This window comes from Sinocyclocheilus grahami, unplaced genomic scaffold (genome assembly GCF_001515645.1).
Source record: "Sinocyclocheilus grahami isolate Dianchi unplaced genomic scaffold, SAMN03320097.WGS_v1.1 scaffold83.1, whole genome shotgun sequence".
NCBI classification, from domain to species: domain Eukaryota; kingdom Metazoa; phylum Chordata; class Actinopteri; order Cypriniformes; family Cyprinidae; genus Sinocyclocheilus; species Sinocyclocheilus grahami.
Window position 1 is genome coordinate 959,013 of NW_015505262.1, and position 72,089 is coordinate 1,031,101.

Below are 72,089 nucleotides of genomic sequence, written 5' to 3' on the forward strand. Positions count from 1 at the left end.
ATTTGTAAATGTTTCTGTTGCCTGACTGTTTCTGCTTGTTTTGTCTCTCTTTTTGTTCTCGACCTTTTTCTGCTGCGGTTGGACTCTTGGTTTTGCTCAGCCTTTGTATTGATAGCGATATTGCTAGGTATCAGAACCACCTCATAAAGCATTTTTACCATTAAAGTGCTTTACGAGACATTTGTGATCTGTAGGTGTAACGGTAGAAAAATTATGTATCTGTGTCATTGTTTTTCTGCTTCTCTCTGAACTCATTCTACATGATAGTATGAGTTAAGGTGAAGTATTACTAGTGAATTTGCAAAAGATGATTCCCCCCCACCCCCTAATGACCAAAATGACATTTCTTTAACAAGAAAAAAAAAACGACTCTCAGTGGATGAATGTAGGTCTGACATTTACATTTAATAATACATTATACTCTGCATTCACTGTATTACTAAATTTGGCTTATTGGCAGCTGAAATCTGAATTGATTCTAGATACAGACGCAGGCAAGCCTTTGTGCATCTATGTGCCATTTAAACAGTGAAATGAGAACAAGAGAGGGAGGTGAGTGAGTGGAGAAAGAGATGCAAGGATATTTGAGGAGGAGTCACCTGCACCAATCTCTCTGTTTCTCTCCGTCTCAATGTCTGTTCATGTCAATCGCGTGCCTTTGCTTATAGTCATCACTGCGCTGTAGTCCTGAGTCACACACATGCACACTGCTTCTTCACAGTCTGCTTCAGGCTCACACCAGATCACTAATAATGTAGCACCTGACAACACTCTTGTGTTGTGTTCATCGCTATGTGACTCGAGCACATGAACAAACTATTTAGGCACAGAGATCTCTCAACAGCGCGTGATGCAGCTGGCATTACACCTCATGTTTTTTATAGTGTTAGAGGAGATTGCCTGTCCATAAGCACCATCTGTTAGCTGAAAGTTTATAGGCAGCATTACTAATGTGGTAGCCTGATGCTTATAGATATTTACTGCCATCTGCAGTTTAAAGTCCGCATGAAATCAAAATTGAACCTATTTACTTTAATATTTTTGGTATTACTGTGAATAATTAATTGGTGAATGATAAATAAAGTGTTAAATAAATGTTAAATGAAGTAAAAATAAAATTTGTTAATTTTAATAATCTTTCAGGTATGCTACTGTTTAAAAGTTTTGGGGTCTGTAAGATTTTTTTTTCTTCTTATGCTCGCCAAGGCTGCATTTATTTAATCAGAAATACAATAAAAACAGTAATATTGTGAAATATTATTACAATTTAAAATCATGTTTTCTACTGTAATATATTTTAAAATGTAATTTATTCCTGTGCTGCAAAGCTGAATTTTCAGCATCATTACTCCAGTCTTCAGTATCATATTATGATCCTTCAGAAATCACTCTAATATGCTGATTTGCTGCTCACGAAACATTTCTTATTATTACCAATGTTGAAAACAGTCGTGCTGCTTAACATTTTTGAAGAAACATTATAGATTTTTTTTAAGATCCTTGATGAATAGAAAGTTCAAAATACTGACCCCAAACTTTTTGAATGGTTGTGTAACTTTTCATGATCCGTTCAATTCCCAATGGATAAATCCTGCCCTATATTTTTTCTTCTCTTGTATATTCTGTTTCTCTCAGAAATGTCTTATTACAGAAGTAAAATGGGTTGTGAAAGTCATTTCATGTTGTCTTTAAGCACATCCACACTCAAACTCGTGCTCAAACAATAGTATACAGTGCAATTAATCACTACAGCAGCAGTAAATATCTAAGATATCCTTCCATGGATTCATATCGTTTCTAATGTATTTCTTCCTGTTCAGGACGTTCTACCGGTTCGAGGCTGTCTGGGACAGCTCCCTGCACAACTCTCTCCTACTGAACCGTGTCACTCCCTACGGAGAGAAGATTTACATGACCCTGTCAGCCTATCTGGAGGTCAGCCTCAACTTTTTTTTTTTTTTTAATCTACTAGTTCTTTAGAAAGAGGTTAAACAGTATATAGCTTTGACATATGTGTTAACCACTCCCCTGCAGCTTGATCACTGCATCCAGCCTGCCATCATTACCAAGGACATCTGCATGGTCTTCTACTCCAGAGATGCTAAGATCTCTCCTCCACGCTCCCTGAGGAACCTGTTTGGCAGTGGTTACTCCAAAACCCCTGACTGGTAAAAAAAACAAAAAAGGCTTATTTTATCTCTTTTATAGGTTAATATACATAAGACTTTTAGGACATATCATGCATTATGGCATGCTATACTCCATCGAAAGCTATTTTAAATCGCATTTTAGCAAGTCTTGTCAAATTTGGCCTCATATTAGGCCAAAGACTACATTAAATATTTATACTGTTAAATTAATTTCTTATATTGTAGGACCATTTAAAATTAATTGGTGAATGGTGAAAAACATATTAAAAATGGTGAAAATGAAATGGCGACTAGTTGCAGGACACACTCCATTATAGATTCGTATATATTTTAAGCTGAAATGGTGATATTTATCAAAGAACATTTAATGAACATCTTATGCATCAATTGTATTAAAATGTATTTTTTTCCAGAAATTTTTTTTTTTCGTTAAATTTAAGAAACTTTGCCAACACTGTTTTCTGATGTTTCTGTTACAGTAATAAAGTGACTGGAATCTATGAGCTTAGCTTGTGCAAAATAGCTGACACAGGAAGCCCAGGTAAGATTCTCCTAAAAATACTAATGGTTTGTTCAATTTGAGATTTTTTTTTAAATGTGTTTTATTTAGCAAGGATGCATTAAATTTATCAAAAGTGACAGTAAAGATATTTATAATGTTACAAAAGATTTCTGTTTCAAATAAATGCTGTTCTTTTGAACTTTATATTCATCAAAGACTTGGTTAAAATGTATCAGTGAACAGTTTTCACAAAAATATTAAGCATTTTTTTTTTCAACGTTGATGATAATAATAAGAAATGTTTTTTTGAGCAGCAAATCAGCATATTAGAATGATTTCTGAAGGATCGTATGACACTGAAGACTGGAGTAATGTGACATTATGAATTATATTTTAAAATGTAAAAAGGAAACAGTGATTTAAAAATCTGACCAACCACAAACTTTTGAATGATAATGTAAATTATTTATAAAATATTTTACAAATAATTATATATATATATATTATTCATTTTTTTTTTAGGAAATTAAATTAAATATAAACAAGTTTCAAAGGTTATGATTTCAACTTCTATTTCTGCAAAAATGTGTACAATTTATGATTTTCCAGTTTAGCCTGCATCATGTTTGTGATTTTGCATATTGATATATTGGGCCTGCTATACTGAATCAATTCCATTGTTCATTTTCAGGTATGCAGCGACGGAGACGTAAGGTTCTGGATACATCTGTGGCATATGTGCGTGGAGAGGAGAACCTGGCAGGCTGGAGACCCCGAGGAGACAGTCTGATCCTGGAGCACCAGTGGGAGCTGGAGAAACTCGAGCAGTTGCATGAGGTGAGGACAGAAGACAAAAGATCATGATTGAGCAGTGCCACACTCTTTGTTCATCTGCATAAGAATATCCACAGGCAGTGGTGATCTCCAGACCCTGATGTCCATTTCTATCCTTGTCAGGTGGAGAAGACACGCCACCTGCTGCTGCTCCGTGAGAAACTGGGTGAGACGGCTCCTCCTAAATCCCTGAGTGACTCTCTGTCTCCCAGTCTGAGCAGCGGCACCCTCAGCACCTCCACCAGCATCTCCTCCCAGATCTCCTCCACCACCTTTGAGAGCGCCATCACACCCAGTGAGAGCAGTGGATATGACTCCACAGACATCGAGAGCTTGGTAGACCGCGAGAAGGAGCTGGCCACTAAGGTAAAAAAACTGTACAAGTACTTGAAATTGCTTTACATTTATAGGCAGATGAGATATTTATATATGATTTTTTTCTTGTTTACAACCATATATTATATAACCATTTTAGTTTAAATCAGTACCATTAAGGTGCATTTCATCGACATACATGCTCCCTTGGAATCCATCGGTGCATTTTATTTCCTTACAAGTAAATCTTTCTCATTACCTGTGTACATCTGCCTGGATGTCGCCATGTTTGTGATATTATTTAGCTGCATCTCTTGAAAGTCAAATTATTAAGTTGAATGTCTGACTCAGTTGACTTTCTGTTGCACTTTTCGAAGTAGGAAGTTTGAAATTCTGACTTTCTGAGTCGAAGTGAGCATAGCTTAAAGGCTGGAATACACTACACGACTTTTAAAATCTGAACAGATTTCAAAACACTGGGCATCATACACTTAACGACTTTGTAATAGTCTCAGAGGAAAAACTGTCCGTCATACACTAAATGACTGAGGATCATACATTACCAGACTTTAAAGTTGTTTCGATCACACACGCGTGACAAATGAAAACCGTATGTGTTCTAAAATCGGCTCAAAATATCACACGTTTGATCTCCTCTGACTGGATGGAATCAAAGTCTGAAGCTAAAAAATCGGAGTCTGTGGCCATCATACACTACACGATTTTCTATGTGATCTAGTGTCAACTCAAATCTGCAGACTGGCTCTGACTTTTGGCAACTATCATCGAGTTCTCCGTACTGCAATTCGAAAATCGGTGCAAAACTAGTGTAGTGTATTTCAGCCTTTATTCTCACACACCTGTTTAGACCTATTGTTCAGAAGATTGGGGTTGGTAAATGTTTTTGAAATGCTCACCAAGGCTTTTTATTTCATCAAAAATTCAGTAAAAACAGGAATGAATTATTATTACAATTTAAAATAACTAGTTTATTTGAATATATTTTAAATTGTGATGGCAAAGCTGAATTTCCAGCAGCCATTATTCTTCAGAAATCATTCTAATATGCTGATTTGCTGCTCAAGAAACATTGGTTATTATTATCATCAATGTAGAAAACAGATGTGGACTACTACTGCTATCTCACATTGAGTTGTTCTTTGAAAACGTCACCACGCATGAAAGACACATAATAATATAATTTGACCAGCCAGATTGCTGTAGTTTTTAGCATTATTATGAGGACATAATAAGATCACAATCTCTATGATTCACTTAAAAGGTAGATTGTAAATGTCTTCAGGATCGATCACGATATAAAATCATCAGATCACCCACCCCTAGTTGTGGTTCTTTATATTTTTGTGGAAACTGTGATACAATTTTAGATAGATATATTTTTTTTATTCTTTCATGAATTGAAAAGTTCAAAAGAACAGCATTTTTAAAAAAATAAATAAAAACATTAAAATAAATGTTTTTACTGACACTTTTGATCAATTTAATGTATCCTTGCTGAATAAAAGCTTTAATTTCTTTCAAAAAAATAACTGAACCCAGACTTTTGAATTGGATAATGGATGTGTTTGTTAATGTTAATTCTTTGCAGTGCCTCCAGCTCCTGACACACACTTTCAACAGTGAATACAACCAGATGTGCGACAGCATCAGTGACTGCAAGGTAACCTGGACTTGAACGATGAAAAACAACCAGTTTTGTATGAATTGGAACATATCTGCTTGAATGCAGTCAATGTCCCTAAAAGAAATGGCATTGCAAAATATCAAACTTAAGTGTCATTTATTTTAAAGGAATTTGGCACAATCAAATGCTTAACCCCTAGTGAGTTTATAAATTATATAGTTATTACAGTTAACTAAAACTAAAACCATAAAAATTTTTCTTATTTTAATAAAATAAAATGAAAATATAAAAAAAGCTTATTTTAGCTAGTTGCCAAAGAAACGGTTCTCATTTTCATTTAGTTTAACTTGGTGTACTAAAAAAATAAATATACATTTAAAAACAAAATCTGAAATAAAATCAATATAAAAACAATATAAAATAACTAATAAAAATGACAAAAACAACATTGAAAATAGAAACTATAAAATAAATAAATAAAACTAATTAAAATATTAATTAAAACTCTTGTGTGTCTCGTTGATACTGAAATTACACAAATACACACACTAATTATGTTATTACTTAATTTAAATAAATATTTATATAGGCATTTATTTGAAAGAAATGGCACAAACAAATAGTTATATAAAATAATCAAATAAAATCATTAAATTATTTTTACAAGTTCGTATTACTGTAATAATAACAATAATTAAAAAAGGTAATTACATAAATATATAGATATATATATATATATAGAGAGAGAGAGAAAGAGAGAAAGAGAAAACTGATTTTAGTTGTGAGAAAAGTTCTATTGTTGTTAACAGATGCCACTTGGTTTCATGTTTTGTTTCTAACAGTCACATTCAGACTTTGTGTCTTAAGTATTCAAATACTCTTTAGGGCTGCTGTGTGATGTGTGTGTGTGTGTGTGTGTGTGTGTGTGTGTGTGTGTGTGTGTGTGTCTGTTTTTTTTTTTTCCCTCAAAATTTTCACTGCTCACCCGACTCTTTCTGTGGTTTCCTACAGGTCCAAGCTGGCGAGGAGACGGTCCAGTCTGATGAAGAACTGAACGAGTGTACACATGCACAGAGATAGTGCTCATTTCTCTTCGTCTACCTTTACAACGTACCAAGTGTGTTAACACTTCTAAATCTTTGTGGTTCTTGACGGTTTCGCTTGTATGTAGACCTGTGGCTCTCTTCTCCTCTCCACAAATGAACTTTCAGTTCCTAAACACCAACTGTCCCTCCCTCCCTCTCCTCTCTATTGTGTTATTGATTGAATTTATTCTGTCTTCAGTTTTGTTCTTTGTCATAACTGAACCTCCTTCAAGTAGCATGTTGTAATAGTCTGTTTGTGTGTGCACGAATCTTCAGAGCAGGTTCTGCTTTCTCTTGAGTTACTCTCGTCTGGAAACATCATCCTTACAGTGTTGTCTGCCAGGAACATCTTACCCTCAGGAGAAAGTTGGTTTGAGTAAATGAATAAATATATGAATAATAATAAAAATATATACGTATATATATATAATATTATAATATATTATTGTTATAATATATTATAATATAAAATATTCTGTATTTAATCACAAAATAATCTCTAAAAGAAAATATACAAAACAAAAACAAATAGCTTTGCTCCAGATATTGCTAAAAATAAAGATTTTTAAATGGACCAAAGCACTTCTTGAAGATGCTTAATTTTCTAAACAAGACAGAAATTGACCGTTAAACCGAATGTTATTGCAGTATTGGCTTAGTGACCATGTACATACAGCCGTTTACTCACCCAGCCTGTCGCGATGTATTTGCTTGACATTAATTCCACATATCAAGGACATAAAACATACCATTAGCAAAGTGCAGTATGTAATCATAAGACGTATAATACCAGGGAAAGAAAATAATGGTGGTGATCCCTCACATATTGCTCTTTCGGTAGCCTACAGGAGTATTCTGCTCGATTTAAATGATTTCCTCAGTAGATTAGGTAAAAAAAAAAAATGGTGCAAAAGAATTACCTTAACACAGAACAACTGACCGAATGAATCCATTTGTACATAACGTTCAGGATTACTGTGTTTAACGCTACTCATGACGAGACATGATGCATTATGGGTTTCTCTCTTTGTAACTGTATTACAGAAACACCATTTTCGGGGCTGTTTTAGCAAGAAAGATCTGATGGTGTTGCCTCTTCTGAAGACCAAACGGTTGAGTGAGATACTGATGCGATTAGTTAGAGCTAGGAAATGAAGGATTGAATTATTTGTGTGGTTTATTTTTGCTGTTTGGGGAAAAATCTCAAGTCAGAAGGATCATTAAACCAGCCTTTATTCCCCTTGAGAATGGGCAGGATCACTTTTTAATATTATTGAACATTTATCATGTATCTCTACTGATTATCTTAACTTATTTTTATTAACATGTGATCAGTGTTTTACATTCTACAACGGAAGGAGAGAAGGGCACTTTTCTCATTTTTATTCAGCTGTTCCTCACTTATTTGAACAGACCAAGTTTGGCCACTAAAACAGTTTCATCACTATCAGTAGAAATTGGGCCATTTATGCAGTTCACTGCAGTGCAGTGTGCAGTTGCAGTGAGGGAAAAGGGATGGTAATGTTCTGCTTTTTTATAGTTTTGTTTTGAAAATCTTTGCTCTGTGCATTTGAAGACGTGCAGTCAAGACACAAGCGCTGAAGTTACCAGGGATTCAGTTTGATGGTGAAGTTTCGGCCATTTGGTTGAGCATATAACAGTCCTCTGGGCAGACAGCCAGCAGGAATTATTGCCCACCAGACTGTCACTCTGTCAGACTGATCACTGTCAATCCTTATGAAGTCAATATTCTTGCTGCTCATCATAGACGGCTCTTTCTCTTAGCAAAGAGCTTTGGTGCATTTTCACGGGAAACACACGAAAATGGCTCGGAAAGTCAAGTCCTTTGGTCAACCAGCCTTTAGGCTTCATCTGAGCCGTTTGATTGATATGGCATCTGTGAAAATGTTCATATTGAATATTCAGATCCGGCACACAGCGTGCCTAATGAGCACTGAAGCTTAGTGAAGGTTAGCGCTTATCTAATTACATGACAAGTGTGAGTTAATGGTACCAATTTTTGCCAGAGCAAAGGTTTTTGGCTTTTTTTTTTTTCTTCACCATCTTTGTTGAGTGGCTTGGTGGACTGCGATATTCATAATGAATTTCATTGACTGTATTTATTGGTTTGCAATGTATATATTAGTTTGCAGCTCTTTGCACATGTTTATACAACTAACAACAAAACAAATAAAGCTTGAACAATGTTTTTGTTGTTTTCTCAAATGGAAACCAAATGGTTTTAGGTTGTGGTGTTTTTCTCATTGAAGTGGACTTTGAATGTACCTTGCGTTTCACTAAAAATGCATGCATTATCTGATGAAAGAAGAAGAATAGCTTAATTAATGACTGACATGTTGCTGTGCTTCTTATTTCTTGAAATAGGAATCTGACCATGTTACAAGGGCACTTTTTCACATTTAGTCTATGGAGGGCAGAGTTATGATGATGTTCATTTTTATTTCTAACATCAGGGAATATATTTTTTAGAAATATAACATTTTGCTTTTCCTGACACAGTCACCTCTTTGTTTTTTTGTGCAACCCTGGCATTACTGTATCACACCATCAGATGAACATCATTCCCTCTCATTGTGATGAAACGACAGAAAACCCTTCAGCCGTGGCATTAACACTGTACATTTTTTGTCAGATTGGCTTCATTTTCATACTTCTTTTGTAAATATTTCATGTTGTATGGAACTTGGATTGAAATGTAAATATGTCTCCTGTATTTGTAATAATTATAATCCATTCGCTGTATAGCCTAGATGTGTAATGCATATATCTTAATTCTGTGTATGGTAATCTTGCACCATTGATCTGTTTAGTGAATGAGGTAAAAATTAAATTACAACCAGTGCATTAGACAAAGAACGGATCTCATTTGGTCTCTTTCTTTCTCTTTACACAACACTTTGCATTATACATAAAACTTTGACCTATACCTACATTAGATCTGGTCATTTGCTTTCAAAGGCTGTTTAGTTAAAGTAACATTGTGCTAGTTATATCTCATGATATTTCATTATTTGACTTCTTGAATTGATATGGTTGGTAATTGTTAAAGAAGTGTTTTTATTTTTTATGTGTTTTTTCTTGGTCTTTTGACACCTTGTCTTAAAACACAACAAAGCTAGCTTATTTGTTTTTATTTATTTATTTAAAAAAAATAATTGTTGGTTTTATTGAGTGTTTTAACCTTTTGACAAAAGCGTCTAACAAATACTAACTACTGAGTTGAGAACATAAAAATATCACATTTGATATAAAAAATATGCTGTAAAATTATACGCAAAATTTTGTATAAGATTATATGGTTACATTTTATTTTAAGGTGTCCTTGTTACAGTGTAATTATACGTTGAAGTACTGAGTAATATTAACTACATGTACTTACTACATGGTTAGGATTAGGGTTACGTGCATGCAATTATGCATAATTAATTGTTATTATAATAGTAAGTAACGTGTAACAAGGACACCTTAAAATAAAGTGTTACCAATTATGCCTTTATATTTTATTTATTTGAACTGTCTTGGAAATAATTACGTTATTATAATTATATTGTTTCATTAAAATGATATTATCTTGGAAATGATTACATGTAAAATACTTATAATTCTGTATTTTAATCAGATAGATCAGACAGTTCAGTACTGGACTATACGTACACACTGCACTTAATACAATAATCTATCTACCGCTGGTTATGAGTAAAAGCAGTGATCTTAATGTGATGGAATTTCATACGTTACACACTTCACTATAGTGATGCAACGGTGCTCTACAAAATCAATCGTCAGTCTCAGAGTTCATCGTGGCTAATCTGCTTTTCCCCTAATTTACTTCATGCCAAATGCTCCGTACAGCTTTTCCTGAAACCGTGGGCGGACAAAACCAGTCAGCCAATGAACAGCCTCCAATCTCTGCTCAGAATGTCTCCGCCAATCACAGACGGCAAAAGGAAAGACGCCACGAGCCCTGTAATCTGTCGGGCGTGTTCATTGGGGGTTGCTGTAGAGCTGCTGCTCGGTGCTCAGGCCGTGAATGAGGAAGTTCAGCAGAGACAGTGCTGCTGTGGTGAGAACCCTGATCCAAAGTGTCATTTTAAGACGGAACCAACCTTCAACCATGGCTCAGTAAGTACACATTTCGCTTTTAAATTGCTTGGTAATGTGATATTGAATTTCTACAACACCTTTGACTGTTTTGTATTTGAATGAAATATAATATAGTGTGAGTTCTTGCGCATTATCAGCATTACTTTTATCTATACTGATCTATCTACTTACTATCCAAGCACTTTTTCTGTTCAAACACAGATTGTGTCGAAATCCCTTCTATGTCATCCAGTCAGATTGACATTTGTCATAATCACTGATTTCAATAAATTTGCTCTCTATAATCAAATATTATGTATGTTGTTTCTCCTAATCTCCATGTTCTTGTTTTCACAGAGCAGATATTGCTCTCATTGGTCTGGCTGTGATGGGTCAGAATCTGATCCTGAACATGAATGACCATGGATTTGTGGTAAGTCACTTCTGCAGTTGCATTTCTTCATTTTCTTGCATATCCTGTTCTGATGGTTCACATCAGGTGTAAGATGTTACAACTGTTGTCATTCTTCAGGTGTGTGCGTTCAACAGGACAGTGTCCAAGGTCCATGACTTTTTAAACAATGAAGCCAAAGGCACTAAGGTGATCGGGGCCGAGTCCCTTGAAGACATGGTGTCTAAACTCAAAAAACCCCGTCGCATCCTCCTCCTCGTCAAAGCAGGACAAGCTGTCGATGACTTCATTGATAAACTGGTAAACGTCACCATGAATCGACGGTCCTAGTTTGCCTGGTCACCATGCCAAAGTGATCAAGTAACCCACTTTTTTCCATATATATTGTAGGTTCCTCTTCTTGAACCTGGAGACATTATCATTGATGGTGGAAATTCAGAGTACAGAGATACAACAGTGAGTTTGACAATCCAAACTTTTGGTCATCTGAGGTGATAACAGTATTTGATCTAAATGTTCATGCTCATCACAAACAGAGACGTTGTAAGAGCCTGAAGGAGAAAAACCTTCTGTTTGTGGGTAGTGGAGTGAGTGGAGGAGAAGATGGGGCTCGTTATGGACCCTCACTGATGCCTGGAGGACATAAGGATGCTTGGTGGGGACTTGAAGAAGTCCACCTAAAAATAATAATAATATCTACACAGACATATGCATATGTATGTGCATTGGTTGACATTTATGGAATCTAATTTTTATTTTATTTCTTCAGGCCACACATAAAAGATATTTTTCAGAGCATTGCTGCCAAGGTGGGCACAGGAGAGCCATGCTGCGACTGGGTGAGTATTAGTTATTAATAGATGTTATTAATAGTGTATGCATTTATATAGACTGTGAATGCACTTCTCAATTCTTTGTATATTTGTCTAGGTTGGAGATGAAGGAGCAGGACATTTTGTTAAGATGGTCCATAACGGTATTGAATACGGTGACATGCAGCTGATCTGTGAGGCCTATCATCTGATGAAGGATGTGCTGTGTATGGACCATGATGAAATGGCTCAGGTTAGACATCAACTCACGTCTTTAATTACTGTCGTTTTGTAATGTAGATGAACGGTCAATGATGTTGTAATTCTTCAAATCCCCTCTGTATTGTCTCTTTTCTGTTTCCTCCTTCCTTGTTTTGTTTGTATTTTGAAATACACCTCACCCTGTTCCTTCTGAAGGACTGTTTGGGTCTGCTTCCTCTTAAGACTAAATTTCTTTGTCTGGTTTGCCTATCAGGCCTTCGATCAGTGGAATAAGACCGAGCTTGACTCTTTCCTCATTGAGATCACTGCCAATATCCTGAAATTCAAGGATGCAGACGGCACTCACCTGCTGCCCAAAATCAGAGACAGCGCCGGGCAGAAAGGCACAGGGAAATGGACGGCCATCTCCGCTTTGGAATACGGCACACCTGTTACATTGATAGGTAAGATACAATCTGGCATCATTTCCCAGGTATGGGTGTGTTTCTCTGTTATCGTAGATATATAGGGAGAAAGTCACGGCCTTAGAAGAGCATGTTGAATGAAGCATCTCCATAAGCAGCTTTGCTGTTCACCTCTTCAGCTGATGTGACATAAGTCGGATTTTCTGTTCTGGCTTTTGGTGCAGGGCTCAACAATAAGGATGGCCCGCTGTCCCGGGCCTATTGTGAAAGTTTTGGGCCAGTGATTAATTGCCATTTAAAAATGTATCATTACTTAATCATGCACATTTATTTTTTGCCTTTCAAACTTAAATATTTGGTTATGTGATGTATTCTACATTGTTGTTGCAAATTCCCATCAGAATAATGTTATCTAGCAGGCTAATGTAGATGAGGCATTGTTGAATAAGCAAGAACAATTTGTGATAATCAAGTCACATTTATTTATTACTTATTTATTTGCACTTTTCACAGTGCACATTGTTTCAAAACAGCTTTATATAAAGGTGAGCAAGTTAAGATCACCATTTATGTTGAAAATGACAAATCGGCACTGTTTTGTATTGTGTTATCATTTTCCAAAGTGTATTTCTAAATTTGCACAAAAAAAAACATTATAATAATAATATAAACAAAAAATGGCAAAGGAAATTTAAAATTTAATGAAAAATAAAAAAGATTTCTATAAATGAGATTTAAATGAGAAATATTTGGCCTGGTCCAGCAGGAAAAAAAATCTTATTGAGATCTGTGATCGACTGAGGTTTTGAACTTTGTGACTACAGATGTTACTATAGGATCACTCAAATCACAAATACCAGTTACACAATAATTGATGCATATGTTTTTATAAAGCTGTTTTGAAACTATATGTATTATGAAAAGTGCTATGTAAATACATTTGACCTGACTTGATGTGTAGTTGTTAGATCAGGACATGGGCTTGTATATTTAGTGTCAGTTAAATGGACAAAAGGCTGTTTTGTGCTGCACTGAAGCGTGAGAGAGCAGCTATGATTTGTATGGTTGTAGAGGAGGGTTTTCTTCTTTCAATAGGCTGAATTCCAGTGCTGAGTTCACCAGGACTGGCTGGTTTCCACTTGATTTTTTTTCCCTTCCTCCACTCGCCTCTTCCCACACTTGTAGGCCTTGGGTTGGGTAATAATATAATACGTCTTTAATTACTGTCGTTTTGTAATGTAGATGAACGGTCAATGATGTTGTAATTCTTCAAATCCCCTCTGTATTGTCTCTTTTCTGTTTCCTCCTTCCTTGTTTTGTTTGTATTTTGAAATACACCTCACCCTGTTCCTTCTGAAGGACTGTTTGGGTCTGCTTCCTCTTAAGACTAAATTTCTTTGTCTGGTTTGCCTATCAGGCCTTCGATCAGTGGAATAAGACCGAGCTTGACTCTTTCCTCATTGAGATCACTGCCAATATCCTGAAATTCAAGGATGCAGACGGCACTCACCTGCTGCCCAAAATCAGAGACAGCGCCGGGCAGAAAGGCACAGGGAAATGGACGGCCATCTCCGCTTTGGAATACGGCACACCTGTTACATTGATAGGTAAGATACAATCTGGCATCATTTCCCAGGTATGGGTGTGTTTCTCTGTTATCGTAGATATATAGGGAGAAAGTCACGGCCTTAGAAGAGCATGTTGAATGAAGCGTCTCCATAAGCAGCTTTGCTGTTCACCTCTTCAGCTGATGTGACATAAGTCGGATTTTCTGTTCTGGCTTTTGGTGCAGGGCTCAACAATAAGGATGGCCCGCTGTCCCGGGCCTATTGTGAAAGTTTTGGGCCAGTGATTAATTGCCATTTAAAAATGTACCATTACTTAATCATGCACATTTATTTTTTGCCTTTCAAACTTAAATATTTGGTTATGTGATGTATTCTACATTGTTGTTGCAAATTCCCATCAGAATAATGTTATCTAGCAGGCTAATGTAGATGAGGCATTGTTGAATAAGCAAGAACAATTTGTGATAATCAAGTCACATTTATTTATTACTTATTAATGTCATATTTCACCTCAAAATCAAAAAGTAAAAATAAAAAGAATTTGCATAATAAAAAATTTATACATTTTAAGGACCAATAGAATTTTTAACATTCACATTACTGTGAAACATTAATGGGGAAAAAATCTTCCTGGATTTAAAAAAAATGACTATCAGTCTAAAAAAAACATTTGCACTACATTATTGGGAATTTGGGGGAAAATGTGCTTAATTTCATGAAAATAATGTCACAATACACAACAATTTCTAAAACGTAATTGTTTTTAACTAAATATTTTTCTTTTGATTAAAAACTGCAATTTGGTAACTCAGACTTGTTTTTTTTATTTTAGATGTAATTGTATTTTAATAATAATAAAATAAAACATGTCTAAGTCACCAGATTGCATTAATAATAATTAATTTATTTATAAAAATGAGAATGTATTTTTTTATTTATTTTGATACATATTATTGATTGACACAGTAATAAAGAGAGCGCAGAGATTAATTTAGCAGACATCCAAAGTGATTTTTGCTTATTGTACAATCTTTCTAGTTTGTTAATATGATCAGGTTGTTGTGTGTGTGGGGACTGTCTGTCATGCTTCGACTATCTAATGTTTTGATGTTTCCTCATGTGGTCTCTCTGACATGGTCTGACAGTGATTATAATCTTATTATGCGACCAGAGATGCAGACTGTAACTGGAGATGACTGTGTGTGTTGTGTGTGGTGTCTTTCACTCACAGGGGAAGCTGTCTTTGCCAGATGTCTCTCCTCTCTAAAGGATGAGAGGGTTCAGGCCAGTAAGAGCCTCACCGGCCCCCAGGGTGTCATATTTGGTTATGTGATGTATTCTACATTGTTGTTGCAAATTCCCATCAGAATAATGTTATCTAGCAGGCTAATGTAGATGAGGCATTGTTGAATAAGCAAGAACAATTTGTGATAATCAAGTCACATTTATTTATTACTTATTTATTTGCACTTTTCACAGTGCACATTGTTTCAAAACAGCTTTATATAAAGGTGAGCAAGTTAAGATCACCATTTATGTTGAAAATGACAAATTGGCACTGTTTTGTATTGTGTTATCATTTTCCAAAGTGTATTTCTAAATTTGCAAAAAAAAAAAAAATTATAATAATAATATAAACAAAAAATGGCAAAGGAAATTTAAAATTTAATGAAAAATAAAAAAGATTTCTATAAATGAGATTTAAATGAGAAATATTTGGCCTGGTCCAGCAGGAAAAAAAATCTTATTGAGATCTGTGTTTGCATAATAAAAAATGTATACATTTTAAGGACCAATAGAATTTTTAACATTCACATTACTGTGAAACATTAATGGGGGAAAAAATCTTCCTGGATTTAAAAAAAATGACTATCAGTCTAAAAAAAACATGTGCACTACATTATTGGGAATTTGGGGGAAAATGTGCTTAATTTCATGAAAATAATGTCACAATACACAACAATTTCTAAAACGTAATTGTTTTTAACTAAATATTTTTCTTTTGATTAAAAACTGCAATTTGGTAACTCAGACTTGTCACCATTTATGTTGAAAATGACAAATCGGCACTGTTTTGTATTGTGTTATCATTTTCCAAAGTGTATTTCTAAATTTGCACAAAAAAAAACATTATAATAATAATATAAACAAAAAATGGCAAAGGAAATTTAAAATTTAATGAAAAATAAAAAAGATTTCTATAAATGAGATTTAAATGAGAAATATTTGGCCTGGTCCAGCAGGAAAAAAAATCTTATTGAGATCTGTGATCGACTGAGGTTAATATGGATCAGTTATATCCATGCATAGGTTTTCTGTATTCATGTTCATGTTTGAAGGTGCATCAGATAATGTTAAGCATTTAATGGAGTTTATTAATAATGGGTTGTTTTTAACTTGATGAATATTTATTGTTATTTCTTTTTCAGGCTTTGTACGCCTCAAAGATCATTTCATATGCTCAAGGCTTCATGCTGCTCCGACAGGCTGCAGTAGAGTTCGGCTGGTCTCTTAACTATGGTGCTATTGCCCTGATGTGGAGAGGAGGCTGCATTATTCGCAGGTAAGCAAGCTTTGCTCACAGTGATTTACAAAAATATTACATACAATTATATGCTATATTCAGATTGCTTATCGGTTAAATGCTCAAGAATGAAATCATATGAAACTTCATCTTTTCTCCACCCAGTGAATGTTGCAAAAAAAAAAAAATTATAATAATAATATAAACAAAAAATGGCAAAGGAAATTTAAAATTTAATGAAAAATAAAAAAGATTTCTATAAATGAGATTTAAATGAGAAATATTTGGCCTGGTCCAGCAGGAAAAAAAATCTTATTGAGATCTGTGATCGACTGAGGTTTTGAACTTTGTGACTACAGATGTTACTATAGGATCACTCAAATCACAAATACCAGTTACACAATAATTGATGCATATGTTTTTATAAAGCTGTTTTGAAACTATATGTATTATGAAAAGTGCTATGTAAATACATTTGACCTGACTTGATGTGTAGTTGTTAGATCAGGACATGGGCTTGTATATTTAGTGTCAGTTAAATGGACAAAAGGCTGTTTTGTGCTGCACTGAAGCGTGAGAGAGCAGCTATGATTTGTATGGTTGTAGAGGAGGGTTTTCTTCTTTCAATAGGCTGAATTCCAGTGCTGAGTTCACCATGACTGGCTGGTTTCCACTTGATTTTTTTTCCCTTCCTCCACTCGCCTCTTCCCACACTTGTAGGCCTTGGGTTGGGTAAAAATATAATACAAAGTCATGCTGAGTTCAGGGTTTTGCTTCCAGCCGCTCATGTTTGTAGATGTAGTAAGATCTGCTCTCACAATAGTCTGGCTGATTACTCGGTACATTGAAGAGAGCTACTTTACCAGTGTCAACAGAGCCAGGGTCTGGTACCAGAAGTGAATTATACATTGTGACTGAAGGCACGGTGAATAGAGGCCTATAATATTAGAACTGCTCTATAGAAGTCATAGACGAATCTGACAAAGAAATGTCATATTTCACCTCAAAATCAAAAAGTAAAAATAAAAAGAGTTTGCATAATAAAAAATTTATACATTTTAAGGACCAATAGAATTTTTAACATTCACATTACTGTGAAACATTAATGGGGAAAAAATCTTCCTGGATTTAAAAAAAATGACTATCAGTCTAAAAAAAACATTTGCACTACATTATTGGGAATTTGGGGGAAAATGTGCTTAATTTCATGAAAATAATGTCACAATACACAACAATTTCTAAAACGTAATTGTTTTTAACTAAATATTTTTCTTTTGATTAAAAACTGCAATTTGGTAACTCAGACTTGTTTTTTTTATTTTAGATGTAATTGTATTTTAATAATAATAAAATAAAACATGTCTAAGTCACCAGATTGCATTAATAATAATTTATTTATTTATAAAAATGAGAATGTATTTTTTTATTTATTTTGATACATATTATTGATTGACACAGTAATAAAGAGAGCGCAGAGATTCATTTAGCAGACATCCAAAGTGATTTTCGCTTATTGTACAATCTTTCTAGTTTGTTAATATGATCAGGTTGTTGTGTGTGTGGGGACTATCTGTCATGCTTCGACTATCTAATGTTTTGATGTTTCCTCATGTGGTCTCTCTGACATGGTCTGACAGTGATTATAATCTTATTATGCGGCCAGAGATGCAGACTGTAACTGGAGATGACTGTGTGTGTTGTGTGTGGTGTCTTTCACTCACAGGGGAAGCTGTCTTCGCCAGATGTCTCTCCTCTCTAAAGGATGAGAGGGTTCAGGCCAGTAAGAGCCTCACCGGCCCCCAGGGTGTCAAGTTCACCGGAAACAAGGCACAGTTTCTTGAAGATATTAGAAAGGTGGGATGGGACTTAAAATATGGATCAGTTATATCCATGCATAAGTTTTCTGTATTCATGTTCATGTTTGAAGGTGCATCAGATAATGTTAAGCATTTAATGGAGTTTATTAATAATGGATTGTTTTTAACTTGATGAATATTTATTGTTATTTCTTTTTCAGGCTTTGTACGCCTCAAAGATCATTTCATATGCTCAAGGCTTCATGCTGCTCCGACAGGCTGCAGTAGAGTTCGGCTGGTCTCTTAACTATGGTGCTATTGCCCTGATGTGGAGAGGAGGCTGCATTATTCGCAGGTAAGCAAGCTTTGCTCACAGTGATTTACAAAAATATTACATACAATTATATGCTATATTCAGATTGCTTATCGGTTAAATGCTCAAGAATGAAATCATATGAAACTTCATCTTTTCTCCACCCAGTGAATGTTGCAATTCTGTAAACACTAGGAAGTGGAGATAATGTTTCATGTAAAGATCCCACACGCACAGAAATGAGGAAACTGTTTGATTTTACAATCTCATAACTGTAGATTGGCTATGAATAAAGGTCATGAATCTTTCATTCGCAGTGTTTTCTTGGGAAAGATCAAGGAAGCGTTTGACCGGAACTCTGAGCTGCAGAGTTTGCTGCTGGATAACTTCTTCAGCAAAGCTGTACAGGATTGTCAGGTACAGGAAGTGAGCCAAGAGTGGCCACAAATTGCTCTGTTTCCTGTAATAGTGACACTAAATACACCAGAGAGAAATCAGCGGCACTAATGGCAGCCTAATGTTTACATGCATTTATATAAAAGTATATGTACAGTGCCTCTTAAAAGTAATGTTTACTTAATGCCTTGGGGAAGTCGTAGGTCGTACGTTAGAAGTCGTAGGTTAAAGAGTCGGACTCGTAACCCAGAGGTTGCGGGTTCGAGTCTCGTACCGGCAGGGATTGTAGGTGGGGGGAGTGAATGTACAGCGCTCTCTCCCACCTTCAATACCACGACTGAGGTGCCCTTGAGCAAGGCACCGAACCCCCAACTGCTCCCCGGGCGCAGCAAAAAATGGCTGCCCACTGCTCCGGGTGTGTTTTCACGGTGTGTGTGTGTTCACTGCTGGGTCACCATACTTGGCCACATGTCACATGACACGTCAAATATATACACAATATACACAGTCCAAACTGATATGACACCTTCTGCTCCACCTGGACTATGATGAAATATTTAAATAATTTTACATAGTATAACCATAGTACATAGTATATATTTATTTCAATACTGCATGCAGTTACTATAGCAAAACCATACACGGTACAGACTATTTTGTGTGTGTTTCTCCAGGATTCTGAAAAAGTTTGGAATTCATCAGTAAACTTATACTGTTACAAGTAGCATTTATGGATAGCATATCCTGTATTCAGTGACTATTTCATATTATTTTATGAAATGAATTTAAATTATTTAAGATCTATGCAGTCAATGAAAGTGTATCAATGCTTTTCTCCACCCAGTGAATGTTGCAATTCTGTAAACACTAGGAAGTGGAGATAATGTTTCATGTAAAGATCCCACACGCACAGAAATGAGGAAACTGTTTGATTTTACAATCTCATAACTGTAGATTGGCTATGAATAAAGGTCATGAATCTTTAATTCGCAGTGTTTTCTTGGGAAAGATCAAGGAAGCGTTTGACCAGAACTCTGAGCTGCAGAGTTTGCTGCTGGATAACTTCTTCAGCAAAGCTGTACAGGATTGTCAGGTACAGGAAGTGAGCCAAGAGTGGCCACAAATTGCTCTGTTTCCTGTAATAGTGACACTACATACACCAGAGAGAAATCAGCGGCACTAATGGCAGCCTAATGTTTACATGCATTTATATAAAAGTATATGTACAGTGCCTCTTAAAAGTAATGTTTACTTAGTGCCTTGGGGAAGTCATAGCCTAATGGTTAAAGAGTCGGACTCGTAACCCAGAGGTTGCGGGTTCGAGTATCGTACCGGCAGGGATTGTAGGTGGGGGGAGTGAATGTACAGAGCTCTCTTCCACCTTCAATACCACGACTGAGGTGCCCTTGAGCAAGGCACCGAACCCCCAACTGCTCCCCGGGCGCAGCAAAAAATGGCTGCCCACTGCTCCGGGTGTGTTTTCACGGTGTGTGTGTGTGTTCACTGCTGGGTCACCATACTTGGCCACATGTCACGTCAAATATATACACCATATACACAGTCCAAACTGATATGTCACCTTCTGCTCCACCTGGACTATGATGAAATATTTAAATAATTTTACATAGTATAACCATAGTACATAGTATATATTTATTTCAATACTGCATGCAGTTACTATAGCAAAACCTTACACGGTACAGACTATTTTGTGTGTGTTTCTCCAGGATTCTGAAAAAGTTTGGAATTCATCAGTAAACTTATACTGTTACAAGTAGCATTTATGGATAGCATATCCTGTATTCAGTGACGATTTCATATTATTTTATGAAATGAATTTAAATTATTTAAGATCTATGCAGTCAATGAAAGTGTATCAAATGTAATCATGTAGTTTAGCACTGAAGATTTCATAAAATGCTGTGCATTGGTAGTAATTGGTTTGTATGAGCTACAGTATTTAGCTACAATATTCCAGCAATTATTTGGCAACATAATAGCATGCATAGTCAGAATGTAACATAAATAAATGTTATCAGTCGGATTTTAAAGTCATTTATCAGTTGTTAAAGCTGCAGTCCGTAACTTTTGGCACTCTAGCGGTAAATAAACAGAACTGGCTGCGTTTTGTGGAAGAACATTGTAGCCGGAGCTACTTCTCTCTGTTTATGTCTATGGCGAATCACGCAGGTACAGGGCTACTCCGCAGCGGTACCTACCCGAACCAGTCTAAAATAATCTGCATATAAACACTTATTATAGGTGTACCGTAGTGATTCAGGACAAGCCAAAAACACGGTTTGGAAAATGGATTCATGGTGTATTCGATTATTATATAAATTTTGAACACAAAAAAATTACAGACTGCAGCTTTAAAAATATTCTCTGAAAATCCACTGAGAAGTTTGGAAATGCATGTCATTTTGAAATGGAAATTATGTAGCAACAGCGGTTTACTTTAAAAACTGATCTAAAGGTTTGTTGGTAATAATGGGGAAAATATATGTAGAATGGGTTTTATTTAGCAGTACGTTGGTTGTGTTTTGCAGGACTCATGGCGTGGGGTAGTAAGTACAGGTGTGCAGCAGGGGATCCCCATGCCGTGCTTCACCACCGCCCTGTCCTTCTATGATGGCTACAGGCACGAGATGCTCCCAGCAAACCTGCTGCAGGTAAAACTCCCTACAACTCACAAACCCTCTCTCTCTCTCTCTAACTAACCATGTGGGATATCACAGGGATGACTTCTGGACACTTATGGTTCTAGGCATTTGAATCTCTTAGTATTCATATGGTAGAGATTTTATTTTATTTTATTATTTATTTAAAATAAATTAGAATAAAGAATTGAATTACTTTTTGTCTTTTTGGTTAGAATAAGAATTAGTACTCTTGCTTCAGACTCTTTATGAGTCTCTCCTTTTTATTTTAATACTCAAGAAGTTGTTCTCTCTTTGTATTTATCACTGGCTGAGCTAATATCACCTCTTAACATCGTCACTCTTCAGGCACAGAGGGACTATTTTGGTGCCCACACATATGAGCTGCTATCAAACCCTGGAAAGTTCAATCACACTAACTGGACAGGCCACGGAGGAAAAGTGTCGTCATCATCCTATAATGCCTAAAATCAAGAGTGTTATTAGGTTAAACAGCAAAGAACATCATCTCCTCTCGATGAAGGACCAGAGCAGCTGAGCACATTCCTCCCGAAGAGCTGAACTTCAGGCCACAGTAGAGCTCTTACTGAAGAGTGTTCAAATGCATATTTCTATTTATACTAAATCACTATTTGTAAGCTCTGTTCTTTAGTTTTAAGGTCCACTGTTGCAAACACCGCATTTCTTAGTAAGACTGTTGTTTCTGAGATTCTTCTTGGTGTAGACTGGTCATGCTTTGCCCCCAGAGTTCACAGTGTTAACCCTGGATTATGGGTAACTATTGCACTGCTTTAGGCTAAATAAAGATTTCAATCCCTTTTTAATTAGCTTTTGTCTTCTTCTCTCACATGCTGTCTACGGCAAACAGGATTTACTCCTGCTTATTTTTAACAGTAAATGCTAGATGTATAACTTGTTTATTTGTATGTACTTCTACTTTGTCACCAGGAGAGGGCAGAAATGACTTTTTAGAGCAATGAGCTTGTTTACACTAGTAATGGGTTCAGCTGAGTGATTCTTCTTTCAGGATGAAACGATAACAACCCACATGTAATATAAAAGACCTACAGTGTCTTTGCCTGCTAACAGTTGAAATGAAATTTTTATGAGTAATAGGTAAATATCTTGAAACTATCCAGAGGAGCGTTACATTTGAGATTTTTTAACATTAAAAGACACTTGAGTAATATGCTCAAATAAACATCCCAGTAAAGTAACCACAGTTATTATAGTTTTACATTTTAATTTAGTTTTTATTTCTATTTTATTGAGAATATTTAGTTTTTATTTTAGTTTTAGGGCTGACAAAGTTGCATTTAAAAACTTTTACCAGTTTCTCAGCACCGTCTGGTGTTATTGCTGTTCATGTTTACTGCAGGTTTCGAGTTTGATAAGATTTGTCATGTATCTACAACAAACATTTGTGTCCATTTTTACTTTATTTTAGTTAGTTTTGGAGTCATGAAAATGAATTATAGTTTAGTTTCAGTAGGTCCCAGTTACGTTAAATTGTGTATATATATATATATATATATATATATATATATATATAAATTAATTTCATTTTCCTTAACACAAATATAGAAAATAAATTTTTACTATGATGCTTTCTGATATGTAAGGCACATTTAGTGTTGAACCAAACATAAAGCAAGGGGAAAATGGCTGTAAAAATAGGATTTCCTCCTGGTTAAGACACACTGCACCAATATCCTTAATTCACCTCCAACCTGTTTAAAGATCAAAGCGCTGAAGAGAGCAGCAGGTGCCTCTCATATACTGTATGTGTGACCAAAGACGTCACTTCCTTGTGAAGATTTTCAAAAGGTCCTGCCACAGAGCGAGAGCTTGTAATAAAGCTCTACCCTACAGAGTAGCCTTAAAATGCAACAAGAACTCCAGAGATGAGTGTTAATCTGTACCGTATTGTTCTACTAAATACATTTTAGGTAGAATATGTTGTTTATGCTATTTACTATGAAGCAACTGTTTGAAATGGTGAGTTTAAGTATGCCCATGGCCTGATTACTCAGGAAAAGAACATCTCAGTGATTAAAAGACACTTCAAACAGAGGACACACTAGAACTAGGCAGTTTAGAATAGTATTGTAAAGGAGTCGTAGGCGAACTGTGCCGAGTCATCATGGTGAACAAGGCAATTCAGCGCATGGAGAGCAGGACAGGAAGTGGACACCCTATTTTGAGCTGTCTGCTGATTAATTATGCATCGGCTGGGGAGGAGTCTGGCTACAGATGAAGTCTGACACAAACACGAGATGCTGCAGTTTGAACCGACAAATACCAAAGAACAACACTTCCTTTAAAAGCCAAAGTATGTATATGATAAAGCATGTTTCGTCTTAATGCATGATTACGGTTGTGTTAAGGTGACCTAGGTGGGTGCCTTTTAGAGCATGTGGGGGATTGTTTTTTGCGGAAATAATATCAGTTCCATACAGGAATTATGAAATGAATTACTGTACATTTGTTCAGGATGTTTTTAAGTTTACAAGTACCCTTATGAAAATTGTTCATGAATGGATGTCCTCACAATAAGATAAAATAGTTCCAAAAATGTGAACAATAACCCTAGATATTACTAAATAAGGTCATTTTCTAATGGCTTTCTTCCCCTGTACTGTGTCGGTATCTTTTGTGAAGGTACCTCTCTCAAACATGATGATGGGAGTTAGATGGGACAATCGAGCAGCGGTTGAGAGAAGCATGTTCATTATGCGGGTGATGCTGAGCCTGTTTCCTCTGGTTCTTGTGGTCTGGAATGGTGAGGCGTCACCTGTACAAGACAAACAATCACACACCAATGAGGTGAATCTCTTATTTAAAGTGTTTTAATGGGGGAAAACGTGCATGGGCTCATATTTGTTAGTATTTCCTAAGATCTTTGTCAGTGGCTAAGAATAACTGGACTGCAGTGTTGTAATACTGTTAATGCTGTAAAGATCTATAGCAGTGATCTAATACTCAAGCCCAAAGATATGTCTCATCTTCTAGATACTGACCACAGACCAGAAGGACTTGAAGAAGATGATGACGGATAAGGCTGAGCTGAACCTCACTAGTAAAGAACTAGCTGACCCTGATTTTCTGGGAGAGAAGTCTGTTTTTGAACCAACCCCTCGAGATAAATCTCCTTGCAGGCTCTTCTTCTGGAAGACCTTCTCCTCGTGTTAAAACTAGAAAACAGAACAGAGAGATGAGTCTGTTGAAATCTACAGTCCTGCCTTTGCAGTTTAACGCATTGTATTAAAATCAATGTGTATGTCTTGGCTTCTGCTGTTCTTTTATTGTATTTTATGTCAAAGGACTTTGAAACTACTTATTGTTCGAGGTAACAAAAAATAAATAAATACAAATAAATCTCCAAAAAATACAATGGCTGTGTGCATGTAGCCTACACTTTATACTGTTTGCCATCCAAGCCTAAAATACTGTAATAAAAGTTATACCGATCCCTTCATGTCAGTCCTATAACTTTACCTTGAAAATGATAAATAACACCGCTATGCTACGTTATTATAGCTTTGCTTAAGAAAATCACACAACCGTCATTGTGAAGTGTACGTTAGTCGTTATTAAGTGAAGGCACCACCTAACGGCAAGACAAGGAAACTTCTTCTTCGTAGATGTGGCTTGCAGATACAGAAGTCATCTGGCACGGAAGGTATGTAATATTTTGATACATATATGCCAAAGCAATAGGTAACTTGAGACAGGATATATGGTTTTAAAGGAATTTTCTGGGTTAAGTCAAAGACGACAGCGTTACTTTGTACCATATTTGATTATTCAAAGATAACTTAGCCCCATTAGATACTTTTTTTTAACATTTACATCAATGAACTGGCGAGCAGTCTAGAGCGATCTGCAGCCCCTGGCCTCACCCTACACAACTCTCAGATCAGATGCCTGCTGTATGCAGATGATCTGGTTCTGCTGTCTCCCACTCAACACGCTTTACAGCAGAACCTGGACCTGCTAGAGGAATACTGCCAGACTTAGGCTCTGACAGTCAACCTGAAGAAAACCAGAATTATGATCTTTCAGAAAAGATCCAGATCCCAGGGAACACCACACACATTTACATTAGGCACTAAGCAGATAACACACACATCACACTATAACTACCTGGGTTTGAAAATCACATCCACGGGAAACTTTAATCATGCTGTGAATGAACTGAGAGATAAATCACGCAGGGCCTTCTACGCCATAAAACGGCAATGTCCTATTAGAATTTGTCTGAAAATATTAGAATCAGTAATTGAGCCCATTGCCCTCTATGGCAGTGAGGTGTGGGGTCCACTGACAAATCCAAATCAAGATTTCACCAAATGGGGAAAAACATCCCATTGAGACCCTGCAAAAATATATTACACGTGCACCGGCACACAATAAAATGCATGCAGGGCAGAATTAGGCAAATATCCTCTAATCAAAAAGATACAAAAAAGGGCAATTAAATTCTGGAAACATCTGAAGCTCAGTGATCCCCAATCATATCATTATAAAGCCCTGCAATACCAAGAGATTTAAAACTCTTTCAAACCAGGAGAAACTGCCGTATCTGTTAGGAGAACAGAATAACTGCTGTGTTTGCTGCTCAATATGTGTCTACCCGTCACCATAGAAAACACTCAATCTGCCCTGATCTGATGTTTCCAGCACATCTACATTATATTACTTAATGTATATTTTGCTTCTGTAAATATGTCTAATCCCTTATTTTATTTTTATTTCTAGTTTATATACTTACATTAGTAATTCATTTTGCACTACATGCTTAATACTTTCTATATATTATTACTATTATTCTTTTTCTTTCTGTTAATACGTGTGTATTTGTAAGCAGTCCAGCTGCAATTGCTTTGGCAATACAAATGTATAATTTTTGTCATGCCAATAAAGCACACTTAAATTGAAATTGAGCGCAAGAGAGAGAGAGGGGGTCACATCACAAACACATACCAGCTTCATCACTGTGTCTGTCACGCGCCTCTGTTCCCCTTTCGGGCTCTGTCTTTACATTTATTTTGAAAGCTGAAGCTGCGATTATGGTAAGGGGCGTTACATTTCCGACTAGTGCTTGCGGTGTTCGGCCAATCACAATGCACTGGGTCAGCTGGCCAATCAGAGCAGACTGCGCTTGTTGGAAGGAGGGACTTTGTAGAAAACGAAGCGTTTGAGAGAGGCGGGGCATAGAGGACCTACAATAATGTACAGTATTTGAAAAATTATGTGTTTTTTGAACATTAAAGCATGTCAACATATTCTGTTACACCAAATAATGATCTTTAAAAAAAAGCATATGACCCCTTTAATATCATATTCAGCAGTTATTTACTTCAAGGAAAAAACTATCTGCAGTTCTGCTTGTTCAACTGATATTCCACAAATAAGACAAACAGCAAAACTACTAAATAGTATGTTTGCGTTATATTAAAATCTAGTACTTTGCAATGTACTAAACAAGTAGGTTAAACTTCAAATGAAATTAATGAAACATTTCAGGTAAAATAAAAAGAGATACGGTTACAATTCCTCTGTGTATGTTTATTAAGTATTTTGAAAAATGGAAATCCTGCCAGTGATTCAAGTCATTGATAACACAAACCCCATTCACAAAATCCTATCGGTTCACCCACAACAGAACACTATGAAAAATAGGCCTTTTCAACTTACACTACACTATATTTACAGTGGGACAGATCATGTAAAAGCAATCAAACAAAAGAAGGACTTAAAAGCAAGATCAATGACTGCATTGACTTCTTGCGTAAAACAGAGCTGGAAATACACAAGCATGAACATGAAGTCATTTGCAATGGGACTGATCCATAAACACACTGGTTTAACTTTGCTTTTAGATTGCAAAGGTCTGTCTTTAGTCACGCACGCACGCCAATTGGGAATCGTCCATTGAAATTTCAATAAGGGAAATCCAGGGAAATCTGGTTACAGTGAAGTGATGTAGTCCCTTTTCAGGTTAAAGGCATACAGCAGCAGTCTCCACAGATGAACTGTGTGAACTTCAGTCTTCAGCTCTCCCATTAGGGACTTCACTCAGGGTTCTGAGGTAAACCTGGGCCAGCCGAATCCAGCGTCCCTATACATGCAAATTAAATAAGTGTTTGCAATTCAATTAATGTCTTGAAGCAAATAAGCCACTATTAAAATAACTAGTCAAATTATTTTTTTATTTGAGTTCCCTTAGATTCACAAAACATATAAAAAGCACTCAAAACACAGAACAAAAGCACCCTCTTCTTGAAGCATTCTTCGCTTTCATCAATACATCACCCCAGTTAAGCCACTCAGAGCTCACGCTCGCCCTCATTCACCGCCCACTCCCAGAGCCCCGCCCACAGACAGCATCACATCACGTTCACACACGAGTTCAGTAACAGCGAGATAGAACACACACCATACACAGCACTCACATCAAATTATTAAGCAAGAACACTTAAATTGAAATTGAATTGAGCGCAAGAGAGAGAGAGGGGGTCACATCACAAACACATACCAGCTTCATCACTGTGTCCGTCACGCGCCTCTGTTCCCCTTTCGGGCTCTGTCTTTACATTTATTTTGAAAGCTGAAGCTGCGATTATGGTAAGGGGCGTTACATTTCCGACTAGTGCTTGCGGTGTTCGGCCAATCACAACGCACTGGGTCAGCTGGCCAATCAGAGCAGACTGCGCTTGTTGGAAGGAGGGACTTTGTAGAAAACGAAGCGTTTGAGAGAGGCGGGGCATAGAGGACCTACAATAATGTACAGTATTTGAAAAATTATGTGTTTTTTGAACATTAAAGCATGTCAACATTCTGTTACACCAAATAATGATCTTTAAAAAAAAGCATCATATGACCCCTTTAATATCATATTCAGCAGTTATTTACTTCAAGGAAAAACTATCTGCAGTTCTGCTTGTTCAACTGATATTCCACAAATAAGACAAACAGCAAAACTACTAAATAGTATGTTTGCGTTATATTAAAATCTAGTACTTTGCAATGTACTAAACAAGTAGGTTAAACTTCAAATGAAATTAATGAAACATTTCAGGTAAAATAAAAAGAGATACGGTTACAATTCCTCTGTGTATGTTTATTAAGTATTTTGAAAAATGGAAATCCTGCCAGTGATTCAAGTCATTGATAACACAAACCCCATTCACAAAATCCTATCGGTTCACCCACAACAGAACACTATGAAAAATAGGCCTTTTCAACTTACACTACACTATATTTACAGTGGGACAGATCATGTAAAAGCAATCAAACAAAAGAAGGACTTAAAAGCAAGATCAATGACTGCATTGACTTCTTGCGTAAAACAGAGCTGGAAATACACAAGCATGAACATGAAGTCATTTGCAATGGGACTGATCCATAAACACACTGGTTTAACTTTGCTTTTAGATTGCAAAGGTCTGTCTTTAGTCACGCACGCACGCCAATTGGGAATCGTCCATTGAAATTTCAATAAGGGAAATCCAGGGAAATCTGGTTACAGTGAAGTGATGTAGTCCCTTTTCAGGTTAAAGGCATACAGCAGCAGTCTCCACAGATGAACTGTGTGAACTTCAGTCTTCAGCTCTCCCATTAGGGACTTCACTCAGGGTTCTGAGGTAAACCTGGGCCAGCCGAATCCAGCGTCCCTATACATGCAAATTAAATAAGTGTTTGCAATTCAATTAATGTCTTGAAGCAAATAAGCCACTATCAAAATAACTAGTCAAATTATTTTTTATTTGAGTTCCCTTAGATTCACAAAACATATAAAAAGCATTCAAAACACAGAACAAAAGCAACCTCTTCTTGAAGCATTCTTCGCTTTCATCAATACATCACCCCAGTTAAGCCACTCAGAGCTCACGCTCGCCCTCATTCACCGCCCACTCCCAGAGCCCCGCCCACAGACAGCATCACATCAAGTTCACACATACGAGTTCAGTTACAGTGAGATAGAACGCACACCATACACAGCATTCACATCAAATTAAGCAAGAACACATACTTAGTAGGTCACTTAAAACATTCCACTACATATCTTTTTTTTTTTAAATGCAGCTCTTTAAATAGGATTGCAATATAAGAAAGGGAGGAAGGTAGACAGAACAAGAGGGACGGAAGAATGTAAATGAACGTCCTTCTACAGAAGAAACACTCGCTGCCTTCGTTCACACTCGTTCACACAGATTCTTCTCAGTCTCGCAGTCAAGTCGCTTTTCGGCATCGCACACTTGCGTTCAAGTTCTCTCTCTCAGCGCGTTCGCTCATTCAGGCTCTCACTCGTGGCGCACCAACAATCCATCACCATATCACTCTCAGCTCTCAAAAAAGCGGACAGATTTCATCCATAAAAAGGGGAAAAAAAGACAACACCCACCGTCTAACACAGTATATGTAGAATGAAGCTGTGCTCTCTGATGGCAAAGCATTTACACATGGGAAGAAGGGAACTGATACTGAGATCGCTCGAACATTGCGGCCAACGAGGGGCTTCTTCCCGGGAAATTGGAAAAGAGGTGATGAACTGTAGAAGAGATTTATGAAGGCTTGACCATAAAAAACGTTGAGGGAAAAGAACACAACTCAAATGGCTTTCCACATGGAGCATCTTTAAATGTACTGTACGTTGAGAGGGCACTGAAATGGTAAGAGATGCTCAGATATGTGGGCATACTGAATGCCCGACACAAAATAAATTATATCCATAAAGAGAAAAAAACAACAACTTAGTTTTAATTTCATTCCTAACAAATTCAACCACTCTAAATGAATCTTAAAGAGCAATCATTATATCTATACAAAGAACATTCAGTTTTACAAAATCAAAGGCAAATATTTAAGGGACATAATATCTGACTAAACTTTCTTCTCTCAAAATACTTACCATATAATCTAGATATTAGGATACTTCGAGACCCAATTGAAATCTCTCTACATTCCCCAGCTGGACTTTGTCTCCATGCTAGATCCAAAACCGGAGTTGAACCCACTGCTCGAGCCCGAATTGGTTCCCGCCCCCCACCCAAGACTAGCTGAGCTGGTGTTGTAGCTATTGCTGCCCGTGTTGTAACTCGGGTTCTGATCTCTACTACCGCTGTTCTGTCCGCTAGGGGTGGTGCCGGAAGCGGCTGTCTGATTCTGCTGATTGGCCAGCATTCCCATCATGCCCCAGCTACTCTGAAGTGCTGCCTGAGCAGCTGCCATCATGGCTGGATTCAAGCTAAGGGCCCCAAAATTCACATTGCTGTTGGGACTGCGACTACTGCTAAAGCCCTGCCCCCCAAACCCCCCGAACCGCCCACGATCCATCATTTGCCTACTATTATTGTGCTTAGGCTCAGCGTTGGAGATGTGCACACTGGTTCCTTTAATGATCAGGTCCTCACCGCACAGAGACTGGGCAACCTGGAGGAAAACAACCATGTGTTGATTTGAGAAGAGAATGAGAGCAAGCCAAATAACGAGAATGGAAAAGACCAGAAGACCGACCTGATCATCAGCAAAAGTGACAAAGGCAAAGGCTCGGAAAGGTTTGGGAATGAACACGTCTGTGACTTCGCCGTACTGCATAAAAAACTGTCTAAGCTCATCGGCTGTCATGTCCTCTGTGCAGCGGCCCACAAATACTTTCCTGCTTCTCATAGGCTCATCCGGGCCAGCCTGTTCCATGAAATACTGGATAATTTAATAGAAAACAGGGTCTACTCATGCAATGTTCACAACAAGCAAGGGCATCCCAAAACATTTGAAACATGAAATGTGTATATGTTCAAATTTAAACCCTTTAATACGTATAAGCACAAGTATAACTTGTATATCAAAATGTGAACTATGTGTGGTATCACGTGGCATTAGTGTTGTTGAAATACCTTTGAGTTTGGAAGTTTGCAGTCGCACCATCTTCCATCAATCATATGCCGTTGGGACATGGCTTTTACTTGTGTTTCATAGTCTGTAAATCTTACAAAGCCAAATCCTTTGGAATTTCCAGTTTTTGCATCTCTTTTCACCTGAGGGAACAGGTCATGCATGACATTTAAGTTACAGTTCACCCAAAAATGACAATTCTATCATTATTTACTCATTATTTACAATTCTAACATTATATATTTTCCAAATCTGTATGACTTATTTCTTTCTAACTCCAAAGGAGTTGTTTAAAGCAGAATTCTGAGCTGCTTATTTTCATACAAAAAAAAAGTGAATTATCAAACGCATTGTGGCAGATTTGTAGAAAAAAAAAAGCTATTTTTTCCCCCTCAATCATTTCTTATGGTGGTCGATCTTTGACCATGAACATCACAATTGACTTTTTTCCCCCCGAGAACATTTAGCCCAGGGCTGTCCAAACTTGGTCCTGGAGGGCCAGTGTCCAGCAGAGTTTAGCTCCAATCCAGGACCGAGTTTGGACAGCCCTGATTTAGCTTTTTCTAACCATGTCCACAATTTTCTGTGTATTTGGCAAGTGCCACAAAAGTCACCTAGTCCCCCCCCTAGGTGTTTTCAGTAAATAAATTACAATTTCAGTATTTTTTCCCCACACACAGCTATTGTACTGTTTCAACAGACTTATAATATTGCAGAAAAGTATTATTGCCGACTGCTATGATGCTTTTTTTTGTCATTTTTGGAGCTTGACAGCCTAAAAAGCCCTTGGCAGCCCCCATCCACTTTCATTGAATAAAAGAGAGCAACATAAACATGGTTCAAAACAAACCCTTTATGCTGCACAAATGAAAACCCATCATATAAACGCGAGTTATATAAGAGGGTCATCATATAAGAGGGTGAGTAGTTATTACTTTTTTTTTTTTTTTTTAATGTTTGGGGTAAACTATTTAGGCTTCATACTAACCTGCACCATGATCACTTCTCCAAAAGTGTTGAAGTAATCTTTAAGGTCTTGCTCTGATGTTTTCCACGGCAACCCAAGCACAATCAAATCTGATGTCTTCTGCACACCTCTCTTGATCTTCACAGCCGATGCAGCATCCATTTCATCCATCTTCCTCTTGTTATCTGAAAATGTATGATATTTTATTATTCTAGTTATATGGTTAATTTTAAAACAATCAACTAGTTTTACATGATCAATATGCATTAGTAGTAGATAACTGGGTGCCTGACATAAGACCATATTTTCTGTGCATCAACAAAGCCCAAATTATTTGGTCACTGCAATCAAATAAACCCAATACTACCAGATCTGATTTTACCTTTTGGATAGTTGACCACGTACACCAGATTGCTCCAGTCTGATTCGGGTGCATGAAGAACCCCCTCCACTAGTCGTACCCCTCTCATGCACTGAGACACGGGGCTACGGTATCTAAGGCCGCAGGCACCGGGAAACTGCGCGGCGACGGTGGAGAGCAGCACGGTGCCGTCCTCCTCGGACGGGATCTCCATCGGCTCCTCGTTCTCATCCTCCGCGACGCGAATATAACACTCAGTCATGTTTACACCAAGAGCGCGAATTGTGCTAATACCTTCAAGATCAATAATTCCTCAATATGCATTAGTAGTAGATAACTGGGTGCCTGACATTTTCTGTGCATCAACAAAGCCCAAATTATTTGGTCACTGCAATCAAATAAACCCAATACTACCAGATCTGATTTTACCTTTTGGATAGTTGACCACGTACACCAGATTGCTCCAGTCTGATTCGGGTGCATGAAGAACCCCCTCCACTAGTCGTACCCCTCTCATGCACTGAGACACGGGGCTACGGTATCTAAGGCCGCAGGCACCGGGAAACTGCGCGGCGACGGTGGAGAGCAGCACGGTGCCGTCCTCCTCGGACGGGATCTCCATCGGCTCCTCGTTCTCATCCTCCGCGACGCGAATATAACACTCAGTCATGTTTACACCAAGAGCGCGAATTGTGCTAATACCTTCAAGATCAATAATTCAGCTGTAAGACAACAAACGGGGCTGAAACTGAAACTAGGACACCGGAAAGACCTCAGAAGTAAACAACCACAGATCGGTTGGCAACAAGTCTGATGTCTATTGTTTACGTGCGACTGTTGTCAAATAATGCGGGGCGCCATTAGCTAAGCTAAGCTACTTGCTAACCGCGCGCACGTTAGAAATGAATGGCGCGTCGCACCCAGTTCCCGCCAATTTTCACGGTGTGCAAACACCTAGTCATCGATTGTACTTGATTATCTACCGACTGTGATCAAAACAAGCAACGAAAAGTAATTAAAATAACGAAAACGCGTGGACTAATGCATCCAGTTGCCGTCCCGACCCCCTAAACTGAGAAAATGGCCACCAGAAGCGTCACTGCAGGAAGGACCTCGTCAGTTTGGAGCGTCGCATCACAGCACATGGAGGGGTTTGTAAATGTAATGGTTACTTTTTAAACGCATTACGTAGTTCGTTTGTGGTATACTATATCAGATGCTGTGATTTTGTCGTGTCTGTTTGTGATCTTGATGGACCGGTGGGGTTATTATTTTTATTTAAGGACGTTGAAATTACGTCAAATATACAAGAATCCACTGTAGTGTTGAAAGCTTCTCCTCATATCTCATCTTACAGGTTTGTTACATCAGATTTAGAACAGACAAAAGCACTGGAATACAATGGATTTAAAGACAAAGGCCTGTAGTATTACCAGTCTGCAACTGAGTTGATTTGAACGAAGTAATCTATGTATTTATGACAAAACAATATTCAAATAAATAATAAAAAAATCATAATAACTTGAATCAGCTACATATATTGGTTACTTTAATAGCTTAAAACTTAAAAATGGGAAAAAATGAGTGATCATTTTGTCTGTGTTGTAATACTGTAACATTGTTTCCAACATTCAGTTGAAAGGCTTCATCACACAATGTCTGGTTTCACTTTTGGAATCCGAAATGGTTTGATCGGCCATCTCATGGGTGTTGTTAGCAGTGTTGCCAATTTAGCAATGATGTTGCTAGAGTTAGCAACTTTTCAAACTACCCTAGCAAATTTTATTTTTCAAAAAGCACCTAGCAACAAATTTAGCTATTTAAAAAAAGTTTTTGGCAACTTTTTCAAATGGACTCAAATGATAAAAAAGGCACATATTTTCATCTAAATTACACAAAAAGAGGAAACCATCGAACAGCTAGCCAGCCAAGCAGCACATCAACCTGGAGAGAGCTGGAGAAAGATGCCTAACAGTACAAACATCAAATGTGCATTAAGTTGCTAGTTCCAATTGGTCAATAATAAATGCATATTTATGATACAGCATGTTATTAGCTTGTATATATAATTGTTGTTCAGTTAGGTACACTGTAAGAAAAATATGTGGAAAAATAAATACGTATTGTTCCTTCATATAAACAGTACATTGTGTCCTATTTTTACAGACTTTTGTGTAGCACACTAACTAACTACAAGTACACTGCTTAAAACTATAATTGTTCAGAATGTGCAGTTTTACTAGTTACATAAAATTTGTAACTGTTCAATAATTCAATGTTGTAAAAAAAAATCCGATCATAAAGATGTGCTACTTATGTTACTTTTACAAATGAAAATATTTTATGTTTATAATTATTTTTATGAACAAATAACATTTAAAAAATGTATTTTTCGCTGAGATTTGAGTATAGTCTCGTTGTGTATTCTACGTAAAAATGCTGTTTTGTGTCATGGTTATGCAATGACGTCATCACGCAATGACATTTAGCAACTTTTAGCAACAAATGGATCTGCCTTTAGCAACCTCCCCTGAAAATTAGTTGGCAACACTAGGACCTGCAATTGTTTTTTATAGTTTTGTAATGGCCAAGAAAGACACAACCAGGTTTACTTTATGCTGCCAAACATTATGTAATCCATATTCATTCTGCCTATAAACATGCGATTTTATATCACAATCACAACTGAATGAAGGTATACTGTGCTGTAATCTTGCATAGTTCTTGATAGCAACGGTTAACTCATGAAGTAGCCATGGCATTTTTATTGGAAAAGGTAAAGCCTCATGTGAGTTAGAATGAGTGAATGAAAGAAAGGAAGAGAGATTTTTATTGCCATGCAGGTGCAGGTTTTCCTCCTTCCATTGCTTTTTTCACACTTGCATACATGTTGTATAATTTTATGATGAAGTGGGTCAGCCTTGCTCTCACACTCACTTGTAACCTAAAAGGCCAAACACAGCTGACTTGTTAGCATTATAAAAGCAGTCCTTAAGAACTCTGTCCTTAAGAACCAAATGAACCATGGCGCTGATGCTCACAAGGGTTTTACTTATTTCAGTGTAAGTAACTAGATGGGTATGCTTTAAGTATTTTCTCCTATTATATTACTAAAATCATTATTGTTGCCCTTTGCTTCACATAGGCATTTCATTTTGCCCCTATGGGGAAATGTTTTGCGTCTTCAGAAGAGAGACTGGATGGGCAGTCCATCTGCAAGCATGACAGGTAATTATTACTGTACAGTATGTTACTCTTTATTCTGTAGTAAAAGAATTAAAACTGACTGAGTTTTATTTTTCTAGAGGGTGATGTGGAATGTTTCTCTGAGTACATGGAACTTTGGATCCATAGAATGAGAATTGAGGGACTAAGGCTTTGGCTGTCTGGAATATTACGGATTCAAGGTGAGATATATGGGCGTTGAATTTCTGACCTTAACACAAGAGAAGAAAGAAACAGATCTGTGGGTGACCATTAACAGATTTTCACCTATAAAATAAATGTTTTTTTTTGGAAAAAAAAGTATCCACATTACATATTTTACACTTTGATATAATTGATGTGTCATTTATACTAAATGTAGGATAAGACTGACAGATTATTCTTTATTATTTGGTTAAGATCCCATTTATGTACTTTATGACAGAATTTTCTGTCTGTAAAACACATCTTATTGGATTGTAGTAATGTTATTCCTTTCAAGGAATATTGTTATTCTGTTGATATTCTAGAAATAGTTTTTAATAAAGACAGTGCACATAATTTTGATTAAAATTGCATATTAAACATCTTATATTTTTGACACAAAAAATGGACTTTGATGTTGACAAGCAAACAAAAATAAGTTATATCAGAAATAATAACATGTTCTCGCAAGCTGTTGGAACATTCTCAAATATTTTAATAGTATATAAAAATATTCATGTAATAATAATATGTAATATTATATCTAATTAAATTACTTTAAGAAGTCCGTATGTCACACAGTAAGATAGGCAGTGCAAGGTGTGAGTATGACCACCATTTTAAACAGCAAGAAAAAAATAATTAACGAATATATTGCAAAATATGTTCCACGTACTAGTTTTATAAATCTTTTGCTCTTTTCAGTGGGTTTGGTGTCCATGGAGAATCTAAATCATCAGCTTTCTTCATGTGGGTTTGCCCTGCACAGAGATCTGGAAAATAACTATATCTTCAGAGTCATGTACAGTGGATGTTTTGTCCAGTTAGAGGTCAGAAAATGTCCTTGTTTGTCACTGAAACATATTTGGTTCTGCAGTGTGTTGCTAATATAAACATCTAACCCTTTTTTATCACTGTATCTCAGAATAACATTAACATTTTGCAGTGACTTTTCAGCATGGCAATTATGTGATTTTGCTGAACCTGCTGAAGAGAGTAAGTCGTTTTGGAGGCAGGACTCAGAAGTTTATGATGAAGTGTCCAGCAGTGTCAGCGCCTCCTAACAGAGAATACATCCAGTGTGATTCAGACTTCATTCAGGTAAGAACAGGGTGATAATTCCTCTCCTCTTTTGTTTGTTCTTTTTTTTTTCTTTCTCAAAGCTTTTTTTGGTGTTCAAGGTTACCAGAGAGATCCCTGTGGATAACTGGAATAATGAGGTAATTTCTAATAAATGTGTCCATATGTGAGGTTATGAACAGATTAATGTATATAATGTGGAATGTTCCTCATATGATTTGTCCAATCAGCTCGACTGGTCTCTGGCCTTGAGAGGGAGTCTGGTGGTGGCTTTGGAGGATTCCAGTCTTATTCAAGTAAATGTTGAAATGCACAAACCAAACATAACCGTTCAGGGGAGGAGAGACACCATCTTAAGTCCTGTGCAGGTAAGAGTGTTCTGTCAGTTTGTGGCTGTGAACATTTGAAATAAGTTAGCAACAGAACACATATACAACTTTTATATGCAGAAAGGAAAAGGAGGCATTCATTATTTTCAATTTGAGGAGTATTTTTGTCACTTTCTCTTGCAACTGAAAGCCCTTGTTAATTTTTCTGACCCTGTTTGAACTAGAATTATTTACAAAATTGTGCCACCTGGTATGTAATTGAATAGCATATTTTTGGATTTGTGCTTTGTGCTTAAGTTGAGTTAAAAATATCCAAACTGGCTGAAGAATTGTCTGTAAATCTCTCATTGAATCCATTGTGTGCTTTAAACAGTGCAACAGGAGGTTTATTTTCATTAAAATTCTACATATTTTTTAGGTTTTCAAATCTGAAGGACATTTCTTACCTCTCAAACTGGTCAGTGGCCATTATGCCTACAGCATGGAGGCGACCTGCCCAAATGGTTTGTTATTATGGTCATATCTTAGCACTTATCATCTTTATTTTTACATTTTTTTATCTCTTACATATTTGAATAGGCATTCTGCATGTTTCTTTCAGTGAACAATTCGTCATCTGAAGACACGGTGCTGCATGTCTATAAACGGCGTATGGGCTTGACCAAAAGAGGTGGATATCAAAATGAGACCCTGTCAGTAAGCACTGTGATTGTGGAACAGACTGACAAATTCACCTGGTCAGAGACAAGTGACTTTGTGCAGCTTATCATTCCCACATCCCACATTCAACAGAAAAAGGTTAGACGTTTATAACTTTAAATATACTGTATACACATTACTGTTCAAAGGACTATTTGAAAGAAATCAATACTTTTATTCAGCAATGATGCCTTAGATTGATCAAAAATTACAGTAAAGGTATTTAAAATTTAAAAAAAATTTAATTTCAAACAAATGCAGTCTTTTTGATCTTTATATTCATCAAAGAAAATGTCAAAATTGATAAGAAATTTCTTAAGTACCAAATCAGCAAATTATAAGAATTTCTGAAGGATCATGACACTGAAGACTGGAGTAATGGCTGCTGAAAATTCAGCTTTGCCATCACGGGAATAAATTACATAAATTACATATATTAAAATAGAAAAACTGTGATTTTAGGGTCTGCAATTTATCTGAATACAAATAGTATAGTATTTTATACATATATATATATATATATATATATATATTATTATTATTATTTTTTTTTTTCTAATATAAAGCGATTTCATATGAAAATAGTTTTGCATTTTAGAGCTTTCAAATAATGATTTTTGCATTTTTATTTCATTTTATTATTTTTTTTTATAGTTTATAATTGGGTAAAATCTTGTAATTGGTTAAAACTGTCATTTTTATATATATTTATTCTATTTTTTAGGAGTGCATTGGTCAGGCAGGTGAGAAACTTCAGCAAAATTTCTACAAGATAGATGCTATTCTCACCTTTAAAGAGACAAATCACAAAATGCACTGGACCATGGAAAACACATCACCTTGTTCAGGTTAGTGTCTGTTCAAAAAGTTCCTGAATCACTTCAAGGTGTTTAAAAAAAAAACTGCACAGGACCATGAAAACAGCTCACCATGTTCAGGTTATTTACTTTTCGACTGTCTGAGTCCTCAATCAAGGTATTTAAAACTACAAATTGCTACAATTGTTTTTCAGAGCTGTTAAAATCGCACCTCCATTTATCGCATGATGACCCACAAGAAGCTAATGTGACAACACTTTCACTTGAGGGTATTACAGACAAGCCAGAAGTTCCTGTTGATTCCAACAAAGAGTTTACTCCTTCTGTGCAACCAGAGATGTCTACAGCATCACAGACAGCAGATGAAGAAACCAGTACAACCTCAGTACAAATCCAACAACTCCAAACATCCGAGGCTCTTAGTACTTCATCAACGGAGATAGTGACAAAATATTTGCAGCTACACTTTACGGCCTAAAGCAAAACAAAGATCTCTCAAGAAGTTCATCTGTGCATCATTGACTGTGAGGGGCTGCAATGCAGAACGGATGGAAATGCAGGTACTAACCGCACATGTGCCAGTGATTTTACAAACAACACTAGTACTATTGGTAGTCCATTAATCACAACAGTTGTAATCACAGTTTGAAATACAGCTACACATTTAAGTGCAATTTTCACTCAGACTGGGATTTACAACACAACAGTCAAGTGGACCCATGCATCTTTTCCGCTGACAAGCAAAGTGCCGTTGGAATCACATGTGGGGAATGATTACATCTAAGACTGTGTTGGTCGTGCCATTTAAATACAAGCTACTGTCTCAGCAGTCCCTCAGCTGTGTGTGTCACATCTCAGGAATAAATGTGGTGTCTAGAATTAAAAAAAATTGGTGTTAATTCTCAGGTTGCGCAGTAGCTATCCCTGTCGCTTCCCTGAAAGACAGAAAGTACCTGGCAGTTTAGCAATTGAAGTTAAATTCTTGGCTCGCTACTTTATTTCCTTGAGCATAATGTAATATTATAGTGTCTTTAGTACAATTTCTTTCATCTTTTGTAATGTATGATTATTTAGATTTATTTATAGATTGTTTATTTACTATGCAGCTCTCTCCTAACAGAGATACTGTATTGTAATTGGTCAATCACAGCATTCATATCGCTGCATATCAGATCAGTCTCAAAATCGGGTCTCCATCAACTGTCAGTTAATAATTCTAAATACACATACCAATGTTTACTGTATACTGCCATACATAATAAAACAAATTGGACATATTGTAATTTATTTCCCTTGATATACATTTAATAAATAATAATAATAGAAAATAAAAGCTTGAACATAATTAAATCACTCTTTTAATTAGTTAAATATTTAGATATTTAACAGTTACATACTGGCATTTTTTCATGTCTCTTGTATCACACAGCGGACTCACTCACTTGCTTCTTACAAATGCAACTGGCTCCATCTTGCGTCTAAATTATTGATACTAGTACAAATGACCTCAGTAATATTTCTGTAATATTGTTGCAGTGTTCAGCTTGTTGCTAATCTTATTGTTTTGTACATTTTAATGGAATATTTTCTGTGCATTATCCCTTACATACAGAGTATGTATATAGATATACAGGTATGTTAAATAGTGCAGGTTTCTTTGTGGGAAAATAAAACAAATGACAGATAATCTTATGACTGATATGTGATCTGGAATAATACACAAAGTGTTTATTTACTAAAACCCATGCTGTGTTTGTGTTCTGGATGATCATAATGTGAACCAGAGATGCTTTCTTGCTAAATCCTTCCATGTGGCATCAATCTACAGCATAAGAGAGTTTTTTTTTTATTCACAGATGTGAACTCTGTTGTGAAACTGTAATTTTTAAGTGTACATCTTGGTCTCGTTAGTTATAGGTTACAGTAGATGCTGACTAGCTCTCAGTGGCAGTATGAGGAATAGCCAGAAGAGGCCAGTGTTGTTCAACGTTTGGCTACTGCAGAAGATTCCAGGTCACTCCAAGGCAGTGAGCAACGTGTCTTAAACTTAGTATTTTGAGGTCAGTGTCAGTTGTTCAACACGCATATATGTTTTATGCGTATACACGACTGACACTTTATGTGCTTAATCTTTTTTTTATTGATAAGACATAAATACTTGGCATTGATGTACATTCTTAGATTTAGTGGGAAAACAACCTCAGATGTGAGGTTAGTTAATTTGCCTTTACTATGCAATTTCCCATGCTTGAATGAATTCAATTAGACTTTTGAAAGGTCAGGCCATTTTAATGTAACCAAGTCAAGATATTCTTCTAAATTCTGAGCATCTAGAAGAAAGACCACTGGCACTCATAAAATGTATTATGATTACAGCCTTGATATTTGAGCAAACCAAAGAACACACTTTCTCATCCTCATCATGTTATTGTCTAACAGTATGTGTTCTATATTAAATGACAAAACAAGAGCACATTTGTATGCATTGGATATTGTGTCCTCTAGAGCTTTGCACTCCGGCACAGTGTAATTCTCACCCAGAGGGTCAGAGGGGGGCCACGCTGCCAGAGTTTTCTTTGGCATCTGTTGCATGAACTTGTGAACAGGAAACACAATAACAGCACAAAGTACACCAGCATCTCAAGTTTTTCATGTGGCTGTTCTGAGCCATTATGTTATTTGTGTAGGCTTAAAAATTCTTTTCATGTCCCCCTCATTTTCTTTTTCATACGAGTTGCACATCTGTGAGATGTTTGAAATCACACACTGGTTAAATTTTGCATTGCTTTCAGAGATGTTTTTAATTGTCATAATTGATAACGATATGATCTAAACATTCACACATGAACAAAACTTTGTTCTTGTAGTGTTAAAAAAAAAAAAAGATTTATTACTTTATACATTATAATAATAATAATTAAAAACAAAATTTACAAAGAAACAGTCAGTGTTAGTGTTATTTTTATATATATATATAAATATATTTAAATTTCAAAATAAATTGTAATTTGATTTGATTATAATTGTAACAATAAAATACGATATTTATAAATATGAACAGTAACAAACATTTATTATGTTCCCTTTGACTTTAGAGAAATAAAGAAAATCTGATTAAAATAGAAAAATGCAAAAAAAAAAAACTTAAATATAACAAACTAATGAATACTCACAATTCTTACTGTACAATTCTATTTTTTATAATATAACATCAGATTTTTTTTCTACAGCTACATATATAAACCTACATTTTAGCTTTAAATGGGTTTCAAATGACATTTGGTCTGTGCTCTCTCTCTCTCTCTATATATATATATATATATATATTTAATCATTAGTGTGTGAGAGTACACTGTAAAAAAATGATAATATTAGAAAATCATGGCAACCTATATTTTTTACATTTTTACATTAGCAATTTTAAGTTATATGAAATTTAATTGACTTGTACAGCCAAGTTGATTATAAATTTAAGGCAGCAACTAAGCTGTTTAAGTTTAAATGAGTGGATTTTTTTTTTACAGTGTATTTCTTTGGTTTGTAAAAGCAGTATTACTATTGCAGCTCAATTTGTTGCACCAATTCAGCAATGAGCTTTCCACAACAGGACAAGAGCTGGCAGAGGAAAGAGTCTCTTGGAAGGGAAGGCATTGGTGGTTACGCTCTGACTCTTTATCTTACTTGCTGGGCAATTACAGAATCATGGGTCAACCATGCATGTAACCACAGCTTCGTTGCACAGTAGCAGATGTACTCATGGCATTAGCTGGTAGGTAGGTAAACATAAACAGATGCAGCTGGTTGCTAGGGACACTCGCCAACTTGTGTACCCTAATGATTCCCATGTGTGCGAATGCAGATCTGCAGCAGTGGGCAGAATGCAGGCATACGCTGTGTTTCAGCAGTGCCAGAGTTTCTCAATGAGATATTTGTGAATGAGTTTAGCAGCAGTGGTTTTTGGGAGGGTGTTCCCTATTGGTATCGTGCCCCTCCTAGTAAGTTAACGCTGATGAAGCAGTCTTCATGTCTTCAATTTGCCATTGATTGATTATAATGTTTTGAAATTAATGGAAAAGTATTTTTTATTAGTGTGCCACATGAGTGGTATGAAGAGAAAGCCCATTTGCTTTTGCAAATTTTCATTTTATTGCATACACCATTTTATAATGAAGATTAATGTAACATCTATTTGTGCTTGTGCATTAGGCCTAATCTGCAACTTCCCATTTGTGTATCATACAAAGCAGTTCCAAAAAAATCCCAAGACATATAATGGAATTCATGTTATTTTATAACATAATTGTGGGCTCCAAAAGTCTGAGACCACATTGAAAATTTGAGATTACAAATCAAATTTAAACCTGGAAATAAACATTTTTAGGGGTTTGAAAAATTAAAAACAAAGAACATTATTAATGTCAAATAAATAAGAAACATTTAAAAATTAAATAAAATTTTTCAGTCAGATTGTTAATACTTGCTAATAATGTAATTTATAATAGAAAAATTAAAAATACAAACATTTTCACTGCTCAACCCCACTTACACTACCTTTCAAAGGTTTGGGGTTGGGAGTCTCTTATGCTCAACAAGAATGCATTGATTTAATTCGATACATTTATAGATTTTAAGCATAGCATTTAAAAACAGCATTTAAAATAGTAGTCATTGAAACATAAATATAGTATACACGTCTTTACTGTCACTTTTGATCAGTTTAATGCATCGTTGCTGAAAGTATTAATTTCTTTCAAAAAAATTAAGATGTAATTTATAATAAAACAAAAACATTAAGAATTTTTATTTAAAAAAAGACACAAAACCTTTTTATTAATTGTCTCTGATTACGTATATCCACTTATATCAAATAATAAAAAAACTACTTTATTATTATTATAATAACCTACTTTTTAAACATTTCTCTCCACAAGAAATACCAAAAGAAAATGTTTTTCAAAGTCAGCTATGGTAATTTCTCAAAGGTCAAAAGTTATATCCACACAATATAGCCTTTGGTGTAATTCTGTGGTGATAAAGAATCACACATGATCAGTTGGGCTCTGAAACTCCTGTATAGCGTATCCTTCATCTATTTACAGTTTTTCATCATCTTTGCTGACTGTGACCGTTATTCAGCAGTAGGCAAGATGAACAGGTTTAGCTTGGAGATTTAGATTTAGTTGTGACACTTATTGCACTGTCTTGTCCTGGTCTTGTAAGTTGAAGTCCATTAAGCAGTCCATGTTTGCAGTAGGTGAAGCATTATAGCACACAGAGGCCTTGTTCTGGCGATTGTCAGTTTGAACTTGTTTTGCACGTGCGTGATGTTGCAGTGTCTGGGAGGTCCCATTTTTTTAAACGGTGTCCAGGCCTGTAGACCAGATGAGATCTTTAGGAAGGGGTTCAGTTTTTGTGATATCCTGTGTGTGTTCGCCATCTGAGTACACACAAGGCCTGATTCCTCTTTGTGATTGTGTGTTAATGACATCCAGGTTAATCAGACTTACAAAGAACTCAGCTGAACTAAAGCGAAGGCTTTTTCTGACTGATATTTTGATTAGAAAATTATTTTGCTTACATCCACTGCTTCTGTTCGACTGGAATGAGTTGCTCCAGATCTGGGTGTCAAACTTCCCCACTCTCCCTCCCCTTCTCCTAGCATCCTCTTTGTCGTGAAGCCCTCTGCCAACAGCCTGCGCCTCTCCTCTCTCTCTCATTAACCACAACTGTCAGATCCTCCAGATGATGAGCAATTAAACCAGATAATAAATGCTTGCCATGAATTCCTTTTTGTTTGTTGTTGTTGTCGTTGGTGGCAGGGGCTCCTCTCATGCCACCTTAGTGCTAACTAGTACTTCTGTAATGCACCACCGGTAGCAGAATCGCTCTCTCAGAACCTTCTGCCAACACTAACAAAGCTCTAACTGCTCATTGTAAGGCACCAGATTGATAATAAGGCACACTGAATGTTAACAATTAGATCATAATCAGAGCCAGCATGCCAAGGCTGCTCTTTTATCCCCTGCATGAAAGAATGGCAAACAAAGCTCTGCAAACTGCTAAGATAAAATATTACCTTTGAATAATCATGTCTCTGAGCTACCAAAAGCCACGCAAGCTGTACAGCGCCTCGCATACGACACACGGTAAAGACTCTTCTGTTTGCTCATGTATTAGCGTGATAAGACAGTCTTACTATGTTTTACTGGCCATATCTTCCTGGAAAAGAGGTTAAAGGTGGAGTGTGTGATTAGCATCACCAAACACAATTATTCAACCGTTCTACCGTTCAAAAGTTTGGGGACAGTAAGATTTATCTTTGTAAAGAAATTAATACTTTTATTAAGCATGGACACATTAAATTGATCAAAAGTAACAGTAACCCCCCCAAAATGGTATGTTTCAAATAAATGCTTTTCTTTTGAACCTGAAAAAATGTGTCACGGTTTTCACAAAATTTAAGCGACAGTTTAACAGTTCTCCTTCATAGGTTTACTCAAGGCTGCATAGCTATGATGCAATGGGAATGCCCCTTGGGTGTGCCGATTATCTGAAGCCCATATGGAATCATGCCAATTCATTGGCCCTTTTGGCTCTTGCTTGGATTACCGGTATCAAAACGTGTTTGACCCAATTCAAGCTATGCCATTCGGAGAGCACATGTCCCAGACTCTTGGGTCTCTTGGCAGTGGCCTCTCCTGTGCTGCCCATGCATGGGGTTGCTTCATATGAGGCCATTTCTGTGGTGGATGAAGTCCAAAGGAGTTTGTCCCTCGTGGCCGGCCCTCCGCCTACTAAGAGTGTCATGCAGTTGCTTTCACGCCCTCTCGACAAGGTGGGGCCCTCCCTTTCTTCAGCAGGGGGTCAAGATGGGTGCTGTTTGCTGTCACCAAGTGATTATGACAGACGCATCCCTAACTGGTTGAGGCGCGGTCTTCAAGGGCAGACTGGCTTGTGGTGTCTGGACGGGAGAGTTTCTCTCATGGAACATAAAAAGCCTAGATCTGCGAGTCCTGCTCTTCCTGGCCCTGGTGCATTTCCTCCCAGTTCTGACGGGTTGTCATGTGATTGTCAGAATGGACAACATGGCAGTAGTGTCTCACATAAACCGCCAAGGATGCTCACGGTCGTGCACCCTGGACTGTCATGCGCTCCACCTCCTCCTTTGGGCTCAGGACAGGTTTCTTTTGCTGAGAGCCGGGGCTCTGAATCAATGCCCCTTTTGGGTCTCCCTATATCACCCGCCATCCCAGACGTAGTTCACGGAGCTTGTCTCCCTTCTAGAGCACACCCCATGGGAGATTCCAATCAGGAAAGACCTGCTGTCTAAACTCCAGGGCAGGATCTGGCACCCTTGGCCCGAGATTTGGAGGCTATGGGCGCTCAGGTATGTTGATAATGCTAGGGCTCCTTCTACTAGGAGGCTTTCAGTTGGAAGGTTTTTAAGTCATAGTGTTCGGCTCATGCAGTGGACCCAGTCAGCTGCCCGATTGGTTCAATGCGGGAGTTTCTGCAGGAGAAGTTTGTGGCTGGAGTGGCTGCTACCACCTTGAGAGTTTGTTGCGGCTATCGCTGCTCGCAGGTATGCGGACAAAGTCCCCCTAGGTAGACATCATTTGGTTGCTTCATTTATGCATGTGGTTAGGCATTTGAGGCCCGGCGTGCCCTGTCAGTGTTCCTTCCTGGGGCTTATCTATCGTCCTGGAGGGCTTATTGGAGTCGTCATTTGAACCTTTGGAGTCAGGTGCCGAATGGATTCTGACCCTTAATGTGACGCTCCTGTTGGAGTTGGCTTCTATCAAACACGTAAGGGATTTTCAGGGTCTCTCTGTTAGTGAGCAATGCATAGAGTTTGCTCCAGGCCTTATTAAGGTATTCTTACGGCCCAGACCTGGTCATGTCCACAAGGTCTTGTTCATGTAATTTCGCTCCCAAGTGGTCATGCTTCACTCCTTCGGTCCTCCTCATTTTGCTTCTCTTGAGGACGAGAGGCTTCACCTGCTCTGCCTTGTTCAAGCTTTGAAGCTCTATGTGAACCGCTCTAGCCAATGGCGCTAGTCCTCCCAGTTGCTGGCCACAGAGGGTTTGCCCTCATCAAAACATAGGATTTCTCATTGGGTAAGGGATATCTCACTTGCGTATGAGGTGCAAGGTCTCTCTTCACCGCTAGGTATTTGAGCTCATTCTACCAGGAGTGTTGCTTCCTCTCAAGCTCTTTTCAGAGGAGTTCCCCTGTAGGATATCTGTGTGGCGGCAGGATGGTCCTTTCCCCACACTTTAATCAGGTTTTATAGCTTGAATTTAGATGTGGCTCCTGGTTCCCAGATTCTTTCTACTTGAACCAGCTATTTGAGGTTAGACTGGTCTATTTTTTATCAGGCCAGATATAGCAGCGCTTAGCTTGGCGAGTGTAGTATATCGTTCCCATTGTGTCATAGCTACGCAGCATTGGCTGAACCTATGAAAGAGAGTCTCTGGTTACTCACGTAACCAATGTTCTCTGAATAGGGAACGAGATGCTGCATTTGCTGCCAAGCTCCTTGCTCTGCCGACAGGACTTCTTCGGCAGGAAATCCGAGGAGCGGGTGGTGTATTCGCTAGTATTAGTGGGTGACGTCGAGGTGGCATCCGCGCCATCAGCAAATGAATTGGCGTGATTCCATATTGCCTTAAGACAATCGGCACACCCAAGGGGCGTTCCCATTGTGTCATTGCTACACAGCGTCTCATTCACTATTCAGAGAACATGGGTTAAGCAAGTAACCCGAGATGTTTTCAAAATTGATAAGAAGAAATGTTTGTGGAGCGTCAAATCAACATATTAGAATGATTTCTGAAGGGTCATGTGACACTAAAGTCTGGAATGTAGCTTTGTCATCACAGGGATAAATTATATTTTAAAATATTTTAAAATAGAAAAGGGTTATTTTAAGTTGTAATAATATTTCACAATATTCTTTTTTTTACTGTATTTTAATGAAATAAATGCAGCCTAGGTGAGCATAAGAGAAAAAAATTACAGACTTCAAACCTGTGAACGGTAATGAGTGTTTATTTGTTTGATTATTTTAAATATATAATTAAATGTATTTTAAATTATTTTAAATATATTTTAAATTGCATATTAAATTGTACTATTTCTTTGTGTTTTTTTGGGATTTTTAAGTGTTATGGTTTTTTAAAGCATATGAAAAGTTTAAAAATATGAAGTCTACAAATCTTAGTTTCTAAACATATAATGCATTACCTGCAATTACAATTTGGTAATTAATATTAAGCTTTTAATTTAAATGAGTACAAATATAACATTTAATATAATAAACTAGAATTTTTGTTTTAGTAAACATCACATTTTTACTCTGATCAATGTGAGACCACTGAACCAATCAAAACGAGGTTGGATTTGTTTGGTTTTGTCAACACGAAACCAAGTCTGTAACTCTGATTTTGTTTAACTTGCTTCATGTGTCAGGCTCAAACAAACACATCAATGTTTTGATGTGAAATCAACCCTCAAATGACTTTTATTTATTTAGTATGCTATTTTTGGCCATCAGGTCTAGGATGAGTTACTTTTTGTCTGTGTTACTGTTTAAATGTAGTTCGTCTGAAGTTCACAATTTCAACATGTTGCTTCAACCCTTGTCCTGTAGATCACAATCGAAATGCTCTGAATGGCACTCGCATTTTGAGTGTGGGCTAAGTGATAGTTTCAAACATATTGAACTTTGAAACTTCCTTGTTACAGAGCCCTAAAAACAGGTTTTGTTATACTGGAAGTTTCTTGACAGAATAACAAAACAGTATCCATGTACGTGTCACAACACAGGCCAGGCCTACCAGGAAAAAGACACGAGCTATTCACTTGAAGAAATAAAAAAAGAAGCACAGAAATCTCTGAAACATCTGATTTCCCCTTCTCCATGGAAATATTTAGGTGCCTCTTTGTTTTGAAATAGAATTTCCCTCGAAAAAACTTTGGAAACTAAACAAAAATTGACCATCATTAGATTTATTGTTTTTTTTCGTTCTTTGTTTCTGCAGTCTGTTTATGACTTTGCTATGGAAACGGAGGGATTATTTACTCTCGAGTCGGTTTACAATAACCTTCCCTTTCCTGACCAAACAACAAAGGAAATAGCGGGTCAGGCGTCTCCCTGCTAACTTCATCTGGAGGATTCTGTCTCACTTTCAGTGTGTATATACAAACCCCGATAACGATGCGTTTGAGGGTCTATTTTTGAGCTCAAGCTGATGAAACTCTTGAACCTATCCGAACGGTCATCCTGTTTTGACTACCTTCTGGAGTTTAGTGGAAACAGTGACTATAGATTTTATTAAAACACTTCTATTTAAAAGTACACTCAGCATCCTGGACGTGAGGCACATTTGCGTCATGGAGAGTCAGTGAGCCATCAGTGATTGGGACTTTGGAATTTTCCGTGGGGATTTGGGAAGAGATTGTTAATCTTGAGTGACAAAAGACCAATTTCCGCTGCAGTCTTGTGTATGAAGGGCTGATTTGAATAGATGTGGCATTGTGACCAAGAGGCAGGCTGGTTGTTTTGTGGGCTTTTGGGGGATGGGCATGATGTTCCAGGGGACAGTATGTGCTGATAAATTCTAATGGCTGGAGATGCCCCTCTCTGACATGAGATGAGTCTGTGTGATGCCGTGTGGACGTGCTGTCTGACAGCCACCCAAAGGGTCCTGTGGCCCCAGGAGCTGAGCTTCAGAGCAAACAGAAAATTTTGTTTCTTTAGACAGATCAGTGCCTGAAGAGTTTGGATACTAGTGAAAGCACTAAGTGAAAACAGTGAGATATATTGTAAATATTGAGTGATTTGCTGTCTAGATGGTATTTATTACATTAAAATTGATTTTTTAAAATCATGTTACATTTATTAATTTTGCATAAAATATCTAAAATAAATATATTATATATATATATATATATATATGTATATGTGTTTGTGAATATTTCATATTTATTGTAAGCTATAACATTTTATTTGTTTTAAATTTTAAAAATAAACTTTCTGTGTATTTACAGGTTTAACTTAGTTTCCCAGATTTTCAGTGTTGACTGTTTGGACCTAATGTCAGGTATTGGTTTTAAATATTAGAACTTTTTTTTTTAAATTCATAATTGCTCTTCCTACTTCGCAGTGTAATATTTTGGTCATGAGCGAAAATTATAATGACACAGACGAGATAAAACCAGAAGGAGCATGTCATGAATGTACTTTAATGGGCGACAGTCTCACAGTACAGCACATCAGGTACGATTTACATCAAGAGTTACTTTAATAAAGACTTTTTAAAATGTACATTGAAATTCAATTAGAGTGTTGGAAGCATAACCAAAGCCGTGAAAAATGAACTCATGGGGGGGTCCGTCCTTCATTTTGCCCTAAGGCAAAACAGCCCATTAATTTTCTACATTCTAACTTTATTCACATATGCATTTCAATGTTACTGCACATTTCTGTTCTAATGCACCAAATACAGAACCCTTGTAAAAAGCCTGACAAAGATTTTAAACAAGCTAGAGGACAGAGAAGAGAGAAACCAGTGAAATACAGTGATTTTGAATGTACTATTTATACTTCAATAAATTGCTTCACTTTGGTAGTTAAATGGCCCATCTTAATTAGAAGATTGTCTAATTTTTTTTTTTAAATTCTTGCATTAGTGGATATGAAGCTCTCCTTTGACTCCAGAACAAAACAAAGAATGCGGTCTGGGATCCTCATCCTCTAAGAGAGGAGCTAATCAAAGCTTTAGTCATTAACAGCTGCAAAGTAAATATAAGTTTACCTGGAGGTCATTCTACTGCATCTGTTGAATTATGTAGCTATTACAGTGGATGAAAAGTTATTGCTTATAGGTTACGGTGTGCCCAGTAATGACAAGAGCAGGGCAGCCATGTCAAAGAGGAGGTCCTCCATTCCTGATTCATATTTGGCATGCTAATCATTTGAAGTATGCTTGGTATGCCACTTAAAGTTTTACCATTAATTCAACCGGCACCTCTGATCTAAATAATGCAATATTTTGCATCCTCTACAGCTTGCAGGAATGCAGGTCTTTCTGAAATCTTCATCACAAGAGCTTTGAGGAGCAGGATGTCTAGAAATGATTTACAGTTTTAGGTTTAAAATTAATATTGAAGGAATATTCCAGGTTCAAGTTAATTAATAGGCCAATTAATAGAATTTGTGGCATAATGTTGATTAACACAATTTTGACTCATTTCTAAAAAGCATAATCAAGGTTATGGTGAGGCACTTACAGTGGACGTGAATGGGGCCTATTTTTGGAGCTTGTAAAAGCATAAATGTGATTTTTTTTTTTTAAATGTGATTTTTAAAAATAAAAGCACTTACATTAATTCTTGTGTTAACTTGTGTATAAGCTGAAAAAAATAATGTGGCAAAAAAAGTTATTTCTCTGTCAATATCATTATAGTTGTGGTGTGGTGTGGTACAGACACAATCTGTATTGTTAAAAGCGCTATATAAATAAAGGTGACTTGACTTGACTTGTGGACTTCCCTATGCCTACGTCATACGCTCGAACGCCTTGTCGTGAACGCGCCTGCTTGAGCGACCGGAAGCTGGAGATTACAGTTTACACATTTTTAAAAATCAATATTTTTCTTACACTAACGCATCGTTTCGCTTCAGAAAGCCTTTATTAACACCCCGGAACCGTGTGGAGTAGTTTTATGATGGATGGATGGTTTTTTAGGCTTCAAAAACGGGGGCACCATTCACTGCCATACAGCTTGGAAGAGCCAGGACAATTTTAAATATAACTGAAATTGTGTTCGTCTGAAAGAGGAGTGTCAGATATGCCTAGGATGCCCTGAGGGTGAGTAAATCATGGGCTAATTTTCATTTTTGGGTGAACTATCCCTTTCCAACAGCCACAAAAAGGCCTTTTATACAACCAATAAATAAAATGACATTTTCAGTGAGTTTCAGTAAGTCACGCCAGAGCCCGATGGTTTGCTTGAAAAAGGACATGAAATATATCACTTCATATCACAGGAAAAAAAACGGAATTTCTCCCAAGCAATATCTGCTGTAATCTAGCCACTTTGCCTCGTTTCTCGACCTTTCAGAGACGTTGACACATTGACAGATGTTTGTGCTGCCTGAAATCTCTCAGGATTTTACCTGTTGCCGTGGGCTTCCAGTGAAGCCTCATCTATTGTGCACAGCTTAAAAATAGAAGCGGTTTGAAATAATTTTGGCCACTGAGACTAACTGCAGTCTTACTAATAATGTGTTTGGGCTCATTTTTAATAAGTCATCATAATTACGTGGAGAATTTGATAGGGCATCTGTGCCCAGGAAGATGAAATATGTTGTGTGGGCATGACGGTAAAGGATATTGCTTGCTGTTCATACATAATTGAGAGATCTTGAATGTCAGACCTGCGGGAGCAAATGCCGGAAAAAGCTTTTGAGTTCACCAACATCAGACACGTGGCAACCGCTGCATGCTGAATATCTGTACTAGAGGGACATATGTCATAGATGAACTAGGTTTGGGATCTCATATGACAAGGGATGTTATACGTTGACTTATAAACCCAAAGGAAAACTTTATTGCTCATGGGTGCAAAATAAATGGATTTTAGTTATCGATTATATACATATTCTTTGAAAAAGCCATTGTACTACTGTATAAATGCACTTTTAACATCCACTGTTAATTTATTCTGCTAGTGGAAGCATTTCGTTTTATTACAAATAGATAGATATTGCTTAACAACCCCCAATGAGCAAGCTTTTTTTTTTTTCAAAGACTGTTTGTAGATTTGGTTTTAAAAGCTACAACTGTCTATAGAATATCCATTATTGCTGTCATGATTTTTGACCAATTCTTAGAAAACCAAATGAAATGTTAATATTGTGTAATTTGGTAAATGTAACCCAAATGTAACCAAAACTTTATTGACTAAATTAAACACAAATTTTAAATAAAAATTTTAAAATGAAATTCTGTTTACTACTTTTTTTATTTATTAATTTTTTTATATGAACTCATTTTCAATTAAAAAAAAAAAGCCCTAGGTTTGGAGAAACAACAGTGATAATTGTTTATGTGTGTGTATATATATATATATATATATATATATATATATATATATACAGTATTTTATATGTATATAAACAATTTTTTAGGTCTCTTGTGTTCACCAATACTGCATTTATTTGATCAATAATAATAATAATAATAATAATATATTATGAAATATTATTACAATTTAGAATAACTGTTTTATTTCATGTAATTTATTTATATAATGTATATAATATATAAAATGTAAAATAATATGATTTAATATAAAGTAATTTTAATATAATTAAAATAATATAATTTATTTCTGTGATGATGAAGCTGAATTTTCTGCTTTCAGAATTACTTCATTCTTCAGTGTCTCATGATCCTTCAGATGCCATTCTAATATGCTTAGAATGATTATGGAAACAGTGATTGTTTTTCGGGATTCTTTGAGGAATAGAAAACTGAAACGAGCAGCATTTATTTTAAAGTAGATATCGTTTCTAACATTATGAATGACTTTACTGTGACTTTTGATTTATTTAAATTCATCATTCATTCAAGTGGGATGTGGTACCTCTTCTTAGTTTGCCTGTAGGATGAGATTTTGAGGGCGCTCCTAGTGATATTTGATATTCTAGTGGTATAATATCATGTTGTTATTCTTGCCAATCACAGCACCATACACACAGCTAACAGTTCCTCTGGCATCACACCTTCAACTTAGCTGACCTCTGTTTTCCAGTAGTTCATGTCCAGGATGGCGCTCAATGATCTTTCAGTTCTAGCCGCTCCCTTGCTGTTAACACGCCACATCTGTCTACCTTGCCTGCTTTCATTTCATGCATTATATATGACCATTTGAAATCATGATAAAGGCAGACACTGTCACTTTTCGCTAGTTTTTGTTTGCTTGCAATCTGATTTCATTGATCTTCCACTATGAGCTTGAACTGCTCTGTTCTTGTAGCCTCTGACTCCATTTTTCATAACACACTCTCTCTCTCTGTCTCTCTCACAGGCCTCTTACACTTATGCTTCTTCTAGGAGGTCTCTGCTATGAGAGTCGTCCATAACACGAAAACCTGACTGTGTAACTCAATGAAATACGGGAGCTGACAGGATGCTATTTATTTCCTGTTGAGCTACAGTCTCCACTAAGATGAATGGAGGGTCTGTCGTGCGAGCGAAGAGCCAGCTTTATTTTTCTGACGTTTTCGTGTTTAATGCGATATATATTTCATATGAGCCATCTTTGTGCCCTCTCCCCTTTTTGCATTTTCTTTTAAAGCTCAGATGCAGTTATTGATGCGCTAGCTTGAGTACATTATGCTTTATTTGTCGGTTAGCACCATTTTTGCATATTGACAGTAACAAGCAAATGCATGTATGGAAATTCTAATATAAATTGACTGATGTTTAGAGGCCTGGTTTCTGCTTGCTATGCTCTTCTGAGACTTATATACAGTTCTTTATTGCTAATCCTAGCAAGCAGCTTTAAAGAGTCCAACTTTTGACTTTTATCTTGTATTACAGTAATGACATATGGCTCCTCTCTCTAATGTGTATAAAGCAATGAGGGGGGGGGGGGGGAAGCAGCAGCATGATGAAAAGAGAGCTGGGTCTATCTTGATATTTCAGAATGGGGTGGCTAATCTTTCTATAATGGCTTTAGCTTTATGATATCACTATTTCATCTGGTTTGCGCACCTTTTATGGAATTTTTGTATTCATGAGAAAATAAACAAAAAGACAAACTAACTGGGTGGAATGGAAAGAAGACGCCATACTGTTGGATTTTTAAAAAAAGTTTATTTTTAAAAAAAGTTTATGAACACGACAGTCACATCTTAGTATTCTGTGAAACAAATGTGTATTACAGGGTGAATCTCGTGGAAAGGATCAAGAAATGTCCAAGATATATTTTACAAAAAATGTTATAATTTATGAGAAGCCTATTTTTAGCAACATTAGCAACAATTTGGGATGGTATTTTTTCCATTTGTAATATTTTTGGTAATTTTCAAAAAAATTTGACATTTAAAAAAAAAAGAAAGAAAGAAAATTGACCAAAAATCATTACCAGATTGTTTGTTGTAATAAAAAATAGAATTAAAAGAATCAAAATGCTTTTTTGAGGCGGGAAATGTGATAAGATCTCCCCCCAAAAATAAAATGCAACAGAGTGCGAACTTTTTTCTTTTGAGTTTGGTATAAAATATGACCCCCATTTTTTTTTTTTTTTTTGTGATTTAGCCTGTAATGTTTATTATTCATGCAATACTGAGATGATTTGATAAAGCAAAATATATTGAAAATGACAGCCATATTGCCTCAATATTGTGTATTGCAGGGTGAATCTAATAAAAATGATATTTTACTCAGAAAATGAAGCCTATTTTAGGCAACATTTTTGGATGGAAATATTGTTGTTACTGTATAATTTGTAATTTTTATAAAAATTTTAATGAGACTTGTGCATACATTATGAATGTGATGTCAACACAATGCAAACATTTGTTTTATCGTATTTTATAAATTTGTGTAGAAAACAAATATTCTACCTGATTTTTCCATGATATGATATTCAATAATCCTTTAAATCCTTTTTTTATATATATATATATACCTGCATCATCAGTTCTGTGTATGTGCCTATCATAGTGAGGTCATTTTATAAGGTCAGCTAAAGTAACTTGGACCTGAGCTGAGTGGACCGGAGTGGATACAGTTTGTTTTTATTGTGCGTCTTGATCTCTAGTTGGATCTTGAGTGTCTATGACCTGTCTCGGTCTTCGTCCACCTCACCTTGTGAGTTAGTGTCTCAGCTGACAAGGCTGTTCACATCACAGTCCTGACCTCAACATTACTGTACACAAGAGGACAGAAGCAGGCCCAGTGAAAGCTGTGATTCTTGACAAGCTGTCGGAAGTGGCAGTCTGTAACCAGAGCTAAGCACATTTGCAGTGAACTCATTTGTAGTTATTAGCTTAGTATTTGTTTAGAAATGGCTTTGAAATTACCAAAAGGAGTACAAAGATTCTGTGAGGGGAAAAACTGTATTAAACTCTAAAAGACCCGCAAGAATCACATTAGGCGTTGAATAACTGCCTTTTTTCATACACGTATAGTTCTGTCTGTTTTGAAAATAAGCTCATTCAAAGGTTTCCTCGTTTACTCCATGCGTTCCCAATGCTTAAAGATTTTATAAGAGATGCTTATAGACGGTCTCAAACAGAATCAAACTCTTTGAATCTGTTTAGATGATTTTAAACTCGGAGATGTATGGCTTCGCTGCCTTTCTCTGGATTGATGCTGAGCTTCAACAACATCATCTTTGTATCCAGAGACATGGCATCAGCCCAGTAAAGGCCCGTGTAATGTTCAATACTCAATGTTAAGGACCAAAAAAAAGATACAAAAATCCAATGTAGCCTAAGCGTCTACATTTGTTGCCATCCATGCATCATTGATGTGTTATTTATTCTCTCAGAGTAAGCGCTCACAAATAAAATCTTAGAACATAAGCAAGTAAAAGCAATTGCGCGATTTGCTTTTGTGAGCGCCCCCCCCCCCCTCTCCAGGTTCATTTTAATTAATGGTATTGCTATGTAGATGAGAACGCTGGCTGAGAGCAAAGGAAGGTGAGTTATAAGGACAGGTGAAGCAATGGAAGGGCATCCGTTTTCATCGGTTGTTACGTTGCATCGCATTAAGGCTCTAATACAATCGGGCTTAACACGAGCTTATTGTTTGAGCAAACAAGACAACTGTATCTTTCCCTCAGTTTCACATCCAGCGAAGCAGCAGCGTGTGATACGGGGCAGTAAAATGAGTGATGTTTGTAAAACGGGACAGTTGTGCCCAGTAAGCAATTTTACATGAATACTCCGGAGTTTTTATGTGGCGCTTCATGAGCCTGGCCGTCTAATGCACCCTGACACTCTGTTTTGATATCATTACTACATTATACTGGCAATTTTTGAGTGAAAAAATACACTACTTAGAAAGTCGAAATTCATAAATAAATTTATGTCAAACTGCACTTAATATTGATTTTGTTAGTGTTCAGATTCAGTAATAAGGTAAAGGGTGCATGAATATTTAAATATGATCTTCATTTCTGCATCTCCTAATGGCCTGAGCCCCTCCACACTCAATTTAAACACAATTTAGAAACTATAATGTATTGAAAAATATAGGGATTTGGCAATAAATCATGAAGAGAATATCTCAGGCCTATTATAAGGTAGTTCAATATTGGCCCCCAGAGGGGCCCGCACAATTAGATTCCTGTTTTTAAGCTGTTCAATTATCCTCCTGCTCTCATTTCAAGGGACTTCTATACCTTTTAAAGCATTTAGCCTATAGAAACAACACAGTGGTCTGGAATTTAAAAAAAAAAAAAAGTAAGGGGAGTTGAGGGGGGAGGATATGGTCAGTTTTGTCTATGTGCATTTCTGGAGGGAAAATGGTATTTCCATAAGCAAAAATAATTTTCTTAATCAGAATTTTTTTTTGATTACTATTAAAAACATGACAACAAACAGTAAAATAATAAAGCAGAGTTTATATATTAGATTATTTTTGTTAACTTTCTGTTTTGTTTTTAAGTATAAAACCTTTTAAGTATTTGGTTATTTTTTACTGCAAAGCAAGACAGAAATGCTAAATAAAATGATCTACTGGCTTCATAGTAATATTTTCCAATTTCCACAAGCTGCCTCATTGTGAGAATGTGTCCATTTAGTGCTTAATGAGAATCTCTCCCATGCAGTCTCTAAAATGGTTTGTAATATTGCCAGGTTTGGTGTCTTGAGAGATGTTGTGGTGTCTAGTGGATGTGATTGGGGATGAGGTGAAACTAATGAGTGGTTTGAACGCTTCGTCAGTGATTATTGAGTGAAAAAAACAGCTTGCACAATCGCTCAAGTAACAGAATCTTAGAGGGCACTTTCAAAAGGTCAACATAACTAAAACATTCTCATTTGTCCACATGTCTGTAATGTCATCACATGTTGTTGTATATAGCGTCAGTGCATCCTATAAGCACATGCAGCCTTTATGTGAACCAAACGCTCTTTAGCGCACACAAGCACATTACAGAATTTTAAACAGTTCAGTGTGTGCAGTCCTACCGCTGGCTCCATCCAAACCTCAACGGCTCTGTGTTTCACACCATCTCAGTTGAAACAACTGATTCTGCTTCAGTTTTGGAAAAAGCCTTTGTGTACATTTATAACCCATATGGTTTCTATTCACAAAATCACACATTGTCATTCCCGCTTGTTGTCCAATAGTAAAAGAGACTGCCTCAGCACTGCTGAGAGGCATTTTGTCAACATATTTACATTCTCAGTGTCAATGTGAAATAAGGACATCAAAAGGGAATGAATGGCGGCTGTCATATTCTCAACATGAGGTCATATCTTTTTATTCCACTGCAATGGATGTCACATGCAATGTAAAATAAGAACTTATGCATTTCTGCCACATTTTAAATGCATTAGTTAAATAATAATAATGGTGACAATAATGACAAAATGCTAATTTTTAGCTTAACTTTCCCTTTTAATGCTGTTGTTCTGCTACATCAGAATTGAAAATGTGAGCATAATATTTCTCTTCACTTTTTATATCATACAGTCTTCTCATTTGCAATCATATAACTGGTGATTTTATTTAAAGGAGGATGATATACGTTTATCCTAAAATATATGTTCTGGGCTCTGTGTGATCTATTAGCTGTGTGACTGGGGTGGTCAGTGATTAGTATAGAGTGTATTATGTAAAGGTGGCCCAGCTCTGGTGGCTAATGGCCGGGCTGTCTACATAAGTTATGGATGTACCCTTTTGAGCAGAGGGGTCGCACATAAAGGACCACCTTTTTAATTCACAGTCACCCACGGTCATGCTAAATAGCTGATACTGGAATTGAAATCTTAGTTTATACCCATACACACACTCTTTGTTCCAAATATAGCCATTAACTTTGATGGTTCAAAAGAGGTACATTTTCCCCCCTCTTCATTTTCACAAGGTTAAACATTTTCTATGGCAGCTCTATTCCGTGTCCTATGAATATACCACTCTTATTTCAATAGTGTTAACGGTGTACACTATTAGTATATCATGGCGACATGCAAAGCTATTAGTTTCTGCCAATGTAAAGATTGGACAGCGATATTAGTCAGTAGGATAGTTTTATTCTGGGATAATTAGTAAAAATTGAAGGAATAGTTCACCAATAAAATGTAAACCGTCATGATTTGCTTTCAGATATTTCCTAAAACAAATGAGCTTATTTCTTGTGTGAAACACAAAAGGATAGATTTTAAAGAATTGGACTCGTTGCTCTTTTCCATGTTTAAAATGAATAATGAGACTTTCATGGAAATATTTTTTACAAACATACTATGAATGCATCATGACAGCTGTCCATATGATTTAAGCATTATATTCCATTCATATGATAGGTTTGTGTGATATAAATCATTGTTGGCATGTTTATGATGTCCATTTTGAATCATTCTTTTGAATCTGATCTTGTTCAGTGTTTAAATGATTCATTCTTATATCAGACTGATTCGAGTGATTATGACTCAATGATTCAGTTACAAATGTCAGTATCTCACTGGAAGGTAAGATTATATGTAATTTAAATTGAACTTTTGGCCTGTTCCTCACCCAAAGCTAATATCTTTAGAAAACGTTTTGACTACGTTTTACTTTTACAGCACTTTTTAATGGTACTTTTACATGTTTTTGAAGCTTAAAATTCTCAGTCTCCGTGGAAAAGAGTGACCAGTACACTTTCTTTTTGTTTTTCTTTCTCTAGAAGAAAGAAAGTCTTACAAGTTTGTAACAACATGAGCGTGAATAAATGATGACTAAAATTTTCCTAATTTTGGTAAACTGTCCCTTTAATATAATAAAGTCCATTCTTGTCAGCCTCTGCTATGTACATATGGAAATATGAAATTCTCTGCTGGCGCTTTTACACAGTCAATAACACTTTTCATTCTCGCTTTGACACATGAACACACTTAGCGCGGGAACCTTTCATGTTAATTGTGTCTGTGTTCCAGCTAAGACCCTTAAAACACAGACGCCTAGTCCCCATCTGCCACATAACACTGATTACGAATGTACCAAAATCCTGATTACTGAATTTCTAAGCAGCTCCTTTGTGTACGGCACTTCATTTTTCCTCTCTTGAGTAGATTATTAAAAATTGATAATTCTTTGTAATGGCCTCGTTTCTGTCAGTTTTCATATTTTAATCTGGTTTTAAGGAAAACAAGATACATTAATCAAATATGACAGAACACTCTCTTAATGTAATCATGCAAGGGAATATGAATTGCAAATGCACGAGCTCCCCCCCACCCGCCCATGTTCTTCCATTAATGTTACAAAATAAAATAATCATGACCATTTTACATAGAGATCGACGACATGCGATGCAATGGAATATTTAAAATCGACTTCGTTGGAAATGGTTGAAAGTCAGAGCTTTGCATCAAAGGACGCTTAGACCATATTCTCACCAGTGGAGACGAAACAAGGGTGTTTTTTGTGTTAAAAGCAATGATTTTTTTTCTTGCTTGAATTATCTTCCTAATGGTACATCACTGTCTGGGCCTTTGATACGGAATCCTGATAGATAAAGACTGAACAAAAGCACATTACTTGTTCCTACTCTCTGAATACAGAATTTTTATGATCATACCATGGTTAAGCATGGATAAAACAATTGTACATTCTGTTAAAAATCTGTTAAGCATATTAGATGTGCAATTCTTTGCATTTAATCTGATACAGATTATACTTTTAATGGCAACAGTTTGACTTTCTTGCGGATCACTGCGCTACAAGAGGAACACCGTTAACCAGAAGTCAATATCTCACGCAGAGAATGGAAAGCCATAATTAGATTCATTTGCAACTCAGATCAATGTTTTCCTGAGGATTATGGTTATAAAGTAGAAGAGAGAGCATTAAAAAATCATAACTAAATAAATATGTGTTTGGGAAAAAAAGAGCTTACGCCCAGTAGTGCTCATAAACTGAAATCAGCGTCTGCGAAAAAACAGAATGAATATTTAAAGACGGCGGAAAGAAAATGGCACTAATGAAGAAAGGCAGTTCTAAAAGGCTGACCCAGGAGCGGGGGAATTCTTCGGAGAGTACCTTGGCCATACTTGGAGAAAAGCAGATAATTCGTTAATGTCACGCACTTGTTGGAAATGGCAGATAAATGGATTCCAGCCATTATTTGCCGGCCTAAGTGAAGTGAAGGAGGAAGTGTGGCAACGAGGACAAACCCAGTTATGAGTGATAAGTGTCTAAAAGCTAATGAAGGCTGGATAGGCCAAGGTCAATGGCTGCCGGTGAGGTGTCTGTACGGCTTTGCTGTTCTCGGTGCTTAAATATAGTGGAATATACATTGAGCTTTTAACACCTTGAAACATAGGCGAGGCTGGAATATGAAATATGGGCTTGTAATGGCGTTTTAATGACCCTCTCCCCACCCCCTTCCTGGCCTAAGATTGGAAATCAGAGGTGAACCTTGATATCACTGCGCTAAGTGCTTGTAATGTGCTGTAACTTTTTCTTCAGTGTGGCCACTAGAAAACAAGATACATTAATCAAATATGACAGAACACTCTCTTAATGTAATCATGCAAGGGAATATGAATTGCAAATGCACGAGCTCCCCCCCACCCGCCCATGTTCTTCCATTAATGTTACAAAATAAAATAATCATGACCATTTTACATAGAGATCGACGACATGCGATGCAATGGAATATTTAAAATCGACTTCGTTGGAAATGGTTGAAAGTCAGAGCTTTGCATCAAAGGACGCTTAGACCATATTCTCACCAGTGGAGACGAAACAAGGGTGTTTTTTGTGTTAAAAGCAATGATTTTTTTTCTTGCTTGAATTATCTTCCTAATGGTACATCACTGTCTGGGCCTTTGATACGGAATCCTGATAGATAAAGACTGAACAAAAGCACATTACTTGTTCCTACTCTCTGAATACAGAATTTTTATGATCATACCATGGTTAAGCATGGATAAAACAATTGTACATTCTGTTAAAAATCTGTTAAGCATATTAGATGTGCAATTCTTTGCATTTAATCTGATACAGATTATACTTTTAATGGCAACAGTTTGACTTTCTTGCGGATCACTGCGCTACAAGAGGAACACCGTTAACCAGAAGTCAATATCTCACGCAGAGAATGGAAAGCCATAATTAGATTCATTTGCAACTCAGATCAATGTTTTCCTGAGGATTATGGTTATAAAGTAGAAGAGAGAGCATTAAAAAATCATAACTAAATAAATATGTGTTTGGGAAAAAAAGAGCTTACGCCCAGTAGTGCTCATAAACTGAAATCAGCGTCTGCGAAAAAACAGAATGAATATTTAAAGACGGCGGAAAGAAAATGGCACTAATGAAGAAAGGCAGTTCTAAAAGGCTGACCCAGGAGCGGGGGAATTCTTCGGAGAGTACCTTGGCCATACTTGGAGAAAAGCAGATAATTCGTTAATGTCACGCACTTGTTGGAAATGTCAGATAAATGGTTTCCAGCCATTATTTGCCGGCCTAAGTGAAGTGAAGGAGGAAGTGTGGCAACGAGGACAAAACCAGCTATGAGTGATAAGTGTCTAAAAGCTAATGAAGGCTGGATAGGCCAAGGTCAATGGCTGCCGGTGAGGTGTCTGTACGGCTTTGCTGTTCTCGGTGCTTAAATATAGTGGAATATACATTGAGCTTTTAACACCTTGAAACATAGGCGAGGCTGGAATATGAAATATGGGCTTGTAATGGCGTTTTAATGACCCTCTCCCCACCCCCTTCCTGGCCTAAGATTGGAAATCAGAGGTGAACCTTGATATCACTGCGCTAAGTGCTTGTAATGTGCTGTAACTTTTTCTTCAGTGTGGCCACTAAGGCCATTTTGCATAGGTGACAAATGTCTTTTCCTTTTTAGAGCGCCAGTGCAGTGGAGGTTCAAAACAGCAGCATGAACCAAAATACTTAATTTTTTTTCTTTTCATATTGTGTATTAAAAGAATATTTCAGGTTCAATGCAAATTAAGCTCAATTTCAACTCGTCTCTTGTTTTTTGAAAAGATAAAAAAAGAGAAGTTACATTGAGACTCAATGTAAGTGAGAATGGGGACATTTTTTCTTTAATCAACACCTTATTAGAGCAAAAACATAAATGAATTTTTAGCACTCATTACAGTCTTTAGTGTCATATGATCCTTCAGAATGCATTCTGATATACTGATTTGATGTTCAAGAAACATTTCTTATTATCATTGATGAGAATGTTTTGCTGCTTAATATTTTTGTTAATTTTTTGTGTCACTTTTGATTAATTTAATCTGCCCTTGCTGAATAAAAGCATTCATTTCTTTAAAAAAAATCATTAGTGACCCCAAACTTTTGATTGGTAGAGGAATTTTATACAGAAAAGTTTATTAAGCAGTTTTTATCACTCTAAAATCATATTGTTTATGCCTTGTGGCTATATAGTGACAGAAATATTCATACTTACTATTAAAATACTATGTAAGACATTTAACTTGAATTTCATTTGTAACTTTTAAGTGAAATGGTCCCATTTATTTCCAAAGAAAGTAACTTCCTGAAACTCAGATTTATTTTTTTTCTTCTTCAATATTTCAATTATTTTTTGTGGACATTATGCCACAAGTGCTGTCGATTGAGCTTAACTTTGATTAAATCTGTAATATTCCTTTTGATTGTAATTGAGTACTCCCTCAAGCAGTGAAGTAAAGATGTTTTGGTGTTTTCTGTATTGCTGAATGAGTGAATAAACATCTTGTTGTTATTCTCACACTAAGAAAATGTTGGCGTTATAGAAAGGGCTTAAAGTCTTCACTCTTAAGCTTGCTAAGGAGCCTTTTGCTTCCCTCCACTTGAGTGCTTAATGTCCTCTAAAGACCAATATTACACCCCAATTAGATGCCACTCTTGTTTCCTTACATCAAGGGCTTGACTCTACTGGCTTGTCACCTCTCTGTGCCCAATCAATTTCATTACTCCAGTTACAGCCCAGCTCGGGGAACGCTATGCCCTTAAACTTCAGCTTCTGTCCAGATCGATCAATAGCCCACGTTGCTGCCAAGGTTCCATTTAAAGTTCATTTATTTCAAGCCATCATATAAAACAAGACAGAGCATCAATGTGGCCCCACTTTGTTTTATTTGTCTGAGGATTTCCAGTATGGCACGTTACCCTAAGTGCTGGGAGCGGAGTGGTTAGATTAGACGGGGCGCTTTCCTTAGCACAGAGCCGTCTGACAGCTTATCTCAATAGTGGGTCTTCTACAGCCATGCTGTATTTAACACCACGCTCTCCAAGAATAACATCTTCATAGCTTTGCATCCTCAACGAGACTTAATATTTGGTGTGAAGCCGATAAGTGTGTCTAATGATTTGTGTGCTTAATTTTAAGAGGTATCAATAAAGGATATGTTACGAATTTACAGTCTGTGTGCTTATAGACATGGGGTAATGGTGAAGTTAATATTTACACCATGAAATAATCCTGTAGGAATATTTGAACCGGACTGGCTAACATTGTTCCTTCTTCATCTCATTTACTCTTTACACTGAACAATTATGTTTGTATGTATGTGTGTGTGTGTGTGTGTGTGTGTGTGAGTGAGCAACTTGTAGATCTCAGAATTTCATATGATAAATGCAGTGTTTGAAGCATGAAAACTCACAGCTCTTCAAAGTTGCACATTGCTATTAACATCTATCCTCCATAGATTTCCTGGGTATAATCTGAGACATTAATTAATTTTAACATATATAATGGAACGGGGTAGATTCTTTATTCCGCATTATGTTAATATTCATGTCTTGGGAAGTCCTTGGAGATGCTTTTGTGGTTTGTTGAGCCGTTGTACATTGCATCTGTTCTTTTTATATTCATGAAAGCTTCTGTACAACATTCTGGTAGTTTCAGTTTAAATATGTTTATTTCAGATAAAATACGCTCTTTTACAAAGTTCTTCCTATAATTTGAACAGATTTTGGACAGTCTGTAAAATGTTTCTAGATCTTTCTTTGTAGTTAATGGATACACCTGAATGAATTTAAGCTCAGATTTTGATTTGCTCAAAATGAAAGCACATTTATGCTTTTTGAGCTTGTCCTTTTACACCACACTTTTCAAATACCTGTAGATTGTTATTCAAAATCTCACTATTATTTTGAACTTTAGCCAATATTTGTTCAGGTGCTAAATGTCTCCTCACCTTAGAAATATAGTCACATTTCAATAAATCTAGGCTTTTATCTAGATATTGAATATCACAGGCAGGCAATGAAAAGCCAGAACCCTGTAGTTTTTTAATGCGCGGTACTCTCTCTGCAGTGTCTCACGCTCCTCGCGGTAGTAGATTTGGCAGTGTGCACCAGATCTCTGGGAGTGATTCCTTGCAAAGCTGGCCCAAATGAAACCATCTTGTTTTAATCAGGGATTCTGGCCGGAGCAGCAGCAGCAGCAGCGAGAGCTGTGAAGCCTTGGCAGCGAGTCGACTGCAGTTTTGTGGCACCCGTACGAAATACACAAATATTTCCGCTGTAATTACGTGTCAAGTTGAACAAGCAATATAGACAGGGGCTGTACGTGTCGGGCACGTTGCAGTTGGACATGCAGGACTGCGAGAGACCCCCGGACTAAATGAGTCTTTCAAGTTTTGATAGGTTTTGAATCGGCTTGCATCATGTGGTCTTGACGCTGTCTAATGAAGTGGAGAGGGCCTCCACCAGTTCACAGGATACTTCAAAGCTTGGGTGGATGGCTAAGAGACTAAGTAATTGTGAAATCATTGACTCTCTTTTTTGTGGTTTGTCAATTTTAATGACACTGTGGTGAACAGGCAACGGCATCAGAGCTGGAATATGATCAGCTCAATATCCATTTTTTGAGCTCTGAGTGATGCAGTACTTTTAAAAACGTTTCGTTTGCCTTCATCTTCAATATTCAGACATGTAAAGTTGTGATATTGCAGAGACTTATTGGGTAACAGAGAAAACAAGGATAGGCTGCACTAATGTAGGACTTTGAAGAAGAATGCCATCCCTAATTACACTTTTTAATCACTCTTTTTAAATATAATGTCTATTATTTGTTGTAAGTTATGTAGTATATGTGGACCATTCTGAATGCCATAAATTATCAAAAAAGAAATGATAAATTGTTCTGAGATCCCTTTAGTTCATCTAACCATATACAATATCAATATCATACTATATTTGTCTTGGATTTTTGCATGTGAGTTTGTGTGCACATGTGTGAAACACTTTGTGGTGGGGGAAAAAAACTATTGTTGTTTTATGCTGTCCTCAAGTATATTGTTTATGACAGTCAAGTCCGCCTAGCCTTTCAAGATTGCGTGCTAAGATCACCAGCCAAAAACTTGTCACAGATGCTGACTGATGAATTGGGGAACTGTAGTATTTCATATCGCTCTGCCGTATCAAAGTTTTTTTTTTACATTTTTTTTTATTTACTTTCATTTGTTCTGTGCATATATATATAAAATAGAATTGTATATGTTTTTAAAAAATATAATTTATGTGACAGTGTATATATTCAACATTAATTTTTTTTAGAAAAATACCTTTTGTTTATATTTTATATATATAGAGATATTATATATACACAGATTTAACAGAACTTATTTTTTAAATATAGTTTTTTCTCAAAATCCTGTATATTTCACATATATATATATTTTTTTTATGATTGTTTTAAATTATTTGCATTTCTCAAAACAAGTAGTAAGTGTTAATGTTACTACATAAAAAAAGCAAATGCCCAAAAATTAAATATGTATTTAATCACATATTTACTGTTATTTTCTAAAAGCATCCGTCATCCATCTGTTACCTAAAAGTGAGTAGCATCTGATAAAACGTCTTGAGCAGTTCAGTGAGGTGTGATACACTGCTACATGCTACGCGGACTGAATTATTCCTGCCAGTAGGTGGCGCTTTAGCTATACATAATTCATATCCCATTCAGCAGAGAGGAATGTCCTCTAATTCCAGAAAGGAAACTTGTACCGAACGGATCTTGTCCGACTCATCACAATATTTTGGCAAGTCTACTATGCAAAACTGGATAGGGGAGAAAGTGTTTAGCCTTTTTATTAGGAAAAGAATGGGTTTCATTAGAATATAAAAAGATAACATTTCATAAAGATGTACTTCTTCATTTATTCATATATGGAAATAGTACGTTTGAACTGATGGTCTAGTGTTCAGTGTACTTGCATCAAATTTGTTTTAGAAGTAGTATAATTGAAATATATTGAAAAAAAGCCAGATAATGATAATATTAACAATACCAATTTATTATTATTAATACCAGTAATATTTTCAGAATCTTCATTATTTATAATTTTGCAATACAATTACAAATATTTATTATTTTATAAATAAGTACTGTATTCTTGTCCATTTAAATATTTCCCAGTGCCTCAATGGATGAACATTTACAACATTCTGTTGTTGTGTTTTTAATCCAGGAATTCTTGATAAATTTCATAATAGTTCAGGTGTGGGTCAAGCAGTGTCTCAAATTTCGTTTCGTTTGCACCAGGACAGAGAGACGCCCTTCCCTAATGATAGTCAATATTATGAATGACTTTTAGGACATAGTCATACTCAAACTTGTCTGTCTCTGCTTAAACTTGCCAGAAGGAGACAGGCTTTATTTTCAAGAGCAGTCTCCTGATTTGCAATTGAAGAGCACTGTCAATATAAGGAAAAGGTGAGGTTTCAAGGACTCAGACCGTTTACGTGTGTCATGTAGAAGAGTGCAATTGCTTTTCCCCGCGAGGAGATGAAAACGCTTCTTAGTTTCTAATCTGTAGCCTATCATGTACTATGCAGAAATAAGCCTTTCAGATATAGATGTATAACTGCAGGAGGTGCGTCTCCTCTGTATTAAGCCATTCACATTAAAACAATGTCGAGGTGATATATTTAAATCCGAGTCCTATTATTTTTATTGTTATTTTGCATTTTCTCATTCCCTGCCTCGCATCTTTGGCTGCCAGATGTGTCCCAGGCTGAAGAATTATTCCTCATCCCTTGAGTCAAATAAATGCAATCAATATGAGCATTGCTCTCAGGCCTTGAAATATTACATTAATGTTCCATGTGGTGACATTTTAGCTGGAATTTTCAAATACATCATGAAGGCTCAAATTAATATTTATCAGTGAGAGCTTTTTATGATTTGCAAAACAGTATTAGCACTGAACTCGAATTAAACACGTGGTGAGATCACAGTTATTGTAGACTACCTTCAGATGAAAGTATATTTTTAACCTGTATCCCCGAGACCAAATGTGGATGCAGAATACAAAAGATGTCTATTACAATATGCAGTCTTACCCACACAAAATACAGTTATCTGCCAAGTTTCATAGAGTAAATTACACATGAAAGTGTGTTTATTGTATTCTCGGGTTGTTCTTTTTACTTACCTGTAATGAATACTGTAAATCAAACAAGCTAAATTGTAATGTTTCATATTTTGATGCTATATTACATCCTAAGGCTCGTTTAACATTTTTCATGCATATGAAAACACTTTTGCAGTCTTATTAATACAGAGAAGCATGCCGCTTCTTCCGCTATTCAAACTTGGTTTCTGTTTAAAGCTTCCAAAACAATACTGTCAATTTAATTGTATGCATGCAGCACTTCTGGGAATTGCATCTTATCATTTATAGATCTGTTTTAAATTATTCTTGTCATTGAATCCAAATTTATGCCGCCATTGATCTCGAAGGGAAAATATTAAACGATTTGGGGTCGGTGTTTGGTGACCCACAGGTCAAGGAGAATTTAACATTGGTGTTATTGAGCGTTGTGCGCGCTCACCTGCCGCGGCTCTCGTGCTCTCTTTTGTTTCTACTCATTTACATTTTGTGTGCGTGCACGATGGTCAGATTACCGGAATGAGACTCAAAGTAATCATGGACTTAGCCTATACCTCTTGAGGACTTTTCAAGTCAGTGTTTTTGGTTGTAAACTATGATATTATTTATCACTTTCCTCTCACGGGCCGCTCAAATGTGATATACCACTTTTTTTTTATTTTGCTTGCTTAATTGTGTTTTCAAGCTTTTTTCTTCTCTTAGAAGGACATTTGTAATATCACGCATACATTTAAAGGCATAGTTCACCCAAAAATGAACATTTGCTGAAAATGTACTCATCCTTAGGCCATCCAAGATATAGATGAGTTTGTTTCTTCATCAGAATAGATTTGGAGAAATTTAGCATCATATCACTTGCTCACCAATGGATCCTCTGCAGTGAATGGGTGCCGTCAGAATGAGAGATCAAACAGCAAGTAATCCACACGACTCCAGTACATGAATTAACGTCTTGTGAAGTGAAAAGCTATGCTTTTGAAAGAAAAGAATCCATTGTTAAGACGTTTTAACTTTAAACCATTTATGGCACCCATTCACGGCTGAAGATCCATTGGTGAGCAAGTGATGTAATGCTAAATTTCTCAGAATCTGTGAGTAAATTTTCAGCAGGGGAACTATTTCTTTAAATCATAATTCTGGTTTAATTTATCCAGTTTTGATTGTATGCATGAACCGAAAATCTTTCAAAACAGCCAGTCCACAAATAATCTTTTTATGGGTACATACAGTAGGACATAGTGCTGCATTGCCCACATGTGAACTTACTGTTTTAGGAAATTAAAGATTATACTATCCAACAGCAGTCCCCTAGCCCCTAAATGCCAGTTGCCTTTCCCCTTCACCACCTACTCAGATCTCAGCTGAACGCTGTTCGTGAGCAAGTTTTAATGTCTGGCACTGATCTTGTGATCATGTAAACCGATAGATATGTTCTTATGAAGCTTAGGACAGTAGAAATGCTGCCAGGAAAGCCACTCTGGCATTAGTGTGTGCTATAAAATGAGCTGGCCCGGTTGCGGCGGTTCTTGCAGAAGCAGGTGTTACAGCTCGGTGCAGTTCTCCCCTGTGGCCCTGAGATGGGGAACATCTGGAGAGCCTCTGTTCAGCCCCTTCTTTCCTGTTCCCGGTAAGATCAGGCAATGTAGTGAGCAGTATGGTACATGTCGACACATGGCTCCCAAGTCCTCCCACAGGGTACAGAGTGCCTTCACTTCCAAAATCACACACACGGCCTGTGTCACGGGGGGGAGCCTCAATAAGTTTTATTCAACGAATATGAAAAAGAGATGTATATATTTTTTGGTTTAAGCCTCTTCACTTCTTTGATGAATGGGTAACACTTTATGATAAGGTTCAAGTCATTAACATAAGTTAATGCATTAGGTATCATAATGCTTGTTTTACGTAAACTATTGTTCAAAGTTGCGGATCAGTTAGACCTTTAATGTTTTTGATAAAGTCTCTTATGCTTACCAAGGCATTTATTTGATGAAAAGTACATTAAAATAGTACTATTGTAAAATATGATTACATTTTAAAGCAGTTGTTTTCTATCTGAATAATCTTTCAAATATAATTTATTGCTGTGATGGTAAAGCTGAATTTTCAGCAGCCATTATTCCAGTCCTCAGTGTCACAAGATTATTCAGAAATAATTTTAATATGCTAATTTAGTGCTCAAGAAATATTTTGTATTATTATCAGTGTTGAAAACAATTATGCCGCTTAATATTTTTGTGGAAAAATATTTTTCAGGATTCTTTGATAAATAGAAAGTTCAAAAGAACAGCATTTATTTGACATTTACAAATCTTTTGTAACATTTTAAATGTATTTACTTTCACTTTTGATCTATTTAATGCATCATTACCAATTTCATAAAAAAAAATCTTACTGACTTTTTAACATTTTAAGATGTAAAAATTACAAAGTTAATATTAAAATTAAAGTAATTCAGGACATGAATTAACCATTGACAATAGTGTATTTATAAATTAACAGTGACCTAGATTAACAAATACTGTATATAAATGGTTGAACTCAATCAAATTATTAATTTGACACATGAAGGATGCTTATTTTAATTTCAGATTAGGCAGACTTTACATTTTGGGGCTAATGGCAAAAAGATTGTATCTGGCTATTTAACTTTTAGTGTAGCATGACAAAATTCTGATGCTGGATTTGTCATCATTCTACCTTGTGATGGTATTCCAAATGTGCATGGAAGATTAGCCAAATCCTAAATATTATGTGTAATATACATGTCAGATGTGACCATTAATGTGTTAACATGCTCTCTCTTCTTGTAATTACTATAAAGTTAGTGGTTAGTATAAAATCACTCCAGCAGTAGTTCTATAGAAGCATTTAAATGAGAATTTCTCACTTTGACATTAAAATCTGGAGATGAAAAGGGGATGCTGGTCGATGAAAGAGTAATTAAGGTCCATGTAAAAATGATAGCACTTTTATCCAAGGTCAAATAGCCCTTGAGGCAACTGAGCTGTTTTCTTCAAGTGCAAAGCGTACCAGTACACGCTCGCCTAAATCATGTATTGTCATCATATCATTTGAGTGATCCCTGGAAGTGAGATTGCACACTGACTGGAATGAAACATTAGGATCTTGTGAGAAATAATTTCGAATGGTACTGCAATCACTGGTCTGGAATCCCAGGC

At 36.5% G+C, this 72,089-nt stretch overlaps 4 protein-coding genes and 1 pseudogene across 9 annotated transcripts in view; 4 read left to right on the top strand and 1 right to left on the bottom strand.

Moving 5' to 3' along the window:
- The window catches only part of LOC107586520 (kinesin-like protein KIF1B), an 80,130-nt gene extending 74,618 nt beyond the window's left edge, over positions 1-5,512 (top strand). The window contains exons 37-42 of the mRNA XM_016273924.1: positions 1,821-1,935; positions 2,035-2,168; positions 2,630-2,691; positions 3,344-3,489; positions 3,610-3,852; positions 5,411-5,512. Coding sequence (XP_016129410.1) covers positions 1,821-1,935; positions 2,035-2,168; positions 2,630-2,691; positions 3,344-3,489; positions 3,610-3,852; positions 5,411-5,497 — 787 coding nt within the window. The 3' untranslated portion in view covers positions 5,498-5,512. The remainder of the gene's footprint in view (positions 1-1,820; positions 1,936-2,034; positions 2,169-2,629; positions 2,692-3,343; positions 3,490-3,609; positions 3,853-5,410) is intronic.
- Positions 5,513-10,547: 5,035 nt separating this feature from the next.
- On the top strand, positions 10,548-22,566 carry LOC107586524 (6-phosphogluconate dehydrogenase, decarboxylating-like). Its single transcript, XM_016273931.1, has 13 exons — positions 10,548-10,674; positions 10,993-11,068; positions 11,168-11,347; positions 11,438-11,503; positions 11,584-11,702; positions 11,817-11,886; positions 11,978-12,112; positions 12,335-12,524; positions 18,301-18,431; positions 18,595-18,728; positions 19,004-19,103; positions 21,632-21,754; positions 22,091-22,566. The coding sequence occupies exons 1-13, from the start codon at positions 10,583-10,585 to the stop codon at positions 22,208-22,210; spliced, it is 1,536 nt and encodes a 511-aa protein (XP_016129417.1). The 5' UTR covers positions 10,548-10,582; the 3' UTR covers positions 22,211-22,566.
- A 1,443-nt stretch (positions 22,567-24,009) lies between these two features.
- LOC107586523 (somatostatin-2-like) lies at positions 24,010-25,033 on the top strand. Its single transcript, XM_016273930.1, has 3 exons — positions 24,010-24,074; positions 24,404-24,568; positions 24,755-25,033. The coding sequence occupies exons 2-3, from the start codon at positions 24,419-24,421 to the stop codon at positions 24,932-24,934; spliced, it is 330 nt and encodes a 109-aa protein (XP_016129416.1). The 5' UTR covers positions 24,010-24,074; positions 24,404-24,418; the 3' UTR covers positions 24,935-25,033.
- Positions 25,034-25,374: 341 nt separating this feature from the next.
- On the top strand, positions 25,375-40,840 carry LOC107586521 (uncharacterized; annotated as a pseudogene).
- On the bottom strand, positions 28,822-34,119 carry LOC107586522 (TAR DNA-binding protein 43-like). 6 transcript variants are annotated; one of them, XR_001609371.1, is made up of 8 exons: positions 33,673-34,115; positions 32,992-33,264; positions 32,631-32,794; positions 31,645-31,785; positions 31,265-31,435; positions 31,096-31,180; positions 30,153-30,299; positions 28,822-29,421 (listed from the first exon to the last, which is right to left on the bottom strand). XR_001609371.1 is itself a non-coding variant. In XM_016273929.1 (7 exons), exons 2-7 carry the CDS (start codon positions 33,230-33,232, stop codon positions 30,205-30,207), a joined length of 912 nt encoding a protein of 303 aa, XP_016129415.1. In that variant the 5' UTR covers positions 33,233-33,264; positions 33,673-34,114; the 3' UTR covers positions 29,811-30,204. The 6 variants fall into 6 exon arrangements, 4 of the variants coding, with proteins under 4 accessions (XP_016129415.1, XP_016129413.1, XP_016129412.1 ...); XR_001609370.1 differs by having other exon boundaries at positions 28,823-29,421; positions 31,265-31,450; positions 33,673-34,113; XM_016273929.1 differs by lacking the exon at positions 28,822-29,421 and having other exon boundaries at positions 29,811-30,299; positions 31,265-31,450; positions 33,673-34,114.
- Positions 40,841-72,089: the final 31,249 nt, after the last annotated feature.

Coding starts and splice junctions, on each gene's coding strand:
- LOC107586524 (XM_016273931.1), top strand. CDS start 10,583: ATGAGGAAGTTCAGCAGAGACAGTGCTGCTGTGGTGAGAACCCTGATC. Junction 11,504..11,583: donor CAGAGTACAGAGATACAACA/GTGAGTTTGACA, acceptor CATCACAAACAG/AGACGTTGTAAGAGCCTGAA. Junction 12,525..18,300: donor CACACCTGTTACATTGATAG/GTAAGATACAAT, acceptor TTTCACTCACAG/GGGAAGCTGTCTTCGCCAGA.
- LOC107586522 (XM_016273928.1), bottom strand. CDS start 33,640: ATGACTGAGTGTTATATTCGCGTCGCGGAGGATGAGAACGAGGAGCCG. Junction 32,795..33,399: donor CGTGGTCAACTATCCAAAAG/GTAAAATCAGAT, acceptor ATACATTTTCAG/ATAACAAGAGGAAGATGGAT. Junction 31,786..32,630: donor GAGAAGTGATCATGGTGCAG/GTTAGTATGAAG, acceptor CTGTTCCCTCAG/GTGAAAAGAGATGCAAAAAC.
- LOC107586523 (XM_016273930.1), top strand. CDS start 24,419: ATGATGATGGGAGTTAGATGGGACAATCGAGCAGCGGTTGAGAGAAGC. Junction 24,569..24,754: donor AACAATCACACACCAATGAG/GTGAATCTCTTA, acceptor CTCATCTTCTAG/ATACTGACCACAGACCAGAA.